Source organism: Zingiber officinale, chromosome 5B (genome assembly GCF_018446385.1).
Source record: "Zingiber officinale cultivar Zhangliang chromosome 5B, Zo_v1.1, whole genome shotgun sequence".
Taxonomy (NCBI): domain Eukaryota; kingdom Viridiplantae; phylum Streptophyta; class Magnoliopsida; order Zingiberales; family Zingiberaceae; genus Zingiber; species Zingiber officinale.
In genome coordinates this window covers 88,785,181-88,856,515 of record NC_055995.1, presented here as the reverse complement: position 1 = coordinate 88,856,515, position 71,335 = coordinate 88,785,181, and the positions used below count along the sequence as shown (strand labels likewise).

Here is a 71,335-nt window from a genome sequence, read left to right as displayed (position 1 = left end):
CTACACTGATGGAAACATCCTCAATATCATACTCTTTTGCAGCAGAAGGTGTTGGTGCGGTTAGCACTAACGATTTAACCCAGGTTTTGATGAATGACAAATAGGTTAAGTTAGTTTTGTTGTTGTCTGACACTTTGATCGAGTGTGCAGGAGAAGTCCAGACAGGTCGACGGGCTGACCGGATGTCTGGCACAAAGTCCAGCTAGGTCGACGAGCTGACCGGATAGCTGGCGAGAAGTCCAAGCGGGTCGACGGGCTGACCGGACGCTTGGCGAGAAGTCCAGGTAGGTCGACGGGCTGACCGGATAGCTGGCGAGAAGTCCAGACGGGTCGACGGGCTGACCGGACGTCTGGCAGGTAAGTGAGGTAAGTCACTGGAGGGGAGTGACTGCGAGGACGCGTTCCTGGGAAGGGAACATTAGGCGTCGATCCGGCTTAGATCCATTTCGGATGTCTAAGTCGAGATCGTGACTAGATTCCGGTCTCGGAAAGACGGAATCTAAGTCATACTATTTGTGCTAATTCATACTATTATAAAATGTGCTAACAATCTATGTTGCAGGTTATATATTGCCTCGGACTAACTTTGTTTTGTAGGAAAAGGGAGTTTTCTAGAACAAGGTGGTCCGGGCACCCGGAGGGGATCCGGGCGCCCGGAAGGCAAATTATATCCAGCCAAGTCGTCGCCACGTGGAGCATCACGGTTTGAGCAGCTACGTCACATTCCAGGCGCCCGGAAGGAATCTAGGCGCCCGGAACAACATATAAAAGAAGCCCCTGGCAGGAGCTTCAGAATCAATCATCAATCTGAGAACTCTTCTATTGCTGGTCCTACTGCTCTACGTTCCTGCGACGCTGACAAAGCTCCGACAAAGTGCTCCTTAGGTTTTTAATTAATTTCTTTGTCGATATTACTTTGTTTCATTAGCATTTCCTGTACTCATTTTGTAATTATATTCGAATTGCTAGTGATTGCCCAACGAAAGTGGTCAAGGACCACGGGCCTTCGAGTAGGAGTCGTCACAGGCTCCGAACGAAGTAAAAAACAACTGTGTTCATTTACTTTTCCGCTGCGTTTATACTCTAAGTTTTCGAATCGATATTCACCCCCCTCTATCGAATCTAACGGTCCTACAAGTGGTATCAGAGCAGGTATCGCTCTGATTTGGTGCAACCACCAATCAGGCAAAGGGGGGACTTTTTGAAAGAAAAAATTAGATATCGTTTGTCTTTAAAATAAAACCTTACGCCTTTCGTTTTTTCCCTCCAAAACGGGTTTTGAAAAATACATCGCCATCTTTTCACCATTATTTAGTATTTAAAAAATATTACATTTTCAAAATTTTGAAATAATATTTTTTCAAATATTTTATTAATATTTTAATAATATTTTATTATTTTTTTCGAAAATAGTGAAATATTATTTTTTTCAGCACTGCTAATCCAAGACCAAGTCTTGGGATTTTTTTTCTGTTTCTCTGTGTGCAAGAATAATGACTCTTCAAGAAGGACGGAACCCCTGCGAACCACCACCATACGATCATGAAGACTTCAACTACTGGAAGCGCTTAATAGAATGCTTCTTAGGAAGCGTAGACATTGATTATTGGCTGATATTGAGAAAACCTTCTCAGAACTCAGAACTAAATACAAATGTAAGTAAAATCATTTGTAATGTTTTACCTAACAATGTTTTATGCAGAGTAAAAAAGTACAAAGATGCACATGAGCTTTGGACCCAATTGATCAAACTTCACGAGGAGTCGATGGAGCTTGAGGATCAAGTAAAAATCGAATCTGAACTCGGGTTAGATCCAATCGAAAAGCCTACTGAATTAGGGGTTGCGCTCAAGATTAGTGATATTTACCAAAATACCCCTGCTAATAGTAGTTTAGAAAATATGAGCATTGATCTGGTTATTTCTGAAAATATATATGAAAACAATGTAGTTGACAATAATTACAAAAATACCCCTAAGATATTATCTGATAAAACAAATCCAATTAATTTAAAAAATTCAAACTTGAACCTAAACAAATTTGAAAACTCAAATGATAGAGAGGACAAGGTGAATATTGATCTAGATAAAATTAATAAATTATTTAATAATCTAGACAATATTAATCTAGAAAATCCTATCCAAACCCAAGATAATTTAATTAATAAAAAATTAAATTTTAATGATAAGAATAATCTAATAAATTCCACTAATTATATCAACTTAAAAAATAAAGAAAATATAAGAATAAAATCAAACACTTTGATAAAATCAAAACTAAATTTAACAAAATTAAAATTAAATGTTAAAAATAACATATTAAATAAAGATAATCCGAAAAATTCAAAATTAACAATTAATAAAAGGTTAAAAGATAAACCTTTAAGGAAACATAATTCAAACAATTTAATTAATTCAAATTTAAAAATAAATAAAAATTTAAACTTTAAAAATAAGCTAGTAAAGAAAGATAATTCAATTAACCTAATAAAAGTGAAATTGAAAGAAAATTTAAATATTAAATACATTCTCCTAAAGAAAGATAATTTGACTAATTTAATTAATTCAAAATTAAAAACTTGAATCTAAATTACAAATTAAACATTAGATTTTAACCAAAACTTAACTATAATAAACCCAGAACTAAAAACTAAATTAATGACCAATAATTCAGGGGGAGGTTCCAGAATAGCTGGCACCTCCAAAACTAACCTACCCGACAGGGTAACCCTAACCAACCTACCCGAAAAGGGTAACCCCAACCAACCTACCCGACAGGGTAATTAGGACTAGTTATAGAGGGTTCAAGTTTAACTTGAATCATGGTACTGGTGAAGTTTTTTGATGATAGTACGTTGGGGAAGCTTGGGCATCGCATGTCTAGAAAGATATGGCTTCAATCTGGTGCATTTGGCCAAGTGGAACCGACCGAAGCTACCTTTAAATGGATCCTAACTAGTTAGACCAAGGTTTAGTACTAAGCTCCGTGGATAGGACTATTCGGAAAATCTCGAAAGGTTGGTTACTTCTAATGATGTCATGGTGACTCACCAAGCTTAGAAGTTTATCCGAAGAATGCCTATTTGTTGAGATCAAAGCTAAACCTGAATCTAACACAAGTTAAACCAAACTCTGTAATTAAATCTAATTCATCTCACAAAATTATAGGATTCCCTGATTGATAATATAGATCGAGTGAGATGAATAAGGATCAAATTAATTTTCAAATTTTAAATTGAATTTCAAATTAAAATTAAATTTCGAATTTCAAATTAAATTAAAATTAATTAAAATTAAATTTTGAATTAAAACTAAATTAATTTTAAAAAAATTAATTAACTTTTAAAAACTCTTTTAAAAATCATTTTAAAAACTTTTAAAAATTCTTTTAAAAATTATTTTAAAAACTCTTTTAAAAATCATTTTAAAAACTTTAAAAAATTCTTTTAAAAACTCTTTTAAAAATCATTTTTAAAACTATTTTTAAAATTCTTTAAAAAAAAAACTATTTTAAAATTATTTAAAAACTATTTTTAAAATTCTTTAAAAACTATTTTTAAAATTATTTAAAAAATATTTTAAAATTATTTAAAAACTATTTTTAAAATTCTTTAAAAATTATTTTAAAAAACTATTTTAAAAATTATGTATCATTTTGAAAAATTCTTCTTATTTTTTCACTATAATTAAATTTTGTTAACTTAAAAATAGTAATAATAAATTATTTCTATAGATTATTTTCACTTTAAAAATTATTATTTTGACTTTAAACTCATTTTTAATCTTAAACATCATTTTAACCTTAAAATTAATTTTTAATTTGACTTAACTAAAAATTAAATCTTAAATTAAAACTTAATATTGAAATTACAATTAAAATTAAAATTTTTAACTTAAACTTAAAATTAAACTTAAACTTAAATTAACCACTAATATTAATTTAAATCTAAAATCAAAACTGAATCAAACATATGTTAATTGACATAAAACATATTATAAAAATCATTTTAAATTCCTTTTAAATGTTGTTTTAGAAATCCCTTTAAATTTTTTTTTTTAATAATAATAATTTTAACTAACACTTTCATTGACCAACTCAATCAAGTAATATGAAATTTAAATTATTTCACTAAGTATTAAATTATTAAATCAAGTAAAAACTAATCAATAAATTATTGATAATGTTTAACTGTTATTGAATTAATAAAATCTTATCTTATTTAACCTTAAACTAAAGTTAAGCACCTGAATCTAAAATTAATTAATAATTGATTAATCAAATTCAAATAAACAGTTATACCAAGGATACAGAGATAATAATATATGTATTACTAAATTAGACAAATATGTTAGGGTTTTGAAATTTAACACAACCAAACCTTAGTATTAAAGGGGAGATATTAAATTAAGGGGAGTAATCAATTCAGGGGGAGGTTCAATTTCTTTTAAATCCCCTAGAAAAATTAATAAATAAGGAGGATTAATAAATTAAAGGAATATCAAATTCAGGGGAGGTTTATTTTTTAATTATCTCCTTAAGCGTTATTTTTTCTCTTTAAAATCTCTCTAGAAAATTCTACCTCATTTAAAAAAAAAATTACTTTGAATATTTTTAGCAAATATTTTCAAAATTTTAAGTATCAAGTTCAGGGGGAGAAATTAATTAAAATTTTGTGTGTTTGAAAAATACTTTTTTACATCTATTTTAAAACTAACTTATTTTTAAAACACCAGTTTTCAAAAAGTTAAATTTAACTAAGTTTAATCCCACCTAATTTTTAAACCTGATTTTAAAAGTTGAATATTGCAAATTTAAACTTATTCAGTTTTGTAACATATGCTTGAAAATTCAACTTTCCAAACATAGCTTTTATCAAATTAGCCTTAAAAATTTATTTTGGCAAAAATTTTACTTCTTGAAAAATTATGCTTACTTGTTTAATTTTTGCTTTGTTTTGAAAAATCAAAGTTGAAAATTTACCTTTTTGAAAAGTAAATGTTACTTAAACATTAAAAGTAAATTTGAAAAACCTGATTTGAAAATTTTTACATGCTTGAAAAGTTAAACTTGATTAACTTTAAATTTATACTTTTCAAAATTCAACTTGTCTCCCCCAAGCCAACTTGACTATTTTTTTAACTTGGTGTTAAAAATTGTACTTTTATCTTTCAATTTTGAACCAAACCTAGATATGTTTCAAAATTTGATTACTTTTTACAGTAACTCTACATTATGATTGTTTACCCTTGCTTATTTTTTATGAATGCCAAAGGGGGAGGGTTAGGTGGTTAAGTTAGCTAAACCAATTTGAAAATACAAACTAACTTTAAAACCACATAAATGCATGTTGTTTCTTGCATATGTTTTCACTAACTTAACCAGGTTGTCATTCCATCAAAAAGGGGGAGATTGTTGGTGCGGTTAGCACTAACGATTTAACCCAGGTTTTGATGAATGACAAATATGTTAAGTTAGTTTTGTTGTTGTCTGACACTTTGATCGAGTGTGCAGGAGAAGTCCAGACAGGTCGACGGGCTGACCGAATGTCTGGCACGAAGTCCAGCTAGGTCGACGGGCTGACCGGATAGCTGGCGAGAAGTCCAAGAGGGTTGACGGGCTGACCGGACGCTTGGCGAGAAGTCCAGCTAGGTCGACGGGCTGACCGGATAGCTGGCGAGAAGTCCAGACGGGTCGACGGGCTGACCGGACGTCTGGCAGATAAGTGAGGTAAGTCACTGGAGGGGAGTGACTGCGAGGACGCGTTCCCGGGAAGGGAACATTAGGCGTCGATCCGGCTTAGATCCATTTCGGATGTCTAAGTCGAGATCGTGACTAGATTCCGGTCTCGGAAAAACGGAATCTAAGTCATACTATTTGTGCTAATTCATACTATTATAAAATGTGCTAACAATCTATGTTGCAGGTTATATATTGCCTCGGACTAACTTTGTTTTGCAGGAAAAGGGAGTTTTCTGGAACAAGGTGGTCCGGGCGCCCGGAGGAGATCCGGGCGCCCGGAAGGCAAATTATATCCAGCCAAGTCGTCGCCACGTGGAGCATCACGGTTTGAGCAGCTACGTCACATTCCAGGCGCCCGGAAGGAATCCAGGCGCCCGGAACAACATATAAAAGAAGCCCCAGGCAGGAGCTTCAGAATCAACAATCAATCTGAGAACTCTTCTACTGCTGGTCCTGCTGCTCTACGTTCCTGCGACGCTGACAAAGCTCCGACAAAGTGCTCCTTAGGTTTTTAATTAATTTCTTTGTCGATATTACTTTGTTTCATTAGCATTTCCTGTACTCATTTTGTAATTATATTCGAATTGCTAGTGATTGCCCAATGAAAGTGGTCAAGGACCACGGGCCTTCGAGTAGGAGTCGTCATAGGCTCCGAACGAAGTAAAAAATAATTGTGTTCATTTACTTTTCCGCTACGTTTATACTCTAAGTTTTCGAATTGATATTCACCCCCCCCTCTATCGAATCTAACGGTCCTACAGAAGGAACGTAACATGGATGAGTACGCTTGTAAATTAGGCCCTGAGAACTAGCCTTAATCCCAGCCAAGGACATCTGACGGAGGCCAACTAGGTCAAAGTCGGATAATTCTATCAATTCCCCACGTTCAACTCTTACCTCTAAAGAAGCTATGAAAGCAGTCAGGATGTGACAATGAATCATATAAACTTTAAATGATGTACTGTAGCCAAAGTAGTAGATAATAGACTTAAAGACCTAATAACTGAAATCCAAATCCAATTTATGCTTAAGGACATACATCAGAAAAAGATGGATTGGACGTAGGACCGCTTGATCTCTGGATGAAAGAGGATGAATGCCAGAAACAACCATTTTGTAGAGAGCATTGTCATTTGGGCTAAGCGAAATGGATGACATCTTCCTTGGTTGCGGACCTTGGAAGAAGTCGACATGCATAACACCAAGAATTAGATGAGAAAATGGATCAGGTAAAGTATCAGGGTAAGAAGGATAAGGAAAAATCCGGTTAAGTGAAGGACGCATGTGTAAGAAACGAGAAAATATGTCAAAATCAAGCAACATATCCCTCGATGCAACTCTAGTCTTAAAATGATAAGCATCAATTTCACATAAATTATGATATAATTCAATATAAAGTGTGGGATTGTATGCATGTCTACGAAGAATCAGACTATCTAAGGAGTAATGTTGAATCATATCTGATCCTGTCCGAAAGCTGAATCAACGGACGCTGGGCACGTGGCGCTCTCTGAGTCGCTGGCGTAGATTTCCGATTGGTCGTACGAAACTCCGGCGAACCTGCACAGAAGTCGGGTCGGGAAGGGGTTCTCGGCGGCGACCCTCCGACGCTCAAGTCAGGCAAGCGAACAGTGAAGAATAGGCTCCCAAAGTTGTAGAACGCGTACCTCCGGCGAAGTATAAGGCTCTTTATATAGAGCGGTGAAAGAGCTCACGCACACCTACCGAGGCAAATACGTGTCATTAGCCCATGCCTCGGTATGTGTTTGTCAGAAAGCTTACCTGACACCATACTGCTACAGTCCAGGCACGTCTTCGATGGGACAGCAGAACACCTTGCCGCCAGATTTGGAGTATGACCTAGTCATAGGACTTGACAGCTATCATAAGATGTTCCTTGTCCTTCCCTCCCTGCTCCATGTCGGGGCGTCCGGCCGGCCGGCACTCATCTCACGTCCGGCCCTCCATATGCATCGGTATGCTGGGGAGATCCTAGGTAAGGTGATATGGGGGGACTGCTAGCAGTATGTTACCTTATGTCTACGGCTGAGCATGACTTCCGCTCGGCTCTTCGTTACTGTTCAATTGAGCGTCGGAACCCCGACTTCTGTCGGGGCGCCTTTTGCCATCGGTTATTCACCGGTCGGCCGGCCGGGAGGTCGGCCCATCCTTCTCTGGTCGGCGACCGGCCCGCCCTTCTCCGGTCGGCCACCTGGCCCTTTGACTTCCACGTGGCATTGACCCCTCAGAATGGGGGTCCCCTGTTCTAACCGTCGGATCACTTGCCTCCCCCTCAAGTCTAGTCGAAGGAGGCGAAGTCCGACTGATTGGACTGCCAATCTGACTGAGTAACGGCCGTTACATTAGTCCGCTCGGCCAGGCTTAGGGATGCTCATCCGTTCGGTGGTGTCTTGCCCGTGCCTTGTATTCCCTTGGAATCCATGCCGAATCCTCTTCTATACTGCCCACCACGTGCGCTGAGTGCGGTAAGGGGCGCTCATTAAATGTAACTCGTATCCTGCTGACACGTGGCGATCTTACTTTTGTCAGGGTATGGCGGTGGCGTCACCTCCGATGGGACAGCCGCCGTTTGAAATGAACGGCTGGATGATGACCTCGTTCTTCACGACCTGAATCGGACGGCTAAGGCCGTACGAGGCTAACGTTATAAATCTCGCGGCCTCCTCTCTCCGCCGCTTTCTTCTTCATCGACCTTCGACCTCCCGCTGTTCTTTCTGCTCCGGCGACCTCGTATTTCAGCTTACCGACGAACCCGGGGCCCCTTTCGATCATCCCTTTTGCTCGTAAGCCTTCCTTTTCCTCGCTCCCTCCTTTTTTCTGTTAGTTGTCCCCTTCGAGTGAATCAAGTCTACCACCTTTTCTTTCTTGTTCGAACTCTTCTTTTTGCCTCAAATTTCTTACTGCGTTTCGCCCATGACTAGCACTTCCCAGTCAACCGCCGGCGCTCCTGGTCTTTGGTACACGACTATGGAGAGCCGATTTGACGAGGAGGACGCGTTGCGCCTCGCTCGGACTTATGACATCTCTTCCGACCACCACATAGTAATAGCCACCCCAGTCGATCGGCCTCATGAACCGCCGCCTGGCACCGTTCTTTTCTTCCGAGACCAATTTTTGGTCGAGCTACGCTTTCCACCCCATAAGTTTTTCTTGCAAGTTTGCAACTACTTTCGCATCCCGCTCGGCCAGCTAGTTCCGAATTCCATCATGCTGCTGAGCGGGGTGGTAGTTTTGTTTAAACTGAATAACATCCCGTTGGATCCCAAGGTGTTCCACTACTTCTACTACCCTAAGCAGGCCGAGTGGGGTACTTTTGTTTTCCAATCTAGGATAGGTTTCGTCCTTTTTGATAATATGCCGAGCTCCAACAAACACTGGAAGGAGCATTTTTTCTATATGCGCTTTCCCGAGCCACCGGCCTTCCGAATCAAGTGGCAGACGGCGATGCCAGCGCAACCGGAGCTCGGCAAGTTTAGGGGCGATCCGGCCTACCTTCATGCAGCCGATCGGCTGGTCGGCCAGCGATATCACATCGACAAGCTGCTCCTTCCGGGAGTACTGTATATATTCGGCTTGTCCTCTATCCCAGCCGATCTGCCTTGCAGCATGAGTAAGTTCTCTTATCTTCCCGTTTCTTTTGTTCTAACTGATTTATTCTTTGTTTCTGCAGCCGAAGTCATGTGGCGCGCCAAGGCTACCGAGCGGCTGAAACTGCGAGCCGCTGAGATCGAGGCGGCCAAGAAAATAGAGATCGCCGAGCGGAGCTTGGACACAGCTGGTCCGACCGGCGGAGAAGGTGAGGGGGACTCAGAGTGTCCCCGAAGCCTTAGACGCTTCTGCCTCTCTCGGCGAGGCTGCGGGTGATATAGAGCCTTCTACCCAAGTCGGGGTAGAGGGTCGTTCGGTTGACGAAGCTCCCCTGGCAACTCGGAAGCGAAGACGGCCAAAACCAACCTCTCAACCAACTCCATCTGATGAACCACAGTCCGAGCGGGGCGATGAAGCTCCAGTGCTGTCCGGGACGATCTCTATAGAGAGTATCCCACGCCGCGCGGCTCAACAAGGGCGAAAGGTTTGACGGGGAGCCTGGTCGGTCGGCGGAGGTGCGCAAAGCATTCGTCCGTTCGGATGAATTTGGAGAAAGGTTTAGTGACAAGCTATCCGTACTTTTGAAGAGGCGATCAAAGTGGCAGTGGAATATCTGAAGACCAAAGGCCACATACCCGCCGAGCTGTCCGTCCCCCCCCCCCCCCCCCAGATTTGGCGGCTATGATGGGCTCCATCCCCGACTCCCTCTTTAATTTTGATGATAGTGAATGAGGGGATTATGAATTTTCTCTCAAGTGTGCAATCTTTTGTATGCCTGCCGTTAAGGGCGAATATAATAAATTTTGTCTGTCCGCCGCTCGGCGTAGACGGATAGTCTCCTTTTGTTATTTGTTTGTTCGAACCGCGTCCAATCTTTAACTTTCGTCTCGGTCTCAGTTTTCTCGCGCCCAAGTACATTTTATAAAGGAGTCGCTCGGCCGCACGATGTCTTCATTCTCGCCCTTAAGGCAGGCCCGATCATGGGCCGACCGTTACAACCGAGTAAGACCTTGCAGAAAGTTATCCGTCCGGAGGATTTATAGACTCTGGTTGTTCGCCTTTGAACGTCGAATTTTACCATCAACGCCTGACGGTCTTCCACTCGGCGGGTTTATAGACGTCGGCTCATCTCTCGATATTTAACGTCGGAGCTCGACGGTCTTCCGCTCGGCGGGTTTATAGACGCCGGCTCGTCTCTCGATATTTAACGTCGGAGCTCGACGGTCTTCCGCTCGGCGGGTTTATAGACGCCGGCTCGTCTCTCGATATTTAACGTCGGAGCTCGACGGTCTTCCGCTCGGAGGGTTTATAGACGCCGGCTCGTCTCTCGATATTTAACGTCGGAGCTCGACGGTCTTCCGCTCGGACGTTTATAGACGCCGGCTCGTCTCTCGATATTTAACGTCGGAGCTCGACGGTCTTCCGCTCGGCGGGTTTATAGACGCCGCTCGTCTCTCAATATTTAACGCCGGAGCTCGACGGCCTTCCGCGCGGTATACGACGTCTCGTCTCTCGATATTTAACGTCGGAGCTCGACGGCCTTCCGCTCGGCGGGTTTATAGACGCCGGCTCGTCTCTCGATATTTAACGTCGGAGCTCGACGGTCTTCCTCTCGGCGGGTTTATAGACGCCGGCTCATCTCTCGATATTTAACGTCGGAGCTCGACGGTCTTCCGCTCGGCGGGTTTATAGACGCCGGCTCGTCTCTCGATGTTTAACGTCGGAGCTCGACGGCCTTCCGCTCGGCGGGTTTATAGACGTCGGCTCATCTCTCGATATTTAACGTCGGAGCTCGACCGCCTTCCGCTCGGCGGGTTTATAGACGTCGGCTCGTCTCTCGATATTTAACGTCGGAGCTCGACGGCCTTCCGCTCGGCGGGTTTATAGACGCCGGCTCGTCTCTCGATATTTAACGTCGGAGCTCGACGGCCTTCTTAGACGCCGGCTCGTCTCTCGATATTTAACGTTGGAGCTCGACGGCCTTCCGCTCGGCGGGTTTATAGACGCCGGCTCGTCTCTCGATATTTAACGTCTATTTAACGTCAGAACTCGACGGTCTTCCGCTCGGCGGGTTTATAGATGTCGGCTCGTCTCTCGATATTTAACGTCGGAGCTCGACGGTCTTCCGCTCGGCGGGTTTATAGACGCCGGCTCGTCTCTCGATATTTAACGTCGGAGCTCGACGGCCTTCCGCTTGGCGGGTTTATAGACGCCGGCTCATCTCTCGATATTTAACGTCGGAGCTCGACGGTCTTCCGCTCGGCGGGTTTATAGACGCCGGCTCGTCTCTCGATATTTAACGTCGGAGCTCGACGGCCTTCCGCTCGGCGGGTTTATAGACGCCGGCTCGTCTCTCGATATTTAACATCGGAGCTCGACGGCCTTCAGCTCGGCGGGTTTATAGACGCCTGCCCGTCTCTCGATATTTAACGTCGGAGCTCGACGGTCTTCCGCTCGGCGGGTTTATAGACGCCGGCTCGTCTCTCGATATTTAACGTCGGAGTTCGACGGCCTTAAAGGCTAACTCTGACACAGCCGCTCGGCGAACACATTAACCATCCTTTAAATCATTTTTGCTTCCTGCATTACAAGGACATGAGCGACTAGAATATACACAAAAATAAGTTACATCAGTGCACCTTTCACCCAACTCGATAAGGCTAGAGATGATTCGCGCTCCAAGGTCGGTCCAGCTGCCTCCCGTCTTCATCCTCCAAATAGTAAGCGCCCGAGCGGAGCTTTTCGATGATTTTAAAGGGGCCTGTCCAAGGAGCTTCTAGCTTGCCGACGTCGCCGACCGGCTTCACTTTCTTCCAGACAAGGTTGCCAACCTGGAATGATCTGGGGATTACGCGCCGGTTGTAATTCTGCTTCATTCTTTGCCGGTACGCCATCAGCCGGACGAATGCCTTGGCTCTCTCTTCTTCGACCAAGTCCAGCTCTATGTTCCTCCGCTCGGCGTTGTCATTATCATAATTCTGGATCCGGACGGACTCAACGCCGACTTCGACCGGAATCACCGCTTCGCCGCCGTATACCAGATGGAAAGGCGTGACGCCCGTTCCTTCCTTTGGAGTCGTTCGGATGGCCCATAGGACGCCCGGCACTTCATCCACCCAACTTCCTCCCAAATGGTCGAGCCGAGCACGCAGAATGCGAAGAATTTCCCGATTGGCTACCTCAGCTTGACCATTGCTTTGGGGGTATGCCACGGACGTGAAGTGTTGCTCAATGCCATAACTTTTGCACCAATATTCGAGCAACTTTCCAGTGAACTGCCGTCCGTTGTCGGAAACAAGTCGGCGAGGGATGCCGAACCGACAGATAATGTGCTGCCAGATAAACTTCTTGACCATCTGCTCGTTGATCTTGGCTAGCGGCTCTGCCTCCACCCATTTGGAAAAGTAATCAACTGCCACAAGTAAAAATTCCCGCTGCCCGGTCGCCATAGGAAACGGACCTACGATATCCATTCCCCACTGGTCGAACGGACAGGACACAGTAGCTGCTTTCATTTCCTCCGTCGGTCGGTGGGAGAAGTTATGGTACTTCTGGCAAGAGAGGCACGTCGACACGGTCCGAGCGGCGTCTGCTTGTAAGGTTGGCCAGAAGTATCCGGCCAGCAGGATCTTCTTAGCCAGTGATCGTCCGCCCGGATGTCCTCCATATGATCCTTGGTGTACTTCTTGGAGGATGTAAGCCGAGTCTTCCGAGCTTACACATTTCAACAGCGGACGAGAGAAGGCCTTCTTGTATAATTGATCTCCAATGAGTGTGAACCGGCCAGCTCTCCTCCTTAACAGCTGGGCTTCATTCCGGTCGGTCGGTGTGGCGCCCGAGCGCAAAAACTCCATGATGGGTGTCCTCCAGTCGCTCGGAAACGTGAGGCCCTCCATCCGGTCAACGTGCGCCACCAAAGATACTTGTTCAATTGGCTGCTGGATGGCGAGCGGCGTTATTGAGCTCGCGAGTTTGGCTAACTCATCAGCCGCTTGATTTTCCGCTCTGGGTATCTTCTGGACAATAACTTCTCTAAAATTGGCTTTAAGCTTCTCAAAGGCTTCAGCGTAGAGCTTGAGCCGGGCGTTGTTAATTTCAAAAGTGCCAGAGAGCTGCTGAGCGGCCAACTGCAAATCCGAATGAAGCGTTACCCGACCGGCACCCACATGCGGAGCTGTCTGCAAGCCGGCTATGAGGGCTTCATACTCTGCTTCATTGTTTGTAGCTTTATAATCCAGCCGGACGGATAAGTGCATCTTTTCTTCTTGGGGAGAGAGCAGCAATACTCCAATCCCGCTTTCGAGCCGAGTGGACGATCCATCCACATATATTCTCCACATAGCTTCTGTCTCTGGATTCTGCACCTCAGTCACAAAATCCGCTAAGGACTGCGCTTTAATTGCCGAGCGGGGTTGATATTGAATGTCGAATTCACTTAACTCCGTTGTCCACTTAATAAGTCGTCCGGACGCTTCTGGATTCAATAATACTCGTCCGAGCGGACTATTAGTTTTGACAATGATGGTATGCGCCAGGAATTATGGACGGAAGCGCCGAGCGGCGAGGACCAGAGCGAAGGTCAACTTCTCGAGCCCAGTATAGCGAGATTCAGCATCTTTTAAAATATGGCTCAGAAAATATACAGGCTCTTCTCCGCTCGCCCTCACTAATGCCGAGTCGATTGCTTGCTTATTCGAAGATAAATAGATACAAAGAGGCTCACCTACGGTTGGCTTGGCTAGCACAGGCAAAGAATTCAGATATGCCTTCAGTTCTTCAAACGCCCGATCGCATTCCTCGTCCCAGTGAAATTTAGTGGCCTTGCGCAATATTTTGAAAAAGGGCAGGCTTCGGTCAGCGATCTTAGAGATGAATCTGGACAGAGCAGTTATCCGACCGGTCAGACGCTGCACTTCCTTCAGATTTCTTGGAGGCGGCATATCTTGTAGAGCTTTCACCTTGCTGGGATTTGCTTCGATACCCCGCTCGGTCACAATGTAACCCAAAAAATGCCCTCCTTTTGCTCTGAACAGACACTTCTGGGGGTTTAGCTTGACTCCATATTTTCGTAGCGTTCGGAAAGTTTCCTCCATGTCTTCGAAGAGATCGGCCGCTCGGACGGACTTGATGAGAATGTCGTCCACGTATACTTCCAGATTTCACCCGATCTGCTCTTTGAATACTTTGTTCATCAAACGCTGATAAGTGGCTCCTGCGTTCTTTAGTCCGAACGGCATCACATTGTAGCAGTAGGTGTCGTCGGCTGTAACAAAGCTGACTTTTTCTTGATCTTCTGGGGCGAGCGGCACTTGATGATATCCTTGGTAAGCGTCGAGCATACATATCAATTCGCAGCCAGCTATGGAGTCCACCAATTGATCGATCCGGGGCAAAGGATAAAAATCTTTCGGGCAAGCTTTGTTGAGATCCCGAAAATCTATGCACACTCTCCACTTGTTGCCCGGCTTGGAGACTAACACTACGTTCGCCAGCCAGCTCGGGAACTGAACCTCGCGTATATGGCCGGCCTCCAGAAGCTTCTCAACCTCCGCCCGGATGATGGCATTCTGTTCAGCACTGAAATCCCTTTTTCTCTGCTTCACTGGCCGAGCGTCCGGTCGGACATGTAGCTCGTGTTGTGCTATGCTCGGCGAAATCCCGGGCAGCTCGTGCGTCGACCAGACGAAGACATCACAGTTTCTCTGGAGGCATTTGATCACTTCCTGTTTATGGCTTGCCTCCAAATCGGCCGCAACAAACGTTGTGGCCTCCGATCGGGTAGGGTGAATCTGCACTTCCTCTTTTTATTCATAAACTAAAGAGAGAGGTTTTTCAGTTATAGCGTTCACCTCGATCCGTGGCGACTTCCGAGCGGAATTTGCTTCTGCTCGGACCATCTCGACGTAGCATCGCCGAGCTGCTAGTTGATCTCCCTGTACTTCTCCCACTTTGTCCTCGACGGGGAACTTGATCTTCTGGTGGAAGGTGGAGACGGCCGCTCGGAACTCGCTGAGCTTCGGTCGTCCCAAAATGACGTTGTATGACGAGGGAGAGTCGACCACCACGAAGTTTGCTGTCCGCGTCCTCCTGAGCGGCTTTTCTCCCAGCGAGATAGCCAGTCAGATCTGTCCGACCGGCTGAACTTCGTTACCCGTAAACCCGTAGAGGGGGGTCGTCATGGGCAGCAGTTCAGCTCGGTCGATTTGCAGTTGATCGAATGTCTTTTTGAATATGATATTGACCGAGCTTCCTATGTCAATAAAAACGTGGTGAATAGTATAATTGGCTATTACCGCTTTGATGAGAAGAGCATCGTCGTGGGGGACTTCAACTCCTTCCAAGTCTCGAGGCCCGAAACTGATTTCGGGTCCACTTGCTCGTTCCTGGCTGCAGCCGACAGCATGGATCTGGAGCTGTCGGACGCTCGCCTTCCTTGATCGGTTAGAGTCGCCTCCGGTCAGCCCGCCAGCAATAATGTTGATCTCGCCTCGGGAAGTATTACTTCTATTTCTTCTTCCTGAGCGGACGGTCGGGACCGTTCTCTAGACATTCGACGATTCTCCCGCCTCGGAGAGCGATGCCGATCGGGAGTCTGTTGTTTTCGCCTGTCGGCTTGAGTCCGATCGGCTTCATGAGTTCTCTGTCGCCTATCAGATGAGGGCGATCGTCGACCACCACTCCGGGGAACGGGATGAGCAATCAAGGGAAGACTTCGACAATCCCTTGTGTTGTGCGTATCCGTCCGGTGGAAGGAGCAGAACATTGGGGTCCATTTCTTCTTTGGCTTGGGTCGAGCGGTAGCTACCTCTTGCACGTGGGACCTAACATGGGGGGAGCAGATTGCTTCGGCCCTCGGTCCTCTGGGTGGCTGAGCAGCGTGCGGCTTCCGCTCGGCAGGAGGAGCCCGCTCGGTTGGAGTTTCTTTTTTCCGGGCCGCTTGGGCTTCCTCCACGTTGATGTATTCGTTAGCCCGGTGTAGCATGTGGTCGTAGTCTCGAGGCGGCTTCCGAATGAGTGATCGGAAAAAATCCCCATCCACTAGGCCTTGTGTGAAGGCGTTCATCATGGTCTCCGAGGTGGCCGTTGGAATATCCATGGCCACTCTGTTGAACCGCTGGATGTAGGCTCGGAGCGATTCGCGAGTTTCCTGTTTGATGGCAAACAGGCTGACACTAGTCTTCTGATAGCGCCGACTGCTTGCGAAGTGATGTAGGAAAGCCGTTCGGAAATCTTTGAAGCTTGAGATAGATCCGTCCGGCAATCTTCGAAACCACCGTTGAGCCGATCCAGAGAGGGTGGTGAGGAAAACCCGACACTTCACCCCATCTGTGTATTGATGCAGGGTTGCCGTGTTATCAAACTTGCCCAAATGATCATCCGGGTCGGTGGTTCCATTATATTCGCCGATCGTCGGAGGCACATAGTGCTTGGGCAAAGGGTCTCGTAGAATAGCCTCTGAAAATTGGCGATTGATCCGCTCGGGCGATGCGTCCATTCGGGGGGCTTTCCCTTTTTTGTCGTCTCGTCTTGGCATTTCATCCGAAGAAGATCCTCGATCCCGATTAGTTGCTACGGCTTCAGGGGTGCGGAATAGGGCCCGATGGAATGCAACGGTGGCCTGTGGTGCTTCCGATCGGCCACCAGATGCTGATGTTGCTTGCTGCTCAGGCCGCTCGGCTGGTGCTTTCTGTTTTTGCTCCACAAGCTTGGCGGTCCTCAACTCGATCAGAGCGTCGAGGCGGCCCTCAACTCGATCAGAGCGTCGAGTTCCTCCGTGGAAAGCGTCACCGTGTGCTGTCGTCCAGCCTCGTCCATTGCTTCCGATCGGATGCAGGAGCGTTCCCACAGACAGCGCCAAATTGATCCTGTCCGAAAGCTGAATCAACGGATGCTGGGCACGTGGCGCTCTCCGAGTCGCTGGCGTAGATCTCCGATTGGTCTTACGAAACTCCGACGAACCTGCACAGAAGTCGGGCAGGGAAGGGGTTCCCGGCGGCGACCCTCCGACGCTCAAGTCAGGCAAGCGAACAGTGAAGAATAGGCTCCCAAAGTTGTAGAACGCGTACCTCCGGCGAAGTATAAGGCTCTTTATATAGAGCGGTGAAAGAGCTCACGCACACCTACCGAGGCAAATACGTGTCATTAGTCCATGCCTCGGTATGTGTTTGTAAGAAAGCTTACCTGACACCATACTGCTACAGTCCAGGCACGTCTTCGATGGGACAGCAGAACACCTTTCCGCCAGATTTGGAGTATGGCCTAGTCATAGGACTTGACAGCTATCATAAGATGTTCCTTGTCCTTCCCTCCCTGCTCCATGCCGAGGCGTCCGGCCGGCCGGCACTCATCTCACGTCCGGCCCTCCATATGCATCGGTATGCTGGGGAGATCCTAGGTAAGGTGATATGGGGGGACTACTAGCAGTATGTTACCTTATGTCTACGGCTGAGCATGACTTCCGCTCGGCTCTTCGTTACTATTCAATTGAGCGCCGGAACCCCGACTTCTGTCGGGGCACCTTTTGCCATCGGTTATTCACCGGTCGGCCGGCCGGGAGGTCGGCCCATCCTTCTCCGGTCGGCGACCGGCCCGCCCTTCTCCGGTCGGCCACCTGGCCCTTTGACTTCCACGTGGCATTGACCCCTCAGAATGGGGGTCCCCTGTTCTAACCGCCGGATCAATATCAATTATTTAAGGATAATAGGTCTGGTAGAAGGGTAGATCAGGACATCTAGTTCCTACTACTAAAAAAATTTTGTTGTTAAAAGATTGATGTAGGTCTTTTGTAGAAAACCTAGGGTCCTGGCTAGGGTTAGAGGAGCTAGCCTCTTTGTTGGGCAAGTTTATGAAGTTTTTTGCTACAATAAATTCAATAAAAAGTATAAATAGCATAAAAGAAAAGTAGATACTTGTAAACCATACTGAGGCATGATTCAAATCCGAGGTTGGCTTCAAGCAACAATCAGAATGAAAGAGCAGAAGTCAGAAAGATGAGATTTGGATGAAACAAGCTCTCTGCCCGAGTCTCGTATATATAGAGTATGTTCGGTCGACCAATTCCTTAAAATCACCGATTTATCAACCAATAGGAAGAAGCCAATTGGTTTTTGGATGACCAAACCGAGTTTTTGTTCGAATGATAAATTGATCATAGGTAGATATTTGCACAGTAGATGACATTGAATTAAAGTGTTCGGTCGACTAAACTAGGTGTTTGGTCGACTGAATAATTGAAGATAGGTTTCAGCGATTAACTGATATTTTTGGTTAACTGGACTAATTTTTCAGTCGACCGAACAAATAATTGCTCCACTTAATCGATTCAGAGTGTAGTTCAGAGTAAACGTAGTGTATGGTCTACCTAACAAGTCATTCGGTCGATCGAACCTTTTTTTAATTATTGTTATTAATTTAAATTTATTTAAAGTTAAGATAGTGGAAAGTAATTGTGTTCATTAAGTAATTAGTATTAAGTTTTAAGTTATACTTTAATTTGAGCTTTAAATTAAGTTTTTAATAATTCAGTTTTGAAATTTTAATTAAGTTTAAGTACTAATATTTTAAGTAAGTTTACTTTTAATTTAAGTTAAGCTTAGTTTTAATTAATAATTTTAATAAGTTAAGTTTTAATTTAAGTTTAAATTGATTAAGTTTTAAGTTAAGTTTAAATTTAATTTAGTTTTAAATTTAATTTAATCTTAATTTAATTTTAATTTAGTTTAATTTGAATTTAGTTAAGTTGAGTTTAATTTTAAATTAAGTTTAGTTTAATTTTTAAATTAGTTTTAATTTAATTAAGTTTAGTTTAATTTTAATATAGTCTAAATTTAATTTTAAGTTTAAATTAATTTTTAATTTAATTAAGTTTAGTTTAATTTTGATTTAAGTTTAGTAAAAATTTAATTTAATTTAAATTTAATTTTAAGTTTAGTTTTAATTTAATTAACTTTAGTTTAATTAGTTTAAATTTAATTAAGTTTAGTTTAATTTTAATTTAGTTTTAGTTTAATTTTAATTAAGTTTAGTTTATATTTAATTTAAATTTTTAATTAATTTTAATTTAATTTAATTTTTATTTTAAATTTAATTAATTTTAATTTAGTTTGAATTTAATTTAATTTTAATTTTAAATTTAGTTTAGTTTAGTTTAGATTTTGTTGGTGCAATATTCCCTAGGTCAAGATTGACCTGGTTGACTAAGCTTGAGATGGCTCAAGCTTAAGTCTTGATGTTTGAGTTTCGATATTTGATAATACATGGAGGCTGACAATACATGAAGATTGCAGGTACAATCGTTCATTTGGGGAGATTGTTGGTACAATTCTCCTCTGGTCAAGGTTGACCAGTTAGATGTGAAGAAGAGTCAGGTAGGTCAAAACTGACTGGATACTTGATTGAAAAATCCTTGTGAGTGAAGCCAGGTAAAAGACCTAGTAAGTGAAGCTAGGCAGAGGAGAAGTCCTGGTGAGTGAAGTCAAGTAGATGGAAAGTCCTGGTGAGTGAAGTCAAGTAGATGGAAAGTCCTGGTGAGTGAAGCCAAGCAATTGGGAAATCCTGGTGAGTGAAGCCAGGTGAAAGACCTAGTGAGTGAAGCTAGATAGTATGAAAATCCTAGTGAGTGAAGCTAGGTGAAAATCCTGGTGAGTGAAGCCAGGCAGATGGGAAACCCTAGTGAGTGAAGCTAGGTGAAAGTCTTGGTGAGTGAAGCCAAGCAGATGGGAAGTTCTAGTGAATGAAGCTAGGCAGAAAGGAAGTCCTGGTGAGTGAAGCCAGGCACGTGGAAATCCAGGTGCGTCAAAGTTGACCAGACACCTGGTATTGAGAAGTCCAAGTAGGTCAAAGGGTTGACCGGATACTTGGCACAAGGAGAAAAGTCTAAGTGGGTCAAAGGGATTGACCAGACATTTAGTGAGGAAATCCTAGCAGGTCGAGGGTGATCGGATGCTAGGCATGATGTCCCAATAGGTCATGGTTGACCGGATGTTGGTTTTAGGGACTTTGGATTTGATTTGACAAATCACTAATGGGCCAAATCGATCAACCGATCGATTGACTCATGTCCAATCAATCGATTGATCAATTGGGTGAGGTGCCGCGACAAAAGCTTCTCCCAATTGATTCACTGATCGATTGGGGGAGCGTCGCGATCGGACAGAAGCTACTCCCAATCGATCGGGCGATTGATTGAGAGACTGGAATCGCGCGAGGGTTAGTGAATCGATCGGGTAATCGATTCAAGCGAGTTCCAGAGAGCACAGAGGCGCTCTGGATCGATCAACCGATCGATCCAAAGTCTTCCCAATCGATTGAGAGCAATTCAATCAATTGGGATCCGACCGTTGGCGCAGATTATATCCGTTGACGAGCGTTCTTCTTCGCACGGCTTACACGGCTACAGCTGCGATTCTTCTCCGATCTTCACAACACTTTCTTCACTCTCACAGCCAGATCTTGAAGGCTCTTGGAGACAAGTGTAGATACACTTCCAAGGTTCAAGAGGCAACAACAAGCAACAAGTAAGCAAGAAGGAGTTTTTATTTGCATATTTTATATTTTCTTCTTACGTGAGTTGTATTTGTTGTGTGGGTTTGTACAAGGCTTCTCCGCCTTTGGTAGTTACCGTAAAGGAGTGTTTTCATAATGGAGAGTGTGTATCGTGTGTGGATCCTTGGATTAGTCACCTCTTTTTGAGGTAGATACCAAGTAAATTCTTCGTATTAGCGTTGTATTTTTATTTCTTGTATTTTCCGCTGCCTATCATCACCAAGAAGCAAGCAACGACGAGCACGACGAGCTATTCACCCCCCCCCCCCCCCCTCTAGCACATTTCGATCCTAACAAGTGGTATCAGAGCGAGGTCGCTCTTCATCGGAATCATCGCCGGAAGGGGCAACAAGGCTAGAGGGTAAAGAAGTTGAAGCAAATTTCATCAAGTAAAAGATTTTATCAAGAGCTCAATTTCAAATGGAATTCGGAGATGGATTAGGATTCGACACGAGGGTGTCTCCATCATTCACTATGACGAGTTTCGATTCTTAGAAATCAAGAATCAAAAATTTCTTGATGATGGAGATAGAGCAATGGTTTGCTCTAATGGAAGGCTTTGAAGCTCCAAGAAATTCAAAAGACAAGATTCTAAAGAGAAGCAAGTGGAGCCAAGAGCAAATTCAAAGGAGCGAGGCAAATTACAAAGTGACCAAGCTATTGGTCAATTTATTGCTAAGCAATATTTTGGCTCAAATTGGAGAGTATAAAGACGTCAAAGAACTTTGGAGCAAATTGACGAAGATTTATGAGATTCCCTCCACTGTGCAAGATCAAAAAGAATCCAAAGAGGGTGACTCAGTGGATCAAGAACAAGAGCAAGAGGACTCCAAAGTTGAAAGATGCTCAACTTCCGAAGAACAAGTCCAATAAGCCTCGTCTTCAAAGGAATACAATTAAAATAGCAAGGAAGGAACATATTCCTTGTTCCATGTAATCACAACTACAATCCACTCACAATTAAAAGTAATCCATCCTCTAATTAAAATAATAAAAAAAAAAAAAGTTATAGCAAGAGATCTGCTCGCGCGCTTCTCTATCCATATTCTCAGTTTTATTTACTTCTGCACTTCGGCCAAGTTAAATGGGTTGGCCCATCCGACCGATACGTTGGCCTGATATGTCTATCGATTTAATAGTTGCATTAGTCTATAAATTTTAAAGCACAGAAATTAGGAACTAAAACATATAATTTATCGGTCCATTACAACCTGTACACGCGTGACAAAATTGCTCGTTGGTTATTGAAGCTTCATTCTGTTTCTTTATTTGGGCCGAGCAGAGACGAATCGCAGACCAAGTTTTGGGCCTTAATTGAGCCACCCTGGGTCCTGTGATGTGATCCCTCGCAAGTCGCAACCACAGAAGACGTCAGCCGAGAAGGAAGAAAGGGAGAGAGATGCCGATGGCTGCAACTCCAACTCTTCGTCCCGTCTCCTTCTCGTTGGCTAACTTGTCTTCTCCCTCTCCCAACATTCGATGTCAAGGAAGAGGAAGAAGAGTGTCAGATAGCGAGGGCGAGGGGCAACTCGCACCTTCCTCTCCTCCATTTCTGAGGCCGCCTGCGAGGATAACGAGCGCGTTCAACCCATTTGTTAAGCACTGCGTCAAGCTCCGGATCAGCTCCTCATACCGTCGCTCCTGCGGTTCCGCCCTCGTCGTCGGCCTCACCCCCATCCTGTAAGACTTGCCTCCGCTCTTGTGCTTTTAGAGTAATTGGAAATCTTAAGTAGCCTACCAGTTTGCACCTATCAATTTTTGGGTTTTTAGTTTTGTCGCAGATATATTGATTTGTTTTTTTTTTTTTTTTTTTTGGTTCTAAACTTGATGGACTTGAACTTTACAACTGAACAAATTGGTATTTTTATTTGAACAAATATATTCAGGGAGATATGCCGGTTTCTGAAACTGAAGCATGAGGATTATTCTTTGGTGGATTGCCTTCTTTTGGTGGATGGTGCAGAAGCCCCTGAAGGATTCCCTTCATCCTCTCCGGTTGTGAATGTGAGCCCTTCCGTAATGAGGAAGGTTTCTGGTATTCAGTCGGTTGATTCGACCGAAGCTATTGCTCTTATGAAGCTCCCTAGAAGTTTCTTAAACCTCGAGGAGAATGATGAAATTAATCAGCATTGCTTTCCTTTGCTTCACCGGCTGTTGGTCCTTGACGGGATCCAGGTACTAAATTTCATTTCTTCCAAGGGTCTACTTGTACCCTACTGATTTTTCTTTTAGTATGATTGGCGAATGTGACACAGTACTCCTTTGACAATAGACTTTGAGGGCTTTATCAGATTTCTTGAAGTTTTTTACTGATCATAGTAGTTTGATTATTTATGCCGATGCTTTTGAACTTAATTGGATTTATATAACTCAAAGAATGTTGTTAATGCTGTAAAAATGAAACCAAACATTGATCCTATAATTTTCTCAATTCTATTTTAATATCATAAATTGACATGACTTAGATAATATTAAAGAGATTGTTCTTCTTGAGATTTTTATTTATTTTCTAGATTGTGACATATAGTTGTAATACATATAGTGACCATAATTTTATATGTTGCACAGTGAAGTTTTAGGAAACACGATTGAGTGTTATCCTTCACCGTTTCCTACTTCTAAAGTTAACTCTTCACTGTATTAATGGGGCTACTCCTATATATGTCAACTACAATCTTAAAAACATAATGACTAATTCCCTATCAATTAAATACATAAAAATAGTCATATCTTAAGATGGATTTTGAACCAACTAATAGTTCTTTCAATATGTTTAATCTCTTAATTCCCAACCTAACATAAGTTTTTTTTTAATGACAGGACCCTGGTAACCTAGGCACTTTACTAAGATCTGCCATGGCTTTCAAATGGGTAGGTTACATGATACGGCAGCTAATCATGATCCCTTATATTCAATATGTTATCCTCCTGTAGTATTTTTGAAATTTTACAATACAAATGCATGAAAAATTCACTCATCTACTTAACACGAAGGGAATTCTATACCATTTTAACTAAAGAACATCATAAATATTTATGATCATCTAAGTTCAAGAATTCTGTTAAGTAAGAACTTTCTTGCAACAAATTGACTTATCTCAAACACAGGATGGTGCCTTTCTGCTTCCTAGCTGCTGTGATCCCTTCAATGAAAAAGCCCTTCGAGCATCCCGTGGAGCTTCCTTTCAACTCCCTCTAGTGTCTGGTTCCTGGTCTCACCTAATAGCTCTAAAGTCTAAACATGATATGAAGCTATTGGCAGGCCACCCCGAGAGTACTGTGAACGGATCCAATGCAACTCGCTCACTATCTCATGAACTTGTGGAGTTGTTGGCAGGTAAACCCCTATGCTTGGTATTAGGCAGTGAAGGGAAGGGTCTCTCTAAGCAAACTGTCCAGACTTGCGAGCTAGTGAGCATACCCATGGCTGGTGGTTTCGAGTCCCTTAATGTTTCAGTCGCCGGAGGAATATTTCTGTTTATGCTACAACCAGAAACACATAGACATGTAAGATAATCATTCTATTGTTAGTATCTACATTTCGTGTTTATTGCTTTTTTTTTCCTCTTCTAATGCTGAATATAATAGAAAAATAAAGTAGCCCCATAATGATAGTTGTGAATGAAGCCAATGCAAATAACCAGCTTAGATAAATAAATTTCTCCTCCAAAGAATGTCTTAAGCAAATAGAATCAATTTGATTTTAAAGAGGCAAATGATAATAATATATAAGGTTTCTTGTGTTGACCTGAGGTGATTAATTGACTCTATGATATGCATTGCGTCCACAGAAGTAACAAGGTTAGCATATTTCAGTGTGCCTGTGTTATTGTTATCATCCTTTTCAATCGTTGTTCTATGCTATCACTCGGTTTGATTAGTGTATCTTCGTATGCTTTGTGTGATTCAGTGCGTGCAGAACCATTGAATATATGCCAAGGAAGAAAATGATACCTTAGCTTGGACCTTTGCAATGCTGGCTGGTAATTTATTTAGGCAGCTCCATTAACTGCTCATATGATCTTCGGTTTGGCATCTAATTGATTCCTTTTATTTGTCGGCGGCTAGCCCGGGACAAAGACGTCGGTGCTCATGGCCCACAGCACGGGTAGATCACCCGGGCTGGCTCCACCACTGTCTCGTTCGCCACTGGTTATGATAATATTAATTGTCAGTCTAATACTATGTTTGGTAGGATGAATAGGTTGATTGAGACGGACTTGATCAAGTGGGTTGACTGAACATATAGATTGATTAAGTTTATAAGCTACATGGGTTATACGGGTTGTCTGATTAAGTGAGCCAAAATGATTGAGCAGGTCAGTGGATAATGGGTTGATTGAATTGGCCAAGACGAACAAGATAAGAGAGTTAGGTAAATGGAGCATAGTTTACCAAGTTAGATACGTCAGGTAAATCGAGTGGGCTAAGTGGAAGTTGGACATATACAACACAATTGAGTATATCCAAAGTCAATTGAACTGTCGTTTAGACTACACTCGAATAAGAATGAATGAATTGCTCAATTGCCATTCCGTCCGCTCTGGTTTTAAATTCTTTTGTTCCTTTGTTTTTTCTTGTCGAACAAACGCGTTATCGTGCCAACAAACGTTGTTTATTTCTAATAAAATTTATTTTATTAGACAAACATGTCTTGTGATTTTTGTTTTCATTTTGCTTTGAAGTATTTGAAAAATATAAAATATAATTATAGAACAAAATAATATTTGGAAAAAAAAATGGTAAGGAAATTGAATTCTCTATCTTGTTTTACATATAATAAACTGATTTTTGCGGTCGTACCACGCTTTAAAAGAAATGTTCGTTTTAAAAATCAAGTGAACGAATTTAACATTGAATAATATTTTTTTCTGAGAACTTTTAATTTTTAAAATAGAATTTATAAGTTATAAATACAAAATAAATATCTTTAGTTGCAAAAAAATCAACTTGGTTTTTAAGTTTTTACAAATAGAATTATAATGCAAAATAAATATTTTTTTAAGGGATTAGGTTTTTCAAAATTTAAATATTCGAATACGTTAAGTTGAAAATACAAAATGAATACATTTAATTTTATAAGAATTTCAAGGAGCACAAAAAAATTATTCTCTAATTTTTTTAAAAAGAAATAATAATAATAATTTAATTTTATCCACGCAGTTTATTTTTAAAAATTGAAATGAAACATAAACGATGGTGATTTGAGAAGTAACGAAAGTATATATTGACGAGCTTAGTTGTTTATTTGGTTTAAAACAAAGGGTATTGTTAAATGGCCAGAATCTGGCCAGCTAGAATATATACATGCATGTATATACATAGGTATTTTAGTAATTTCATATGGCCACATTAATTATATGTATGTCCATACATACATTTTAATTGAGAGATAGAGATTTCTAACTGGCCAAATTATGACCAGCAAGATTTACTCTAAAACAAAATAATAGCGTGCAGTTTTTATCTGTTTGCTTTCTAGTAACAAACTTAATTGAACATCATAAATATGCCGAATTCATAGGCACACGTATTAATGCTTAAATGCGTCAGCATATGCAAAAGCATAAGACGAAATAGATCAAGCGTTGAAAGAAGCACCGGAACCTCGGCGGCACTCATTCAGCATATCCAAATAAAATTGGCACTTGCTTATGTCGCTCCCAAAATTGTTAACGCACTGCATCCACAAGTATATGAAAAAGTTAAGTCAGCAACACTTATAAAGGTTCAACGTCCAAAATAAGTCGGATAGAAAGAGAGTGGTAACATACATCCTGAAAAGCTTTCGAGTGAACACCGCATGCGTCGGTGCCCACGGCATTGCCCATTGGGGCGGCAGGGACGGCTGCTGCAGCTTCAGATGCCACGGTCTCGTGCTGGATGGTGCGAGGTCCCATAACAGCATCTATTGCACTGTGAGCAATAGCACTGCCTGTGCCAAACGCCATCCCTGATAAGAGGAACTAAGAGATCAGAGATTTGCTATTAGATCAGCAAAATTATAAGTGGGCAAAGAGGTGATGAACCTTGAGCGATGGTGGATCCGATTCCTCCAAGGACTGACCCACCAGCCTGAACAGGAGCTGGAGGTGGCGCTTGGTGAACTGCAGCACACAAATCGGGGGTTGGAAGAAGTTTTCTCACGTAGTAATACAAAAAGGGTGAACATTCAAAACCAAACTAATGCAGAAGTCAAGCGATAGAACTAAACGTGTTTGAACATTGCAGGGAACACAATCCAGAATATTGGACCAAATAGCTTCGGAGACATCAATGATGCCATTTGATTAATTGGTCACAGATTAGAAATGAGATACAATGTAACAAAGGAGATGCAATGGAGCACATTTCAGAAGCTAAGAATATAAATTCAAGATGAAGAGGAACAATTCTTTCTTTTTCTTCAAGGATAGATATAAATTGATGTTAATGTAAAAAAAAAAACATAAGACAATATTCCTCCAAAAATACTCTCTGTCACTCTGTTTATTTTGATACTATCTGCTTTGTTCAGCTATTAAAGAGTTAATAGGAATTCATTTTGATTATGGATTAAAATATTATAATAACATCAGAATGTAACTTTTTTTGCAAGTACAAATATTTTCTGATTATTCAGAGTAAATACATGGGTCATTTAATATTTTTTACAAAATTTAGATTTCATTAACTAATTAATAAAAGAAGCAATGAGAGGAGAAAACTAGCTGACAATGAACGAGTGTAGCTTTGAGGTGGTGATTACAGTTGATTGAATTTTTAGTATTTGGTTAACTAAATGATTCATTGTTCTCAGATGATTATGTATTCAAAACCTGTCAACTGATGAATGTTCCAAAAGAGTGAAGCAATACCAGGTTGTGGAGGGTTCCTCATGGGAGCCGGGCGTGGAGCAGCACGAGGGGCAGAACGACCTATTAAATCAGGTTAGACACATGTGACATAGAGTACAGCAAATAAAACACATAAAACATAAGGTCAGAAAAACCAAGAATCAAAAAAGTACATAAACAAGAAAACAAAAACCTATGGGATCAGATATAGACGCATCAAAAAATAGTGCAAAGTAACTAATCAGCAATAGCCCAAACAGATCTACTAAAGGATTACAAATACAAGAATGCAGCGTAGAGTCCACCCCTTGATGAGGATAGAAAAAAGATTACCATGACATTTGTAATAATTGACAGTTGAAGCTTTTCAGTATATGGATGGCAATGGGCACTGACAATCAAGTATTCATGAGTACCCAACCCATTTAACTCGGATTCACATGCTTGATTACAACCTATAATCAGGTCATAATGTGTAGGGGTTTTCTTAAAATCACATGGGAACCTACTTATTTTACAAATTTAACTCAGGTGCTCAGTTTTTCCATCTAAGGTGAATATTTGAACAGGTGTAGGTAACATATCTTCATGACAATGTTTTCAGTTTCTATTGTATTACAATCCTTCCAAGCATTTGGGATTCTTGGTAGATGGAGTTAATTTAAATATGTCTTTTATAGTAAATAATTTTGGCATGTTCAGGACAATGTTTCAGTGTCATCTGATTAAGCCATTCAATACATTCAGGACACAGGTTAATTTAAATTTCGAATAACTTAATTACTTGAAGTTCTAAAAAAACAAGCTGTTTACATTAAACTTGCACGAGTCACCTAGGCAATCCAACTGGGCTACTTTTTAAAAGGGCTGCAAAGCAACTAGATGAGGCAAAACCTTGCTAAAATAACTTAGGCAAAACATTTTAAAACAATGATGCCACAGATTTAGCATCAAATTGGAAACGGCATCTGTAAATTCTAATAAACCATGCTTTTTGTTTGCCAACAACTCAAATCTAAGGAGTTTCTTACCCAGCAGCCTATATAAATACCCACATATACATAAATGAAAACTTAACATAGACACACAGATTTGCATTAATTTGAAACATCAAATATGTAAATTTCCAACTGATTAGAAGTAATAAATGAATAAAATAGTTTCATTCCTGTATTCCACAAACAGAAAAGGCTAGTAATTGTAAATGTTATAAATCAACACTCAATCATTTAATTTGACACTTCATATGAGATTGATTTAACAAAATTCTTCACTTCGTTAGTTAGTGCTTAGGTTTCTCGAGTTTCAATAAATATATACTCTCAACCACAGTTAAACTTGTTAGAGAAAATATGTATATAGTTAACAAATAGCTAATTAAGAATTTATAAAAAAAACCACATCCACTATATCAAGTTAAGTCTGTAAAAAAGGTGGATATTTGTTAACTATATTATAAATTGAGACAGATGCAGCAGATAGACACACTACCAAACTTTTAATTTAACTCATTTTTTTAATTCATGACATTCAATGCATACAAAGTGGAAATATATTCATTATTGATTCACCACATTACCGCCATCTTCAGTCCCAATTTCAAAACAATGGTAACCAAACTTTTGGGGGAAATCGGACTAAAATTTTTCTATTCTTTCCAACTGGCCAAACAAATTCCCTTATCGTCGCACATTTATCTAGCAATTCAATAAACAATATATGCCAGTGAAACACATTTGAAGAGTCTATTACCATATCTATTACCATTAACTCAATTTATATTCTCAAACAATTATTTATTACATGTTTCTGGAATTTAAATGACAGAAGAGATATCAATATATTTGTAAAAGTAGATATCAAGTTAAAAAGAAGATCCCTAGTCCTCAATAACTATTGTTTCTCAATATCAGTCTACACAAGGGGAAGCATACAATAAGGTTAGTCACTTCCATCCAACACCAATCTATGTACAGGCATCCATTACACGATTTAATCAGTTCCATCAAACGCCAATCTCTGTGCAGGCACCTATTACATGATTATTGTAACAACCAGCATAACAATATCTAACAATATATAGACATGCTTGAGATCTATTTTAAACTAGTTGAATAATGAAGGAAAAAACCTGCACAGAAAATATTCTTAACTCAATAAAACCCAAGAACTGATAGTGAACCCATCCCAATGTGACAACAACCAGCATAACAATTACCATCAATCTATGAGATCTATTTTTAACTAGTTGAATAAGAAAATAGGCATAACTCAATAAAGCCGAAGATCTGCCCTAATCCCATCCTTATGAGAACAAATGGTTAGAAAACCTTTCGCTCGGTATCCCCTACCAACTACCAAGTTTTATTTCCATTCTATGGTTCAACTTGTTCAGAACAACAGTGAACAACAACAATCAGATCTATCCAGAGGAAGCATCAGAGGAACAAAAGCATTCAAAAACTCTGGGAAAAAATTTAAGAAAACCAAGACACAAAATGTAGGAACACGAAGCACTTACAGATCCAATCACTAACGAGGCAGTAGATAATAAAAGAAGAACTAGATATTGAAAACATACCACCGGAGCTACGTCGAGGCATGATCGCTAATCAACAGGAGACCGAAAGTGCCGACAAACGAAAACCTAGAAAGTTCGGGAGGAGGAGACCTGAGACGGTAGGGGAGTTTATATAGAGGAGGAGCGGGTCTGTGTTAAGAGGCGAATTTCCAAATTTGCCCTTCACCGTTATATAAATTTACAACTTCATTGGTTCCAGAAGCATCGGGAATGAGAGGAGTTAAGGATTTAGATGGGCCCGGAATTCAATTTCCAATTTTGGCCACGGTGTATTTAGACTTTTAGTTGAATGGCTTTTTTATATTTTAAAAATTTAGGTGTATTCCATCTTAAATTTTTAAAGTATTTATATTAATTTTTTTATCATTATATCTAAAATTTAAAATAATTAATTAATTTTATTAAATTTAAATAATCATTTTTCACTATATACTATATCAACTATCCTAAAATTTTTATTATCTTCAAATTTTTTATTATTTTCTTTTCTTTCTTCTATTTTTTTATTATTATATTTATAGAATGGATGGAAGGAGAGAGATTGAAAAGAACGAGTGGAGGAGAAAGATTGAAAAAAAAATATTATTTTACTTTTAGAATAGATTTTTTATTACCTAAATTTAGAGAATCATTATTCTTCACATCTAAATTTAGAGAATTTATAGGGTAACTAATGCAAAGATTTTTTAGCTACTTTATCTAAAATTTAGGATAAAATTTTTATATAGGGTAGCTAATGTGGATGCTCTTATAAATTTTATAAAAATCTAGTGGTATCTAAATTATATGTTTATAGAGTTTTAAAAAGTCATGGTAACTTGACTTTTTAAAACTCTATGAAAATCTTTTGATATCCAAAAATTCAATAGATTTTCATAAATTCTTTTAGAATTTCTTGGATATAAATTTTAATGAATAAGAGATCTCCAAAATACTTAATACAACTTTAAAAATAAAATAAAAATTTTTCTCCTCGTCCTTGATATTTCTATATACTTCAAATATTAATTTTTTATGAATTCCCGTTCCTTTTCAACCTCTCGGCAGCCTGCATCAACCTCTCAGCATACATTTCATGCGAAACTGAGAGTCATCTAAAGCATTTTTGTCGAGTACTCTCTCCATGGTTCGTTGGAACGGAAGTGGAACGGCCAGAACGGGTGTTCCAGCACGGCAACGCCTCACATCATTCGAAAGTTTAGGTAAATAATGTGGATTGCTTTGAAACGCGCCCTCCGATGTTATAACGGCAAAAGAACGGATCAGAACTATCGGAACGACAACCGCTTGTAGCCTTTGCTCCGACGTTAGCTTACGACGGCAGGCTGCCGGTGGAGATTTTTTTTCCAGTTGCTCGTGATGGAAAAGAATGAGGAGTGTCATCTAATAAATGAAGCCTATAGTGCTCCGGAAATAAGGAAAACAAATAGAAAAATTGTTTGAGGTGGTTGGTGATGCTTTCGTCGCCTACTCACGTGCAGGTCGAAGTCGAAGTAGATTTGGATGACAACGTTGTGCGTACAAGGAAGAGAAACTTGAGATATTAGGTTTTAATATAAAATATATATTAATAAATCAAATTAATTCTCAACTTAATTAATAGATAATTTAATAAAGTATAATGAAATTAGATCCTAAAATTATTTTATAGAATTTTTAAATTTTAAGAATTCCTCTATAAATTTTATATATTTATATTTATTTATTTTAATAATATTATTACGAATCAAATTAATAATATTATTATTAGTTTTATTACTCATCAAAATTATCAATTCAATACTTTATTAAAAGTTCGACCAAATTAAAGGGTTTATCAACATTTCATGATAACTTAGGTCAAATTTATAAATAAAAATATTTAAAATTATTATAATATTATTCAATTTAAAATTATATTATTAAAGTTTTTTTAAAATTACAAAGTGAAATGTTATCCTCTCTGTGTTTTAGCCAAATCAAGATAAAAGCATAAAAAAGTTGAAAAAGTACAAGATAAAGTATAAAAAATTGAAAAAGTTTTTTATGGACAAATATGTTATTTATTATTTTATTAAAAAAATAATTAGATATTTTAGGTTTTATTCAAAGATAAATATGGCGCGCGAGACCATGACTATCTATGTTTTTCCAAAATTGAATACACCCCCTTAACCCTATACGTCTCTATCTTTTCTTTTGTCACAAGAGAGATATTCCTTTCTCTCTAGAAAACTGCACAATTCAGGGTTTCTCATCGTTAAATTTCAAAGGTATGTTTTTAATAAAAAATTTTGAATCAACTGAGTCGATAGTATCCGTTGTGGTATCGAATTATAGTATTCGTGTGTGAATCAACGAAGTCAATAGTATCCATTGCGTCAAGAACACAGTTTCCATAAAGTTTACAAATATAGATAAAAGTCTTGTAAAAAAGTCTATAGAACTCTATGAAATTCGTTTCATAACTATATGAAATTCTATAAAGTTAATAAAAAACTATCAACTCTATAAAAATTTATCATTAAAAAAATTAATAAAAGTCATTCAATCTACTAAAATTATCCAGAAGAATATTCGGAGTCTAGCTTTGGCAATTACGTCAAGCAGTAATAAGAGTTGTCCGATCTGTGAATCATTCAGTGGTAGTACAAGCTGAAGCCGAACCTCCCCTGTTCCTACCCCCATGCCCACCAGTCGTTCGATGAATAACCATAGTGAGCAAGCGAGGCCCAGGAAGAGCTTGCCGCCGGAGAGGCTCCTCCTATTAGGAAATAATTATTATAAGTAAATAGTTATTTATTTACTAGTTATTAGAAAATAATTATTATTAGAAAATAGTTATTTATTTCTTAGTTATTAGAGAATAATTATTATTAGGAAATACTTATTATTTTTCTAATTTATGTATTTTCCTATTTTCACTTGTAATGGTAGTTATATATATCATATGATATGCTATCATTAATAATATATGTGAATTCTATCTTATCATACCATTAAGCTTAACAACAATCTTTTTTTTTAATTTTTTTTCTTTCTTATTCTCCTCTCTTCCGCATTTCCTTTTCTCACGGTTCAAAAAAAAAAAACTTAGCTTTCTTCTCCTTTCTCTGTCATTGACGCCAACGAGATTCATCGTTGTCGCGTCTTTTCTACTGTTCACCTGTTGCTGCGGCCAGAGGAGGCGTCGTCGTCCAAAGGCAACCCATCATCAACCTTATCGTCGTAAAAAAAAAAGTTTTTGTTGTCCCTCCGCTGTCGACGCCCTTGTATCACCAGCCCCCCTTTCCCTACAAATTTAGCTACTCCACCGCTTCCTTCGCTTTCTCCTTCATGGGTTCAAGTCCATCCTGTGACACCTCCTTCATCGGTGTCGCCTTTCTCGGGCTTTCTGTCCGGCCACTTCTGTGATCTCTTTAGCTTTCTTAGAATCTTCTTTCTCCCCTATTTTCCTTTCTTATGTTTTTTTTCCTAAAAAAAAAGAATTCTCTTTTCTAACTTCCTCTTTTCCACCGTATAATAATTTTGTTTTCTTCTTTCAAAAAGTGAGCTTCAATTCCTCCTCTTTTCTCTTTCTCTTCTTGTTTTTTTCTCATAGCAAGAGCACTATTATTATCTTTTTTCTTAAGTTTAAAGACATCAAATTTCATCCTTCCTCCTCTCCTTTGTTTGTTTGTTTTTTTAAGCAGCAGCCACATTATAACGGTCTTTCCTTCATGAGTATTGTTTTAGCTATCTTCTGATAGGCCAAATAGTAAGTTTTTTTTTTTTAAGTTTTGTTCAATAGGAGATTTTCTACATCTGCTCCAGCATATGCAGCCATAAAAATGCAGTCTTCTCTCTCTGTTGCTCTTATTCTGATGACAAGTCAGATTCCAACCTTCAAACAACAACACATTGTCTCCTTCTAGTTGTTGTCTTCTTTCATCAAAGACAAAGTTCAACAAATCGTCATTTCGTTAATCGCACTGGTAGATTTTGCTCTAAAAGAATACTCATCGACCGCCTTCTACAATGATTGCCGCTGACGACATCACTCATCGGCTACCTCTCACAAATACTCCTGAGTCATCTTCCAAACAACGCACGATTGCGTGCTCTTCGACTGAGGCTGAATATCGCGTCATTGCCTTTGTGGCATCTGAGATCCAATGGATTAAGTCATTTTTTATAGATCCGCTTCTTCCGGTTACTACGTCGTTGTGCTTTTTACTGATAATTTGGGTCTCCGAACTGTGAGTTACTCATATTTCTGCTGAGGATCAGTTAGCTGATGCACTTACCAAGTCGCTTTCTCGACCTCGGCTATTTGCTATTTGTAACAAGATTGATGTCATTTCTGGGACACCATCTTGAGAGGGCGTATTAGAAAATAATTATTATAAGTAAATAGTTATTTATTTTCTAATTATTATGGAATAATTATTATTAGAAAATAATTATTTGTTTATTAGTTATTAGAGAATAATTATTATTCGGAAAGTAATTATTTTCTTAATTTATATATTTTTTTATTTTCACTTATAATGATATTTATATATGTTATATATTATCATTAATAATATTAATAATAGGTATGAATTTTATTATTAATATTGTAATTTTTTATTGCAACAATTTGTGTCGTGTTGTTCACATTAGTTTGCGGTAGTTCTAATGGCTACGTTTACACTATAGTTTTGATAGCACTCGGCGTCACGATAGTTTGCCATGCTTGTAAGTTATATGCCACAATGACGGATTCAGTCCAAGCTAATTTTTTCAAAAGAGCTTTTAATCTGACCATCAGAACCGTTCCTTGAGGGAAAACGTTCGAACCCATCTGCCGCTTCAACGACATCGATCACTTGTCGCGTGTGTTCAACAAAAATACATTTGGTACCTTCTCAAGGTCATGGCTAAGCACGATTACTTTTCCTGCAATGGCTTAATTACCAATTAATTGATTTTGTTGTAGGACAACACCTTCTGACTCCTCAGGGCCGGCCCTAGAGGAGGGCGCAGCATTGGACGATGGTCTTGGGCCCAGAATTTGAGAGAGCCCAATTTAATTTTTTTTTTTAGTATTATGTATTATAGGTATGTAATTGGGGCCTTGGGTAATTGGGCCTAAATTCATATTTCAGAATTTTTGATATTATCTTTTACTTTTATTTTTTTAGGTATGTAATTGATATCTTGGGTAGTTGGGCCCAAATTCATATTTTAGAACCTTTGATATTGTCTCTTTTACATTTATCTTTTTAGGTTACAATTTGCAAAATAGTAAACAAATAAAAAATGTATTGAGAAAAACATTTGAAAAATCTTGAAACTGATAATATTATACACTATTTTACAAATAGAAATGTTAGAAGAAATAGAATTGTATATTATTAAAAAATTATTTTGGACTTTTTTTTTCACCCTGGGCCTCCTGAGTCGAAGGACCGGGGCTGGGACTCCTTAACTACTTGTTATGTTTAATTTTCATGGGATCGGATCGATCATCCTACGACGTTGCCCTGTTTAATTAATTATTATTATTTTTTTAACTCCTTGTTATGCCATTCTATAAGTGCACAAGGAAAATCAGTATTCCCAATTCATATTTACTGAATTAGAGTATGGAGATCAAATTTATGACTAACCAATCCAAGGTGGCAAGACTTCATGCAAATGATGCTAAGCTTGTCAGATAATTAGTAGTAATCTTGAGATATCCAAAAAATTAAAAGGTATATTTTTGGGGCAGGTTGATCACGAACTTCAGTCGGACAGGGTTTAGCTTATCACAGTGATTTCTTCAAATAAGTAAACAATAAATTTCATGGAATTGCTACATAATCCAATTTTAAAGAATTACGTAAAAAACAAAAAACCACCTTCCACAAAATCCAAACTATGATCTTACATCCTATCGAAGCTTTCTCTTCTCTATCCAACTCCAACAAAAAAACATGAGCGTACAATGGAATATGCTCTTCGAGCTCCCGTTCTCCCTCGATCGCCTCGAGGATTGAAACGCCATTGTTTCGACTCAACGCTGTATAAATCACGCTCTCTAAATCTTCCAAGATCATAGGAAAATTGATCGAGTAGTAGCTGATCATTAATCATGTCTTCGATCGCAGTTCTCAATGCCTTGGACTCTGCCAGGACGCAGTGGTACCACATCACGGCGATCGTGATCGCCGGCATGGGCTTCTTCACCGACGCGTACGATCTCTTCTGCATCACCACCATCTCGAAGCTCCTGGGCCGCCTCTACTTCCCCAGTGTCGACGGAAAGACCCCAGGGAAGCTCCCCACCGGCGTCAACAACGCCGTAGTCGGCGTGGCCCTGGTCGGCACACTCTCCGGCCAACTTGTCTTCGGCTGGCTCGGTGACAAGCTCGGCCGCAAGCGCGTCTACGGTATTACCCTCATCCTCATGGCCGTCTGCGCTATCTGCTCTGGCCTCTCCTTCGGCGGCTCCCGTGGCGACCCGGCCAGGGCCCACAAGCCCGTCCTCTTCACCCTCTGCTTCTTCCGCTTCTGGCTCGGGTTCGGCATCGGCGGAGACTACCCTCTCTCCGCCACCATAATGTCGGAGTACGCCAACAAGAAGACACGTGGCGCGTTCATCGCGGCGGTGTTCGCCATGCAGGGCGTCGGGATCATCTTCGCCGGACTGGTGTCGATGACGATGTCGGCGGTGTTCCTGCACTACAACCCAGCGCCGGCGTTCAAGGACGACCAGGTGAGGTCCACGCAGGCGGCGGCGGATTACATGTGGCGGATCGTGCTGATGCTGGGGGCTCTGCCCGCGCTGGTGACGTTCTACTGGCGGATGAAGATGCCGGAGACCGCGCGGTACACGGCGCTGATCGCCGGGAACGCGAAGCAGGCTGCGCAGGACATGGCGCGGGTGCTAGAGGTAGAGATGGAGGCGGAGCCGGAGAAGGTGGGACAGATGAAGGCCGCCAACGAGTACTCGCTCTGGTCGCAGGAGTTCCTCCGCCGGCACGGGTTGCACTTGGTAGGGACCACAACGACGTGGTTCCTCCTCGACATCGCGTTCTACAGCCAAAATTTGACGCAGAAGGACATCTTCCAGGCGATCAACCTCACGAGTCCGGCGAAGGACGTGAACGCGCTCCGGGAGGTGTTCGAGATTTCGAAAGCCATGACCATCGTCGCGATGTTCGGCACCTTCCCCGGCTACTGGTTCACCGTCTACTACATCGAAAGGATCGGAAGGTAAAAGGATGAATCAAACCAATTCAATTGGATTGAACTGATTAATTTTGAATTAATCCAGGTATCTGATCCAACTCATGGGCTTCTTCATGATGTCCCTGTTCATGCTGATCATGGGCGTCCAATACGTCTACCTGCGCGAGCATAACGCCACCCTCTTCGCCGTCCTCTTCGCGCTCACCTTTTTCTTCGCCAACTTCGGCCCCAACAGCACCACCTTCGTGCTGCCGGCGGAGCTCTTCCCAACCCGAATCCGAGCCACCTGCCACGCCATTAGCGCTGCCTCCGGCAAGGCCGGCGCCCTCATCGCCGCGTTCGTCGTGCAGAGCTACACGCTGAACCAGGAGCCCCAAAAAATCCGCAAGGCCCTCATCGTCCTCGCCTTCACCAACATGCTCGGATTCTTCTTCACCTTCCTTGTGTCGGAGACTAAGGGCCGGTCCCTCGAGGAGATCTCCGGCGAGAACGAGAGAGCCAGAGCTGACGCCGGAGTCGACGTCGAGAAGAGCTCCGCCATGTGAAGTCATCGTTATAAATAAATATGTGGGCCAAATGAATGAAACCATACCTCATGAAACGCCGTATTAATGGAATACTATATAATGTTACTATTTTATTAAAAGTCTCTCTTTTTATTAACTAATTTTATAAACCTAAAATGAAATTATATTAATATCTTTTTTTCTATTCACACTAAAAATAATTTCAAAATTTATTAATAATTTCACAAGCGAAATAATCAGTGATCTAGAGTTCGAGATTCAGTTGTAGTATACTATTATGAATTTTTCTCATCATTAATTTTCTCTGATTGTTTTATATAAAAAAATATAGTTATCTTTAGTCTCACATCTTAAAATTGACAACACTATAATCAAAGAATCTTTTATAAATATTTTACACGACAATGTTAAAAAATATATATATTTTTAAATTTTTTTTACTAAGATAAGTATAATATTAAATTAAATTAATTTTTTCCATAGAGAAACCGTAAGGATAACACTAGAAAATCCAAACAATTCGGATTTTCAAAAACCCAAATAATTTAGATTTTCAAAAGTCAGGTACTTTACCCTAATCATTCTACTTTAGTATTTTAATGCTAAAATACTTTAATTAATATAATTTCATTATAAAAGGTCAATATGATTTCAATGTATTATATTACACACGTGACGTGTGTGTACGATCACTAATATTAATTAAGCATAATTGCTAAATCTAGCCTTAAAGTTTCATAATTTATTAAGTATAAGAATTATTTTCAACTTGTCAAATGAGTTAAGCAGAACTATACAGGACTAAAGAGTACAATCTGAAATATTATCTCATTTGAACCAATTTAGAATACTTTTTTTTAGGTAAATGGTCCAAATAAATTGGTAATTATAAATCTCTTTAAACTTTACTTACTTTATATATATATTATTATTTTATTAAAAATCTCTCTCATTTACTAATTAACTTTGGTGAAGCCTAAAATGAATTTACGTTACTGTCCTTTTTTCTATTCACACTAAAAATAATTTCAAGATTTGCCCATTATAATAGTTTATTGCTGGGATTCTCTAACGTGACATTAGAAAATCTAAATAATTCGGATTTTCAAAGACCCAAATAATTTATATATTATTATATTACACACAATGCGTGTAATATATATATATATTTGCAGCAAATATATTACATATACCTAGCCGCAGGCCCTCTTAATTCCTTGCCTGGTCGGCGATATTTCACATGGTTTCCATTCAAATCACAAATCACAGCTCATAATCCGCGTGCGATCCGATCTGCGCCATCCAACCGTTGACTCCCCCCTCCCCCAATGAGGTGTTGACTTCTCTACCTCTATATATATTCTCCATCGCCGTAGCTCCACGATGACGTAGAAGAAGAAGAACATAACTATATATAGCGATACATAATGGCGAGTTTGTTCGACAAGGCAAAGGAGTTCGTGGCGGAGAAGATCGCTGGCGTGCCGAAGCCGGAGGCCTCCCTTGCCGCCGTCTCGATCAAGTCCTTCTCCCGCAACTCCTTCCTCTTCCACAGCGACGTCGCCGTCCAGAATCCCTACTCCCGTCCCATCCCCATCTGCGAAGTCTCCTTCTCCCTCAAAAGTGCCGGCAGGTATTCGTTAATTTTTCAGTTTTTTTTTTTACTGAAATCTTGAGAGTATTTTTAGAAGTTACTCTATTTTTTTATAAAAATTTTATTGTTGATTCAATCGAATTTAATTGATAATTTTAATCTATTCAATGGGTAAAGGGAGATAGCTTCGGGCAGGATACCGGATCCGGGCTCGCTGGCGGCGAACGGGGAGACGAAGTTGGAGGTGCCGGTGAAGGTGCCGTACGACTTCATGATCAGTCTGCTGAAGGACGTCGGCCGCGATTGGGACATTGACTACCAGTTGGACGTGGGGCTGATCGTTGACCTGCCGATCGTCGGCGACTTGACCATCCCGCTGTCGGCCAAGGGGGAGATCAAGCTGCCCACCGTCTCTGATCTCTTCAAACGGGGGGGCGACGGATCGGACGACTGAGATTTGATTGGTATGATGATGGACGGCGATGGCATTCGGTTTGATTTTCAGAAGGGACTTATTAGTTAATTAAAAATGTGGGATGATTTATTAAGGAAACTTCTGGGTTATGGAAATAAGAAAAAGAAGGAATTCCGAGGATTAAAAATGTTGGAGTTTTAATTGTTCCTATACATACTTTTATTTCTATTTTTGAAAAAAATGTTAATTTCGATTGTCTAAAAAGGTTTTAATTTCTGACCCATTGGATTTCGAAAAAAGGAGTTAATTTCTGCAACTTATTCGTTGGGACCGAGGGGGCGGATGCACTCGGCTCGGTTCGCCTTTGTGGACCGGTGATTGGTGTCCAATACGATACACAAGATCTAGCTGGTATACGACGTCTGATTTGTAGACGCCTCTTTTTTAGTGCTTCTCCCGTCCATCGCCTACGGTCAAGTAGCCTCCTCCAGTCAACGCCGAAGAAGTCCGCCTCATTCTCTCTCTCTCGCCCTAAATCTCGGCTCCGATTCCTCCTTTTCGACATTTTCGCCCTTCTCCGATATAACGTAGCCAGAAACCCATGGCCTATTAGAGTGGCAAAAAAAAAAAAAAAAAAAAAAAAAAAAAGCGAAACCCTTGCCCTCAGGGCCCCCGTTACACCCTGTCCAGGATCATCACGAGGAAGATAAATTACGGTAGTTCGGTGGTAAGTACGCAGTGGGCCGAGACTTTTTACACAGGGATAGGGAATAAATCCCCGTTGCCCTGCGGACTCGAACCCATGTTCTCAGTGGCAAACTTTCACGCCTTTACCAGCCGAGATAATCCCGTGGGGCCACCCATGGCCTATTAGAAAAGCAATCACAGAGAGAGAGAAAGGGGTAGAAATAAATTTCCATATGATTTGAGATCCATCAGACGATACCATTGATAGAAGATTATAGTATCGATCAATTGACATATTAATAAAAGTTCAATCAAATAATATAAAGAATTCTAATTATTGTGTGACACGTCTCTCTTAGATAATTTTATGTGATTACTTAGCAAATATATTAGTAATTTAATAATAAGTAGATATGTAAAAGACAGATAATTATTACGTTGTCATATCTTCTTTAACAAAATAAAAATTATTTTTTATATATTTATACTAATATGAAAAATTAGATTTGCGATAAGATATGTCACTCTAATATTAACATACTAGATTTACGATAAGATATATCACTCTAATATTACCATACTAAATTTTAAGTACAATATTTGACGCAAGATGAAATTTAAAAAGAAGTTTTGAAGCTAAATAATTTCAGAAGTTGTATTTGCTATAGTTTTATATTCGACCTCAATGCTTGAATGGATACTGTATGTTATTTTTTGAAATTCCATGAGATAAAGTTCCATCCAAGAAATATTGCATATCTACTAGTAGAGCGTCTGTTTTCAAGAGAGTTTGCCCAATCTGTATCATTATAGACATGTAATTCTCAAGATAATTAATAATATAAAAGGAAGCTATGCACCTTTGAGATAACGAAGTATTATTTTCACACATTTTAAATTTTGTTCAATGAGAATATTTATGAACTGACAAGCATGATTTACTACAAAAGTAATATCAAGTCATGTGATAGTAACGTATTGTAAAGCTCTAACAATGTTTCAATAAATCTGGGGATCAGACATAGTAGGAGAAAGTGTTTATAGCAATTGGTGTGGAGAATGGATATGCTCTATCCATTTTAGCTCTTTGAAGAAGCCTAGTAATATATTTGCTCTGAGAGAGGAGATAACCTTCATCATGTGGGATAAGTTCAATTTTCAGGAAAAAATGAACATTACTCAAATCTTAAATAGGAAGTTCTTGATTAAAAAGACTTAATAGAATTGTGAAATCTTTTTTATCATTAACAGTAATTAAAATGTCATCCACATAAATAAGGAAAAATATCATAAATCTATCATTATATTTGTAGAATAAAGAAGAGTCAATTTTTGATCCAGAAAATGTTTGAGTTTATAACCAGTTAGATAAATAATATAACCAAGCACAAGGAGCTTGCCGAAGACTATATATGGATTTCTTGAGTGCAAACATGAGTTGGGAATTGTAGATGGATGAATCTAGATGATTGCTCCATAAATATAATTTTTTCAAGATGATCATGAAGAAATACATTAAAAATGTCTAATTGTTGTATGAGCCAATTAGAACTTACAATTATCCATAACAATAATCTGACAAATGTGATTTTGATGACTAAGCTAAAGGTGTTATTAAAGCTAATACCTGGTTGTTGACTAAATTTTTTAGCTACAAGTAGAGATTTGTACCATTCAAGAGAACCATTAGCTTGATGTTTAAGATGAAATATCTATTTAGAGTCCACAACATTCTTAGATGGAGTGCGCTGAACTAAGTTCCATATTCCATTATGCAGAAGTGCATCAAATTATATAGTCATTGCGCTACGCCAGTTTAGATCTTTATTTGCTTGTAAAAAATAAGTTGGTTTAACAAATTTTCAAGAAACTATCAAAGCTTGTGGAGGAGGATATTGAGTTGTCATTGGTGGACATCGTGCATAAATGCCACTCAAAGGGAGTGTACACCAAGGAGCATCTTCATTAGAGTCACTTGTCTAAGAGGGTGATGAGTAGGTTGGGATTGTGAAGATGCGGTATGTGGCTCATCCGATAAAGGAAGTTAAGTATTTTCTTGATTGGATGATGTAGCCAAAAAAAAAAGAAGAAATCAATAGGAAAGACCCCAGAGCGAAGTGGAGATGGTGTTGTACCTAGAATACCATCATTTCCAGTATTAGCATTATTTTTGGACAAAGGAGTCAAACATCTGAGATATAGTACAATGTTAGGTGACATCAAGAAGGTGTCACTTATATCTGGAAGAGAGACTGAAGAAGTTGTTGAAAAGGGGAATAGAGACTTATCAAAAGTAATATGTCGTGAAATATATATTCGTCCTGTTGATATATGTAAGCAACGAGCCATGGTGTAAATTACTATAACAAAAAAAAAACATTAATTTGTAGTGAATGAGAGTCAAGTTTTTATATTTATAGTAGGGGCGTAACCACGGATAACATGCGCAACTAAAAATTCAAAGAAAAGTGGAGTCTGATTATAAAGTTTTTCCAAAGGACACTTATGATTGAGCAGAAAGTTGATTTATGAGATATACTGCAGTGAAAACAATTTCATCTCAAAATTTACACAGAATTGATGCACTAGGAAGAAAAGCTAAGGTAGTTTCAACTATATAGAGTCATTTTGCTTCGGAGTGTAAGGGTAAGAGACTCGACGAACAATTCCACAAGAGAAAAGATAATGATGGAGAGTTTGATATTCACCTCCCCAATCAGAATGAAGAGAGAGAATTTTATAATTAAAATACCATTCGACTTGTCTTTAAAAATGAGATAATATGTCTAATAATTTAGATTTCCTTCTCATAGGAGAGACTAAATATATTTATTAAAATAATCAATGAAGGTAACATAATATAGAAAATCTCGGTTAGGCAGGATAAGTGTAGGTCCCCAAACATTCGAATAAATTATTTTAAGTGGAAAATTTTAAACACAATCGGAAGAAGAGAAAGGTAACTTATGACTTTTAGATTTCATGTCAGCCCTACATAAATGAGATGAAGAGGAGACAAAGGAAGTAGGTAAATCATACATATTGATGATCAACTGAATAATGTGAATTGTGAAGAGAAGGATGACCAAGTTGGGTATGCTAGCTGGTTTATTCGTGTATTCACCAATAAAAGCTTTGATTGAAGTACTTTGAAGATAATAGAGACTATTTTTGATTCCCCCATGTAACACAATAGTATATGTTCCTCTATCTTTTATAAGATAATGATCATGGTGAAATTTAAACAAGATATTATTATCAAAACAAAAATGGCGTGTAGAGAGTAAATTTTTAGTAATAGATGGAACATAAACAATGTTGCTTATATGAAAAGTATGATTAGATAAATGAATGTATGTACTTTCAAGATTAGCAATTTACAAATCTGAATCATCACCTACTTGCACCATATCTGAACATATAATACGACATTATTTTTGTATGGATATTATAGTTTGATGTGGTATGATGAGTTATTCTAGTGTCAATATATCATTCAGTAGATGAAAATTCCGGTGGTTTACCAAGAGTAGGTATAGACGAGAGTACTTTAGGATATGTTTGTGAAACAATTGATTATTGTAAAACTACAAGACCACCAATAAAATTTTTATCAAATCGTCTAGGATATTGAGAATCAATATGCCTAACTCTAAGAAAAATTTGACATATTTTTTGAGTTTTTGACATTGAACATAAAAGCAAAAGGGAAAAAAAGAGAATGATAGACTGGATTAAAATATCAGATTTTAGGGGAGTTGAATCTTAAAGAAAAATGATGCAAAGAGCAAACCAAGCCTCAGAGAGGGATAATTTTGAAGTTGGATCTTGAAAAGAAGGATTCCAGTAAGAGAAAAGAGCAAAATTGACAATGGAAACAGGAAAAAGAAAGTGAGAAGAGAATTTAGCTTGAGAAAGATACACTGTAATGACAACGATGGTACAATTAGAGTAGAAAACTCAACAACAACAGTTCAATATCTTTCTTGCTAGAGCAGAGCAGAATGGAAGAGAAAGAGCCCTCAGGAGCAGTGATTAGGAGTTGTGATGGTGGCCACAGGTCAGAGTACTTCATTGGAGAAATCTAGTGTTGGAATTAAGGAAGGGAGGCTGATGTTGGCTACTATTTGTTAAGAGATATACTTCCCGAGATTTTAAGGATTCCAGATCTGGATTACAAAAATCTTCAAATCCTTAAGGATCATATCTAATCTTACAAATTAAGGATTTATATTTATCATGATATCATAAATTAAGGATCTTGACTTATCATTATTTTCCTATAAATACTGTATCAACAACACATTATAGTTATATGCTAAAAATCAATGCAATATATTTTCTATCTTAGTATCAGAGCCAAAGGATAATTCCAGTGATCCCGTGGCTGAAAATCTATAGCTAACAACATCTCCTACCATGACATCGTTTAGTACCCTAATACCAACATCTCCTTAGTTGGCTTCTGTCAACACTATTGGAGGAAGTCTTGGGTCAAATCCAGAGATTCGTCCCAAAAAATTAATTATTTAAAAAATAAATAAATAAACTTGGACGGCTTAAATACGGACCTAGAGACATCAGAATTTGATGAAACAAGTTTCTATGTGCTCGTCTCATTGTCCTGATCGTAAATCTATCAATAAAAATATTTTTTACCAAATATATATATATTTGGAATTTTTTAATCCCAATTTGACCTAATTTGGTGTTAAAAATTCAAATCACTGAAAATAATAATTAAAAATTATGGATGATGACGTATTTATGATCAGCTCAACGATACGAATGCATAGAAACTTGTTTCATCAAATTCCGAGGTCTCTAGGTCCATATTTAAGCATTACGTGTTTCATTTTATTTATTTAAAAATATTTTTATTTTTGGGACGAATCCTGGATTCGTTCCAAAGTTTGGGACGAATCCTAGATTCGTCCCAGAATTTGGGATGAATCTTCCATTCGTTCCCAAATTTGGGACGAATCCAGTATTTGTCCCTAAATTTGGGACAAATTCTTATTTCGTTCCAGATTTGGGGACGAATTTAGCAACGAATTTTTTTTATGTTGCAAACTTGAAACGAAATTTTTTTGTTGCAAGTTTTGTTGGTTATTTGGGTCGAAATTTATTTTCGACCCTAAATTTGTCCCAATTTTGGGACGAAATTTTTTCGTTCCAAACTTTTGTCCCCAAAGTTGTATTTTTTTTGTAGTGTTGGCTCCTCTTGTACCACCTTAAGGCACTTGTGGACATCATTGAAGAAAATGGTGGCCTCACAATCTAGTGCACGACTCATGCAACTCGACTCCAACTATAGAAAGTGAAGAAGGGCGGGTTGCCCATGACTAAACATGTACAGAAGCTGAAATCCATCTCGGACAATCTCACAGGCATTAGACATTGAGTTCAGAGAATGATATGGTGCTTTATATTCTCAGAGGACTCAAACCAGAGTATGAATCTGTAGGTCCCGTGTGGCTGGCAAGAGAGAGGTGAATTGCCTATAAAATAAAGATAATTCCTTTCTCGATCTTTCAACTTGGTTAGATAGCGCAATTAAAATAGAGCAGAAATAAATTACATAAAAATGAACAACTAAAGAAAGAAAGTAAGAAGGCTAGATTTACTTGGTTATAACCTAGGTAGTTATTAATCTAAAGCATTGAAAAGCTCTACTAGAAATACTCCATTTTTGAAGGCGGAGTAGTCTCTTACAAATGTTGATAGCTCAAGAAAAAGAAAGTTGTTGTCTATTTCCTACCTCCAGGAGTCTTTTTATAGCTCCCAAAAAACTTTATCCGAAGTTGGAAGGCGCCTTCAATAGGGTTCAAGGCACCTTCAATCAGAAAAGTTTTATCACTGAAGATAAAATTTTATCTTCGGCTAACTGTCATCTGAAGGCGCCTTCAATAGGCTGAAAGACACCTTCAACGCTATTCATGGAAGGCGCCTTCTAAGCCATTGAAGGCGCCTCCCTAAGGTAGATCATCTCCTTAGCTGATTTTCTTCACATGGGTGATGCTCTATTAACCGGAGCTGAGCTCATCCGAACCCAACTCCGACCTTCTCCTTGAGCAAGCTTCCTCTCTGTCTTCTCATCCCTCGAATGTCATATATGTCATTCTCGTCCGCCAGTGTACTCTTCTGTCGCACTTCGTTCCTCATATACACTGATCCTGTCGGCTCCTTGATAATTCATTTATTTGACACATCCTTTTGGTTGATATTGGGTGATTTTGAGGTAATAACATTTGTTAATTGACACATTTTAGATTGTTTACAAATTGAGAATTATTTTCAGCTAAATTGTATTTCTTCTCTTAATTCATGATATATTCCTCACATTTAAATTTGGTCTTGTAGGACATTAAAATTGAAACATGATTCAAGTGAAATCAAGTCAATTCAAGGGGAGGCTTGATTTATTCAACCAAGTGAAGAAGCCCAAAACCCTAATTGGGTTCAATTCGATTCCAACTCATCTCCCAAGGAGTAAACCCATTGAGCTCAACTCAAGTCTAATCCTCTACCAAATGCCCTAAAATCCCACTTGAAGCCAACCCAAGTCCATTGTATCGAACTGAACCAAACCTAGGTATTTAACCTAGGTTTTGGCATGGTGAACAATGGCTTATGCTACTGTTCAGCATGTCGTTCTTCTTCGCACGACGCACAACTTCATTCCTTCTCCTAGATCTATATCTTAGCATGACTTCATCGGCATCGAGGACTTCAACATCTAGTGACCATCTTCCGATCATCTAGAATTGTCGGCGAGAGGTGTCTTGACGGTAATTTAGTTTTCTGTGATTTTCTATTTCCACCACTGATAGAAGGCGTTCCTCCGATCTAGTGGTTCATCTTCACCTCAACAACACGGGTGGCGTTCCTCTGGTGGCACTAAGCTCCTTCTGACAATAATCCATCATCCACAACCTTTATTCTGGTTCAATGATTTTGATTTTCAGAATCTAGTTGCTTTCGTTCGTTGACAGCTTCCGATTGCTCTTCGCTTACTTGGGAAGTTTCATGGTCATGCTGAGCTCTTCAGGACTAAGCTTGTAGCTGAGGTTTCCTTCTCTAACACAGTGTGAAGTAGTCATTGTGGTTCCTTATGTGACGACAAGGGGAAGAAGAGTTGAAGTGTGATTACGGATGTTTTAGTTCTTTAAGTTTTTGAATTCTTGTTGATGCAATTCTGTTCTTCAATTTTTATTCCAACAATTTCAATTTTGTTCTCAGTTTCTGCAATCTTTGTTACTATAATTTAGTTCTATTTTTTTTTCTTTAGTTACTGAATTCTTTGTTCTTGCAATTTCAATTATGTATTTTCACATTCCAAACTCCTTATTTCTTTAATTTAGTTCTTAGGATTTTATTTTATTAACCTAGTTTCTGTAATTGAGTTCTTAATTAGTTTTAGAAAATCCTTGTAATTGAGCATCGAGAGCATCGATGAAGGGGGAGCAACATCGGAAGAAAACAACAGTTCAGGGGAGCTACGGATAACGAGATCGACAAGGTAAGTCAGGTACAATCTCTTCCTCTCGATAAATTATTTAAATTTGTTAAGTTATTATCTAAAGACGGTTACAAATTAGAAAAAGAAAATAAAGAATTAAAATTAATTCTAGCCAAATCCTGCTTATTAGAAGATTTTGAAAAATTAAAATTGAAAAATGATAACACAAGTAGAAAACTTGAAAAATCATACATGTTTAACTGTTCAAACTCAAAATTTTAAAAGACTAAATTGGTATCTTAGATTTCACAGGGGTCAAATTAGAAAAATTCTCAAAAGTTATGTGCCCCCAAAATTTCTGATTAATCATGTAGGAAGGAAACTATATTGAGTTCCAAAAAATTGTATAAATTAAAAAGTTTAATTGGACTTAGGGCTTTCAGCGAGAAAATTAAATGTTTGAATTTCTTTAAGAGGCTTTGTGTAAAAAGTGATTGTTGCTCCAATAACCAAGGAGACCTAGTACCTCGCCACAGCCTGGAAGTCAATTAAATAAAATATTTAATTGACTAACTGATAAAGCATTTAATTGTAATTAAATAATACTTTAAATAGTTACTTAAACATTTTTTTTGGTGTTTTTAACTTAGAAATTAAAAAAAAGAGAGACTTAAAGTTTTTTTTGGGAAGTATCAACTTTACTTTATCAAAATTATTTCTACAAAATTAGTTTTTGTAAATTTGTTTAATTTAGAAAATTATTGATGTTAAATTTTGTTGTGATATCAAAATTATTTTTTACTTAGAATTTTTTTTCTAAAATTATTGTAATTTTTTAAGTGCTATCAAAATTATTTTCAAATTTTTTAAAAACTTGATAAGTTTTTCAAAAGGTTGAAAATCAATTTTTTTTACTAAAAACTTTCCTATTTTTTGAAAAATTTACCCTTAAATTTCTTTTGGTACCTCATTTTTTTTATGATCAAAGGGGGAGAAGGGAAGATTAAGTCTAGGGAAAGATAGTTTTAACTTTTTTTATTTTTGCATTTTATTGCAAAATTTATCTCTTTTACTTTATATTAGTTTACCGTAACTTAACTTGGGTTGCTCACATCAAAAAGGAGAATATTGTTGGTACCCAAAGGTTATTTTGATGTGATCAAACAAGTTAGGTTAGGTCCTGTTGTGTTTAATCCTGTGTCTAAGTGTGCAGGAACTTAGGAGTACAGGATGTCGAGCAAAAGACACAACTAGTAAGAAAGACGACACGGGAGAGAGTCGACGGGCTCGGTGTGTCTGAGGAACGAGGTGTTTCGGAAGAGTAAGTGGGCGGACGAGAAGGAGAAGCGCGGCGTTTCCGAGGGGCGAGACACCGGAGCGGAAGCTTACTCGAGAAGGTTGGAAGTTGGGTTCCGGTGAGCCCTATTCCGGATGGCCGAAATCATTTAAGCGAGCAGAGCCGGAGCGGAAGACCCGAACCAAAGCAAGCAGAGCCGAAGCTGGAGGCTCAGAGAGAAAGTCAACAAAATGTTGACTTTTCCCTTCGGGGTGTCCAAAACCATTCCGGACGCCCGAAGCAGTCGGGTGCGCACGGAACCATTCCGGGCGCTCAGAGCAGTCCGGGGCGTCCGGAACCCTTCCGGGCGTCTAGAACCCAAGTTTTATCAAGATTGACGTGGACTTTGATCGATGCGTTGGGGATAAGGTTTTATCTCATTCTAGACGTCTGGAATGTTTCTAGGCGCCCCCGAGCAGGACTATATAAGCAACCATGCTCCCAGAAGCTAAGAATAACGTGAAATACAAAGAAACAACACTTGTGCGCTTTATTTTTTGTGTTTAGCTTCTTTTTTGTGCGTTCATTGCTGTAAGAGGCTTCTCTGCCTGAAGGAGATTCTTAGTGCGCTTCAATTTCCTTGGATTAACAACCTCTCTGATCGTAATCAAATAAATTCTCAGTGCCTCTTTCCTTTTAATTTTTTATTTATTCTTATGCAAGTATTTATTTAAGTTATAAACCGAGGAAAGTATTTTTTATTTGTTTTTGTACAGAGATTATTCATCCCCTCACTAGTCAATTGTCAAGCGTCTGAACTGTAATTGTTTCTACTTCACACATGCAGTAGTTTCCTTGTCATAGCAAGATGTTTTAGTCTACTTTTATTTTATAGTTCTTTAAGCAATTCTGTGCACGTTTGATTCCGCATGTTGCCTAAGGATATTTAGACTTGCTTTTGAGTTCTGACCTACGTCGAAACCATGCCATGTTTATGTACAGGCTCGGCCCTGGAGAAGAGCCATCCTGGGCGATGGCCCTGGGCCCAGATTTTTAAGGGGCCCCAAATTTTTTTTAAAATATTATGTTTAATAATTAATAGGTGTAAATCTGTAATGAAAGAATGAATATCAAATTTAGGGCTTTGCTTCTGCCGCCGCCTGCACCTGTACAATGAAATACTCGCTGCGACGCCGGCGCCGCCTGCTGCCTACACGCCTACGAGAAAGAGAAGGACTCAAACCAGGCCTGACCCTGGAGGAGGGTCATCCTGGGCGATGGCCCTGGGCCCAGATTTTTAAGGGTCCCTAATTTTTTTTTAAAATATTATGTTTAATAATTAATAGGTGTAAATCTGTAATGAAAGAATGAATATCAAATTTAGGGCTTTGCTTCTGCCGCCGCCTGCACCTGTACAATGAAATACTCACTGCGGCGCCGGTGCCGCCTGCTACCTGCACGCCTACGAGAAAGAGAAGGACTCAAACTCTCAAAGATATGTCTTCTCCTCCTTTTCTATTTGAAATTTTTTGTCCCTATCGTATCTCTTCTTCTTCTTTCGCTCATGGCTTGTCTTCAACGGCTATCTGTCGCATCTCTTCTTCTTCTTTCACATCTATGTCACTTCTCAAGATTTTTTTTACTGTTATTTTTGTATCCACAAAGATGATAAATACAACCCATTGAATTAGAATGTTCATTGTGAATTGTGAGCTTTGGTTGTCTATTGTCGATTTGTCGTTGTGAAAAAATTGAAGAATTGCTCTTGGTTGTATGCAGCTAAGCTAACGATTTAATTGTGAGCAGTGAGCTTCTCAACTCTCAAGGTGCTATTTTTCTTTACTCAAGGTCTCATTCTCAAGCTAATGATTTAATTGACTTTGTTTCTGCTTTTAATGATTCTTGCATTACTTGCTACAAAAATAGCTTGTAATTCATTAAAATGATAAAATTTGTAGTAGTATGAACATAGTGAATTATAGTTGGTATACTGAACTATAAGCTATTTCTTTATATACAACTAGCTTAAATCTTATTATAAGATTTTAGGTCTTATATACAACTTGCTGTAGTAGAGCATTATGAACACTGCTACGGTATCTGTGAAAATATTTCAGATAAAGATGCTATAGTGTATTCATTGAATCATTTGTTGTTACTGGAATGTACTACTATCATCAATATGCTTCGACGAAGTAGTCATGAAAAAATCTACTTGTGTTGTTATAGTTAGTATTGTTGTTTCTTTAAGTACCATAATTTTACTAATTAGTTTTAATTTGATAATGATTTAATTTTCTTTTAACATGTGTTGTCTGATGAGATGCTTAACTTAACGACCTAGAACATTTCCATTAATATTGAAAACTATCATATTCCAGGTGCTATTATTCTTTTACTAGTGAAATAATTTGAATTATTTGGTTTTTTTTTGTAATTGTTGTGATTTTGTACATTATAATATGTTGCCTAAAAAACATCTTTCTGGATGTGAGAAAAGGAAAAAAAAGGAAAAAATTAGAATAATTGACTGAATCACAAAGAGGTGCTATTAATAAATTCTTTATTAAAAATTCTCATGAAAATGCACAAAATTCAACTATGATTGTGAATGATATAGATGAGTGTAATGAGATTCACGATGTTAATGAAGAAAGGGAAAATTTGAGTGAGCATGAAAATGTTATAAATAGAGTAGATAATGAGAATATTGACATTGATGAACAATTTATTTCTTCACTTGATATATATGATCCAAGAAATTGGGATAATCTTGATAATAATGCACATGATATTTTAGATGAAAAAGGACCTATAAGAGAAATGAATATTGTATATCCTTTGGATGATACTTCTAGGTATTTTTCTTGTGCTCATTATTCTAGACATTTAAGTAATGGAGAAATAAGAGACCGAAAGTGGTTGGTTTACAGTAAATATGTTGATAAAGTTTATTGCTTTTGTTGCAAGTTTAAATCTGAAAACAATAGAAGTTCATTAGCAAAGGATGGATTTAGAGATTGGAAACATCTTAGTGAATGACTTAAAGAACATGAAAATACTATTAAACATATAACTAATATGAACACTTGGAATGAATTAAAAATGTGATTAGATAAAAATCTAACAATTGATAAAGACTTACAACGAGAAATTTCCAAAGAAAAAGAGAGTTGAAGACAAGTTATAACAAGAATAATAGCAACTGTAAAATGTCTTTCTAAACGTTGTTTGGCTTTTCGAGGATCTAATGAAAAACTTTATCAAGACAATAATGGAAATTTTTGGGGTTGATTGAAATGATTGCTGAATTTGATTATGTGATGCAAGATCATATTAGATGTATTCAAAGTAATGAAATTCATTATCAATACCTAGGTCATAAAATTCAGAATGAGTTGATTTCTATTTTAGCTAATAATGTTAAAAGTATTATCATTAATAAAATTAAAGAAGCAAAATATTTTTCAATAATTCTTGATTGTACCCCAGATATAAGTCATCAAGAGCAAATGACTTTTATAGTACGATGTGTTAATATATCAGGTAATAAAGTAAAAATAGAGGAGTACTTTTTAGAGTTTCTAAAAGTAGATGATACATCTGGTTTAGGACTTTTTAACGAATTACAAAATGTGTTAAAATCACTTGATCTTAGTATCGAAAATATTAGAGGTCAAGGTTATGATAATGGTTCCAATATGAAAGGAAAATACCAAGGAGTTCAAAAGAGGTTACTTGAAATAAATCCAAGAGCGTTGTATATGTCATGTGCTTATCATAGTCTTAATCTAACTCTTAGTGATATGTCACATTCTTGTGTTAAAGCTGTTTCTTTTTTTAGAGTAGTGCAATGCGTATATACATTATTTTAAAGTTCTCCTAAGAGATGGAAAATTTTACTTAATAATGTGAAGGGATTAACTGTCAAATCTTTGTCGAATACTCGTTGGGAAAGTCGTATTAAAAGTGTTCAAGCTATTAGATTTAAAATTGTGGAAGTGAGAGCAACTTTACTTGAATTAAATAATATTTGTGATGATGCAAAGTCAATAAGTGAAACTGAAAGTTTAGTTAATTCAATCGAAAATTTTGAATTTTTACTTGGTATGATCATTTGGTATGATATCTTATTTGCTATAAACATGGTTGATCCGGCAGTAAAAAGGGTCTCAGCCTGGGAACCGATGAAAGGCTGTGCGGTGGATGGCCGAGCCGAGCGGATGGGTAGGTCCGAACGGAGCTATAGGTAAACCCATCCACGGGCTCATGTTTCCGACGCCCAGGCAGGAAGACCGAAGGGCCGAGCGGGAGTCCGATCGGCAGGGGCCAAGGGCCGAGGGGGTTGTCCGTTCGGCCAAAATAGGGGCGAGGGTATAAAGGGGGTCGAGCGGCCTATGCGCTCGACTCAGGATATGAGATGTCAGCCGAAGCATGTCTAATGATTAGGCCGTACACAAGATCGCACGATCTTGCCGTCACATCATGGAGAGGCTGATACAGTAGCAGTATGGTCTCATGGACGTCTCCCTGACAGATCCATATTTAGACATGGCCCTTCTGACAGACCCATGCCTGGGCATAGGCGGTGGTTGCTTTGATTGCACGCCCAGCTTCTTTGAGAGATCTATATAAGGCTTCCATTTCTCCGGAGGTATGAAAATCTTCATCTTGAAGTCACCTTTTGTTATTCCTCGCTGACTTGGCGTCGGAGGCCGCCGGACACCCCTCGGCTCGATTTCGTTCTGAGTTCACGGAGCATTCGAGGATCTAGCGAGGCGCCACGTGCCCGGCGTCCATTGCTTCGGTTCGGACAGATCAAATTGGCGCCGTCGTGGGAGCGCTCCCGCATCCGATCGGTAACAATGGACGAGGTGGACGACAAAACACGGTGGCGCTTTGAGGAAGAGCTCGGCGCTCTGGTCGAGATAAGGGCCGCCAAACTTGTTGAACAAAAACAGAAAGCAGCAGCCGAGGCCGGAGCAACAAGCGACATCTGCGTCCGGTGGCCGGCGGAAGCACCCGTCGCATTTCACCGGGCCTTATTTCGCACCCCTGAAGCCGCACCACTCGAAGAGATAGAGGTTCTTCTTCGGACGAAATACCAAGGCGGGATGACAGAAAAGGTAAGGCTCCCCGGCGGATTCATCTCCCGAGCGGGCCAACCGCCAATTTTCGGAGGCTATTCTACGAGACCCTCTGCCCAAGCACTACGTGCCTCCGACGATCGGCGAGTACAGCGGAACAACGGACCCGGATGATCATGGGTAAGTTTGATAACACTGCCACGCTCTATCAATACACCGATGGAGTGAAATGCCGCGTCTTTCTTACCACACTCGGGATCGGCTCAGCGGTGGTTCGGTTGTTGGACGGATCTATCACAAGCTTCAAGGATTTCCGAACGGCCTTCCTCCACCACTTTTCTAGCAGTCGGCGTTATCAGAAGACAAGTGTCAGCCTGTTCGCCATCAAGCAAGATCCAAAGGAATCGCTTCGGGCTTACATCCAACGATTCAACCAAGTGGCAATGGACATCCCAACGGCCACATCGGAGACGATGATGAACGCCTTCACACAAGGCCTAGTAGATGGTGAATTCTTCCGGTCGCTCATCCGAAAGTCGCCCCGAGATTATGATCACATGTTGCATCGGGCCAACGAATACATAAACGTGGAAAAAGCGCAAGCCGCTCGAAAAAAGGAAACTCTAGCCGAGCGTGCACCTGTTCAGGCCGAGCGGAAACAGCACGCCGCTCAGCAGCCACCTAGAGGACCGAGGGCCGAAGCAATTCGATCCCCGCATGCCAGATGTGGGTGCCGCTCGGCCCAAACCGAAGAGGAAGTGGACCCCTCTGTTCCACCAGACGGATTCGCACAACACGAGGGATTGTCAAGTCTTCCCGTGACTAATCCCATTCGGGACGAACGACGGTCTCCTCCCATCGGCGAAGACAAAGGACCTATGAAGCTGACCGGACCCGCACCGAGGGCGACATCACCAGACGCCCGATCGGCACCGATCCCCAAGGCGGGAGAATCGCCGGGCGTCCAGAGGAAAACAGGAGCAATACTTCCCGGGCGAGATCAACGTTATTGCTGGAGGGCCGACCGGAGGAGACTCCAACCGAGCCAGAAAGGCGGGCGTTCGGCAGCTGCAGATCCACGCGGTCGGCTGTAGCCAAGAGCGGGCAAGTGGACCGGAAATTACTTTCGGGCCCGGAGATTTAGAAGGAGTAGAAGTGCCCCATGACGACGCGCTGCTCATTAAAGCGGTAATAGCAAATTACACCATTCACCGCATATTTGTTGACACAGGGAGCTCGGTCAACATCATATTCAAGAAGGCGTTCGATCAGTTGCAAATTGATCGAGCCGAGCTGCTGCCCATGACGACCCCGCTCTACGGGTTTACGGGCAACGAAGTTCAGCCGGTCGGGCAGATCCAGGACAATAAACTTCGTGGTGGTCGACTCTCCGTCATCCTACAACGTCATTTTGGGACGACCGGCGCTCGGCGAATTCCGAGCGGTTGTCTCAACCTTCCACCAGAAGATAAAGTTCCCGGTGGAGGACCAAGTAGGAGAAGTGCCTGGAGATCAGCTAGCAGCTCGGCGGTGCTATATAGAGATGATTCGGGCAGAAGCTTGCTCCGCTCGGAAGGCGCCCCGAATCGAGGTACACGTCATAACCGAGAAACCTCCTGCTTTAATTTATGATGAAAAGGAGGAAGTTCAGATCCATCCAACCCGATCGGAGGCCACGACTTTTATCGCCTCGGATCTGGAGGAAGAACAGAGGGAGAAGCTGATCCAATGCCTCCAACGAAATCACGATGTCTTCGTCTGGTCGACACATGAATTGCCCGGAATTTCGCTGAGCATAGCGCAGCATGAGTTACATGTTCGACCGGACGCTCGGCCGATAAAGCAGAGAAAAAGAGATTTCAGTGCCGGGCAGAATGCCATCATCCGGGCGGAAGTAGAAAAACTTCTGGAGGCCGGCCACGTACGCGAGGTGCAGTTCCCGAGCTGGCTGGCCAACGTAGTATTGGTCTCCAAGCCGGGCGGCAAGTGGAGAGTTTGCATCGACTTTCGGGACTTGAACAAAGCATGTCCCAAGGATTTTTATCCTCTGCCCCGGATAGATCAGCTGGTGGACTCTACGGCCGGCTGCGAATTAATCTGCATGCTTGACGCCTACCAAGGATATCATCAAGTGCCGCTCGCCCGGGAAGATCAAGAAAAAGTAAGCTTCGTGACGTCCGACGACACTTATTGCTACAAAGTGATGCCGTTCGGATTGAAGAATGCCGGGGCCACCTATCAACGCTTGATGAACAAAGTATTCCGGGAGCAAATCGGGCGGAATCTGGAAGTTTATGTAGACGATATTCTTATTAAATCCGTCCGAGCGGTAGATCTCTGCAAGGACATGGAAGAAACCTTCCGAACGCTGCGCAGATATGGAGTCAAGCTGAATCCCCAGAAGTGCCTGTTCGGAGCAAAAGGAGGGCATTTCTTGGGATATATAGTGACCGAGCGGGGAATTGAAGCCAACCCCAGCAAGGTGAAAGCTCTGCAAAACATGCTTCCTCCTAGAAACACAAGGGAGGTACAACGGTTGACCGGTCGGATAACTGCATTGTCCAGATTCATCTCCAAAACCGGAGCCTGCCATTCTTCAAGATCCTGCGCAAGGCTACTAAGTTCCAGTGGGATGAAGAGTGTGACCGAGCATTTGAAGAGTTGAAAACATATCTAAATTCTCTGCCTGTGCTGGCCAAGCCGAGCGGGGGTGAGTCACTTTATATGTATCTATCGTCAACTGAGCATGCTGTAGGCTCAGCACTTGTGAGGGCGAACGGCGAAGAGCAGCCGGTGTATTTTCTGAGCCACATTTTAAAAGACGCTGAGTCTCGTTACACCGGGCTCGAGAAGTTGGCCTTTGCTTTGGTTCTAGCCGCTCGTCGCCTGCGACCGTATTTCTTGGCTCACACCATCATTGTCCGGACGAACAGTCCACTCGGAAGAGTGCTGTTGAATCCAGAAGCGTCCGGACGGCTCATCAAGTGGACGACAGAATTAAGCGAGTTTGACATCCAATATCAGACCCGCTCGGCGATTAAAGCCCAATCCTTGGCTGATTTTGTGACCGAAGTGCAAAGGCCTGAGCCGGAAGCTATGTGGAGAATATATGTGGATGGATCCTCCACTCGGCTCGGAAGTGGGATCGGAATAGTACTACTCTCACCTCAGGAAGAAAAGATGCACCTATCCGTCCGGCTGGATTACAAAGCTACTAACAATGAGGCAGAGTATGAGGCCCTTATAGCCGGACTGCAGGCAGCAAGGCATGTGGGAGCCGGTCGGGTGACACTTTATTCGGATTCACAGTTGGCCGCTCAGCAGCTCTCCGGCACCTTTGAAATCAACTGTGTTCGGCTCAAACTCTACGCTGAGGCCTTTGAAAAACTCAAAGCTGCTTTCCGAGAGGTGCTTATTCAGAAGATTCCCCGAACGGAGAACCAGGCGGCCGATGAGTTAGCCAAGCTTGCGAGTTCGATAACGCCAGTCGCCCTTCAGCAACCAATTGAAAAAATACTGCTGGTAGCGCATGTCGACCGGATGCAAGGCCTCACGTTTCCAAGTGACTGGAGGACACCTATTATAGAATTCCTCCGTTCGGGCACCACACCATCTGAGGAATATGCAGCCCGGCTCCTCAGAAGAAGAGCCGGTCGGTTTACACTCATCGGAGATCAGCTTTACAAGAAAACTTTTTTGCGTCCTTTGCTGAAATGTGTAAGTTCGGAAGACTCAGCTTACATCCTCCAGGAAGTACATCAAGGATCATGCGGGGGACATCCGGGCGGGCGCTCGTTGGCCAAGAAGATCCTCTTGGCCGGATACTTTTGGCCAACCTTACAAACAGATGCCGCTCGGACAGTATCTACATGCCTTTCATGCCAGAAGTATCATAACTTCATCCACCGACCGGCAGAGGAGATGAAGGCATCAACCATCTCATGTCCGTTTGATCAATGGGGAATGGATATTGTGGGTCCATTTCCGATGGCGACCGGGCAGAGGAAATTCTTACTAGTGGCGGTAGACTACTTCTCCAAGTGGGTGGAGGCCGAGCCACTCGCAAAGATTACTGAACAAATGGTTAAAAAATTCATCTGGCAACACATCATTTGTCGGTTCGACATCCCCCGCCGACTAGTGTCCGACAACGGGCGGCAGTTCACAGGGAAAATGTTAGAAGAGTGGTGCAGGAGCTACGGCATTGAGCAACATTTCACGTCTGTGGCCTATCCCCAGAGCAACGGTCAGGCTGAAGTCGCCAACAGGGAAATTCTCCGTATTCTGCGTGCTCGGCTCGACCATTTGGGGGGAAGTTGGCCAGATGAAGTGCTGAGCGTCTTGTGGGCCATCCGAACGACGCCAAAAGAAGGGACAGGAGTCACACCGTTCCATTTGGTATATGGCGGTGAGGCTGTCATACCGGTCGGCGTTGATTCAATCCGGATCCGAGCTACGATGATGACAACGCCGAACGAAGAAACATGGAGCTGGACTTGGTAGAAGAGGAGAGGCAAAGGCGTCCGTTGGCATACCGCCAGCGGATGAAGCAAACTTACAACCGACGCGTCATTCCCGGATCATTCGGTCGGCGATCTTATGCGGAAGAAAGTCAAGCCGGTCGGCGTCGGCAAGCTTGAAGCTCCATGGGCGGTCCTTGAGTCAAAAGCGCGTATTATTTGGAAGACAAGGACGGTCGGCAGCTAGATAGACCGTGGCGAACCACCTCCAGCCTTACCGGGCGGGATGAAAGGTGTATCACTGTAAATCACTCGGTGTACTTCATTTTTCGACTGAATGCTTGAAATGCAGAAATGAAGAGTCAAGAGAGCGAAAATAAGACGTTATCGTGGGTCGAAGGCCCTGTACCGTTCGAACGGCAGTAAATTATCTTAGCAAAAATGCTCGACGAAGCAGACCCTGAGCCGTTTGGCCAGGAATACGTTCTCCGCACTGGGTGAAAGGTGCGCTAAATGTAACTGTATATGCTCCTCGGTCGCCTAGGCACTTGCGATGCAGGAAGTAGAAGGATGATAGCACAGGGTATCCTCTGCGAAACGGAGGGCCAAGGTCGCTCGACCTGGTAAGGAGTTAGCCCTAAAGCCGTCTAGCCCAGACATTAAACCGGAGAGCCGCGCCGACCGGCTATAAATATCCTCGCCGACGAGCCCCGTCGTTAAAAATCGAGAGCCGCGCCGACCGGCTATAAATATCCGCGCCGACGAGCCCCGTCGTTAAAAATCGAGAGACGGGCCGGCGTCTATAAATAATCCGGGCGGAACGCCGACGAGCCCCGTCATTAAAAATCGAGAGCCGCGCCGACCGGCTATAAATATCCGCGCCGACGAGCCCCGTCGTTAAAAATCGAGAGCCGCGTCTATAAATAATCGCGCCGACGAGCACCGTCGTTAAAAATCGAGAGCCGCGCCGACCGGCTATAAATATTCGCGCAGACGAGCACCGTCGTTAAAAATCAAGAGCCGCGCCGACCGGCTATAAATATCCGCGCCGACGAGAGACGGGCCGGCGTCTATAAATAATCCGAGCGGAAAGCCGACGAGCCCCGTCGTTAAAAATCGAGAGCCGCGCCGATCGACTATAAATATACCAAGCGGAAGAACGAATATCGGAGTAAGAAATTGCGGAAACTATAAATATTAAAGCATTCAGGCCCGAAGGGGGGTTGGTCCTTCGACACTCGGCGTTTGTTGACTTCACGCAAGCAGGATACGTGCAGAACGAGTAGGTCTGCTCACTCGCACTTTATGCAATGAGCCAAGCCGATCGGACGCGTGAAGGAGAAAGTTTAAGAGCACGACTGACGAAAATTTTACAAGCATTAATGTTAAGCAAACAGAAGAATATTATGGACAATGAGTAGGAAGACAGGAAAAGGGGCATCGTTTCATTAGAAGAAAAATTATGCCGAACGGCACGTACAAAAATCTCACATCCACCGAGCGGAGGAAGTACAAAAAGTGCTTGAAATAACCCACATCACTCCGGATCCTCAAAATTAAAAAAGGTGTCCGGGATGTCGTCGATCATGGCCGCCAGTTCGGGAGGAGGAATGCTCAAGTCAGCAGGAAGATGCCCCCCCTTTTTGAAGTACGCCGTGGTGACCTTGACCGCCTCGAGGAAGGTTGAGGAGACGTTGCCACCAAACTTTTCACCGAATCGCTCTGAGTGGATGTATTCTTGGCGCGCTACAGCTAGGCGACTCGGCTCTCCCTCCTTATATTTTTTGAGCAACGCCCGGGAAGCAGTTAAGGAATCTTGGAGGGCCTTTAAGTTTGCTTCAGCCTTTGTGCATTCAGCCGAACGGACCTCCCGTTCGGCGTTCAGTTGGGCCTCCAGATCCTTAGTTCGCTGATTTAGCGCATGGACATCTACTTTCATTCTGTCCAGGTCAGCGATCGCCTGCCTCTTCCGGCTACCAGCGCGCTTCACATCTTTGTCACGCTTCTTCACCAAGTCCTCTAGCCGAGCTACCTCAGCAGCCAGGTCGGCAGCCTTCTTCTGTTCGGCCTCAAGAGTTTTTCTCGGCCGTGGGACCTTCCGACACTTGGAGTTTTTCCAGAAGGCCCTCCAACTCGGCTAGCCGATGGCTAGTGGCAATTTGCTCAGCCCAGCGCTGTAAGGGAAATAATAATGTCAGGAATCAAACAATAGCATGACACGGGAATGAAGAGGGGTTTACCTGAGTGGCCTGCTGCATATTGTTATCGCCGAGCTGCTTGGGCGTCATAAGGGCCACCTGAATCCGGGCGTCCTCGAAGAGTTTGGCGAGCGGACCAGTCAGGGTTATTTCGTGAACGGGGCTCGATGGCCGGTCGGCAGACAGTAAATATTCCTCCGATGGGAATCGGAGGGTAGTCTTGAAGGTAGGGTGGCCGGACGTCGCTTCTTCAGTCGCGGCCGCCTGATGCGAGGACTCCCCTATGGTGGAAGTTTCGCCCAACCGACGTAAGCGGCGGCGAGGTCGGGGAGGAGAGCCAGAAGACTGTGCGGCAGGCGAAGCCATAGGGGTCCCGATCCGGGATGGCGTGCGGTCGGGCGAAGTTACGCCGATCGGCGCCTATGGTTCCCCTTCTTGGGCTGACGGAAGGCGGGGGTCTCTTCGACGTTTCCGCCGAACCTCCAAAGGTGGATCTCCAACCTGGGGAACGCTCAGCTCGGCGGGAGCCGAGGAAACAGGATCAATTTCCGCCTCAACCTCCGCTGAAGCGGATGAGGCAGCTTCTGTTTCAGGAGCGGACTGTGCCCCTCCCTCTCCTGCATCTGCCGGGCGGCTAGGGATTAAACCCCGCTCGGTGAGCTCCTTTTTGGTGGCCGCTTCAATTTCTACAGACTTCAATTTCAAGTGAGCGGTAGCCTTGGATCGCCACATGACATCAGCTGCAGTGAAAGAAATTAAAATCAGTTAGACAAAAAAGACTAAGAGAGTAAAGAGTCCTTACTCATGCGGAAGGGGAGATTCGCCCGAACGGGAGATAATCCGAAAATATATAGCACCCCCTTCAAGAGCAACTGGTCGATCTTGTATCGCTGGCCGGACAACCAGTTCGCCGCATGAAGATAGGCTGGATTACTTCTGAACTTGCCAAGCTCCGGCTGGGTCGGCACGGCGGTCTGCCATTGGGTGCGGAAGGCTGGCCGATCGGGAAGTCGGATGAAGAAGAAAAACTCCTTCCAGTGTTTGTTGGAGGTCGGCATGTTATCAAAAAATTTAAAGCCTATTCTACTTTGGAAGATAAAAGTGCCCGGCTCGGATTGTTTGGGGTAGAAGAAGAAATGGAATATCTTAGGGTCAAGAGGAATACTGTGCAACTTAAAGAGGACGACCATCCCGCTCAGCAACCTAAAGGAATTCGGCACAAGCTGGCCGAGCGGGATGCGGAAGTAATTACAAACCTCCAGAATAAATGGATGGGTAGGAAATCTAAGGCCGCCCTGGAATTGGTCTAAAAAGAAACAAATGGAGCCGATCGGCGGGTCATTTGGACGGTCGGTCAGGCCGGCTATAATTATTTCGTGGTCATCAGGAAGCCCGTATGTCCGAACAAGGCGCTGGGCATGCTTCTCATCGAATCGGCTCTCCATGGTCAGGTACCAGGGGCCCAAAATGTTAACAGCGGGTTCGGAGGAACTCGCCATCTCAGAAAGAAATCAAAGGAAGGGAAACGAAAGGAGCGAAATGAGCAGGGAAGACCTATTAAGTGAAGGCAGAAGACTCACTGGGAAGGAAACGGGGGGAAAAATCACCGAGGAGGTGATCGCCGCTTAAGAACAGACACTGGGTCGCCGAAGGCCGCAGCAACAGGACGAAGCAGGAGGCAGCGCGCAAGCAAGCATGCGGCGAAGGAAGGAGGCGGGGGCCTTATACTGCCGAGGCTGGGTAGCCTCCGCCGTCGGATGCAGGTCATGAAGGACGAGGCCTTCATCCGACCGTCTATTTCAAAGCAATCGCGTCCCATCGTATTAAGCATCGACGCCACGCGAGAAGAGCCACGTGGCGTCTTGCCACTAGGCACAATTAATGCGCGTCATACCGCGCACGCTGCGACTTGATGGAAGGGATTTGCGCGATTTTCGAGAAGATTTAGACAAGCCAACATCCACTTTGAGCGAGGCATCCGAAACGAAGAGCCGAGCGGCTAAATCCGGCATAAGGGCCGAACGGCTAAAGAAAGAATATAAGCTACGGAAAGGAGGCGACAGCCCGCTCGAATACATATAGTCCAGTCAGTCGGACTCGCTGCCTCCTTCGACTAGACTTGAAGGGAAGGCAAGTGATCCGGCGATAAACGGGGGCCCTCAGGGGCAACGGGTGAACGACACGTAGGGGTAGGAGTCGAGAGGGGTTAACCCCGTGGGATCGCCGAGCGGGCACCCTAGGCCGATCGCTCGGCCAGGCCCTCTAGCCGAAGGAGTTGTACCCGGCCATGAGCCGAGGTATCAGACGCCCTATGCGCTCGACTCAGGATATGAGATGTCAGCCGAAGCATGTCTAATGATTAGGCCGTACACAAGATCGCACGATCTTGCCGTCACATCATGGAGAGGCTGATACAGTAGCAGTATGGTCTCATGGACGTCTCCCTGACAGATCCATATTTAGACATGGCCCTTCTGACAGACCCATACCTGGGCATGGTCAGAGGCAAGTGGTTGCTTTGATTGGCACGCACAGGCTTCTTTGAGAGATCTATATAAGGCTTCCATTTCTCCACTGGAGGTATGAAAAATCTTCATCTTGAAGCCACCTTTTTGTTATTCCTCGCCTGACTTGAGCGTCGGAGGGCCGTCGCCGGGACACCCCTCCCGGCTCGGTTTCGTTGCAGGTTCACCGGAGCATTCGAGGATCTAGCAGGAAGCGCCACGTGCCCAGCGTCCACTGCTTCCCGGTTCGGACAGGATCAATGGTGAATAAGAAATTACAATCAAAATCTATGTGCATTGACTCTGCCATGAAACAATTAGAAGGTGTAATATCATTTTTTGAAAAGTATAGGAATGATGATTATGCTGCAAGTTTGACTATTGCTAAGAGTCTTGCATTAGATATGAATATAGAGCCAATATTTGCAATAAAACGTCGTATTTTTAGGAAAAGACAATTTAATGAAAGAGAAGATGAAGAAGTTTCACTATCATTAGAAGAGTCTTTTAGAATTGATTATTTTATTATTGTTGTGAACATGATAATTGCTTCTTTAAAATGTAGATTTGAGCAAATGAAAACCTTTGAAAATATATTTGACTTTTTATTTGATTAAAAAACATTAAGAACTTTGGATGATGATGAATTGAGAAAATATTGTGTCAATTTAAAATCTACTTTAACTCATGACAACTCATCAGATGTTGAGTTAGATGATTTATTTACTAAATTAAAAATATTACAAACGATTTTACCAAATATGATAATGTCTGCAATTGATATTCTTGAATTTATTCAAAGGGTAGATTGTTATCCAAATGTAGCAATTACTTATAGAATTTTGTTGACTATGCCTGTTATAGTTGCATGACTGAAAGAAGTTTTTCAAAATTAAAATTATTAAAAACATATATGAGATCATCAATGTTTCAAGAAAGATTAAATGGATTGACAATTTTATATATTGAGAAAGATATCTTGGAAAATCTTGAAACTGATAATATTATAGAAGATTTTGTAAATAGAAATATTAGAAAAAATTATTATAGATAAATTATATATTATTAAAAATTTATTTGGGATCTCATTTTATTATTACACCCAGGGCCTCCTAAGTTGAAGGTGTTTTTGTATCTCACAAATAAACCACCCATAGAGGAGCTATGATATTTCTTGGAATTTCAAGTCCAGAGAGTCTGGTCTCCGCTGCCGGTTAATATCCCCCGGACACCAGAGAAAGGAACCTGTATCCTCTTCTCTTCAGTTTAGCTTAATAGGGCTGAAGCTCAATGTTAGCACCGACAGGTAAACATTATTTAAGATCCTTATTAGTTTTGATGATTTGACCAATGATACGATTCTTATCATCTTATGTATGATTAGAAGACAAACTAAGCTTTTTGTTAGTCGCCAGTTATCTCATTAACCGTTTGTAATGCCAACTGCAGTATCTAAGTTTACCATATCTGTTGTATATTTTGCTGATTCCAGAACATGATTCAGGCATCTGTTGGTCGAAAACCAGTCACTGTCCTGAGGTTAAACAATAAAGGAAGCAAACAAAACTGACTTGCCATCCACTTGCAGCACATCCCTACCAAAGATCCTCCTTCCACATGGTACTCCCACATCGCGACCAATTGCGCGATAAAGTCGGTGTGGGATCATAGCACATCATCTACTCTGGCACAAAAACAAGCTTCTTCTACATCAAGGGACTTCACCAAGCTTGCCAAGATTGTGGACATGACAGAGATGTTGAAAGGGCCACAAGATACTCCAGGGCATTGGTTGGTTACAGGGGCAAAGTTAGGAGTCGACCAAGGGAAGATCGTTTTACGTGTGAAGTATTCCTTGATTACTACAGAGTCATGGAGTTCCTCCATGAATTCCAACCACAATTGTTCTTGTCTAGGAAGATGGACCACCAGTGAGGTGGCTTGTTGTTGACCGTAAGATCTCGGGATGGTGTTTGAAGCCGTGAGTGAGCCTGCCACGTCAAAAAGGACAAGGGTGTCAGTAGAGGGGTGCCAACACAATTACTCCGATGTTCAAGTCAAATAGGAAGACTCAACAATAAGGATACAAGAACAATGAAGGAAAAAAGTGGGGATCGATGGAAGAACTTACATGCGTGGGAAGAAGAGACCACAAATATATATAATATTGTGTTCCTTTAGCATGAATAACGAGATAAGTTACTAAAATAAGGCTAATCATATTGACAATTTGTCGTATTTCCATAATTGTGCCAACTAATTCTGTGCTCGAGGACAAAAACCTCCACTGTATGGGTTGCACAAGTCTTTTCCAATGATTCCTAAATAACAATTATACATAATGTTAAAAGAATTATCATATTCATACCGATGGATTGTTGCTTATTATTCCATAGTGAGGGGCCTTTTGAAGTTTACAGACTTTGATGGGCCCTAGTGATGTCTGGGCCCTAGTTATGTCTTGGTGACGGTCTTGGTAATATCCGATCGAACCTTCGTCCCCAGTAAGTCTGATCGGATATACACGGGAGTGCTAAGTATTTGAGCAGTTGAGTTAACCTTTGCTACTTCAATTCATCTTCCTAACTATGAAGTCCGGTCAGACCTTGAAAAAGAATGCCAAGTATATTGAACCCACGAAGTTGAGTTAACCTTTGCTACTTCAATTCATCTTCCTAACTATGAAGTCCGGTCAGACCTTGAAAAAAGAATGCCAAGTATATTGAACCCACGAGCCTGACAATGAGACTAGTTCACTTGGAACCATACATGGAAAATATCCGGTTGGAGTCTCTTAGGAGAACCAACCCAAGGATCTCCGAGTGACCTTTTACAAGTGCTCGGTCAAGCTCCTAAGAATTGTGCCCAGTAGTTCAAGTTAACCATCTTGAGACTTCAACCATCACGTCTCTCAGGAGTCTGACCGTCATGTCTTTCATAACTTTGACTGCCACATCCCTCAGCACTTCGATACCTGCTGTGAGTGTCCCCTCCTATCCACCGTATCATCAATCATTGATCTGTTTCTACAGTTATTTTTTTGCAATTAATAGTTACTCATTTTCTTCATTTGATATGCAATTTAACAGGAATTCTTAACCATAATGTGACCATAGTCGATCCCGAACCGAAGATTTCAACATATTAACTTTGTTGATTGCCATGAACATTTATCCCTCACCAATCGTATATACATATGTATATGTATATATAGCCCAAATTGAAAGCTTTACACAAAATAATTAGCTCTTGGTCATCGCCTTCTCATTGTATCGAAGGTCACAATCTACCTTCTAGTCGTTAAGCTGCAGAGCTTCAAAAGTTTAGTAGCAGTGGTGTCTTCATTTTCTCAGGCAAAGTCATTCTTCCTCAGAGCTGAAGGATTAGACCATCTCCAAGAACTTGATGTTGCCACTGGAATTGGCAGCAAGCAACGTAGATGACTGACCTCGCCAGCAGACGCACGACACGAACTGTGACGCGTCATCAGTTTCCTGGCCCGATATGGGATCAGCGTTGCTGAATTTGTAGGAGAGAACTGGCATAGGGAAAGCTTTGTGGTAGACGAAGAGCTGAATGAGGATAAGGAGAAAGATACAACTGATTGCAGTTTTAGAAGTATCGAACAAATTAAGAAACAAGTACACAAAAATAAATCCTAGAAACAAAATGTAATCTGGACTCGGTTTCTGATGCAACAATAGCCATGATTTGTATTTCCAATGGAGAAGTGGAAGATAGGAAACTGATTGTTAAGAAAGAAGGCAAGCGTTTTATTCCATGGAACTAACTGTTATGGCCAACATTGTAGCACATGGACCTCAATTGAGAAACTGACTACATGAGATCGAGCGGAGAAAGGTTCAGCCATGTTGGAGTTTAGGGTTTAGGGTTTGAAGATCGCTCGATGACTCTTCAACCAACAAATGGCTTGACAAGAGTTCGATGTAGAAGAATTTTATAAAAAGGAAAATTGAGAATGGGCAAAAAGTGCAAGCTGAAATATAAACTTTTTGCGAACCAAACTAGTTCTAAGCATTTTTGCTTGCCTTCAATGTTCTGGTTTAAGAACATGACGAACTTTATGAACAACAATAGCTTTTCATACAAGTTCTAAAAAAGTTTTTAAGATGCATACCTCATTTGTTTCCGAACCAGTGGCGATGTATCCATCATATACAGATAGCCCAACAAAGTTCTGGAATCGAGATAAAAGACATAAATCAAGTAAGCATAGCAGTATGTAGTGAAAAATAAAATATATTAAAGGGTTAAATGACCAAGATAAGAGAAAGCTGGAAAAGCAATTGGACCAATGAGAATTCGTGCATAATGACCGCCATTTCAGAAACATTGACAACATAAATTACATTTTTCATAAAACTTGCGAAGATTAAACTTCTCAGCCTGTTATAATGCTATTTTGTGAAACAATATCAGCAATAAATTATGAAAAAAAAAAAACAGCAGCAGAACTCAACATACCTTATTGTTCGTATGACCTGAAAAGGTTTGAAGTATATTGTCAACTGCTCTCGTTGTACATGTAGGTAAACTCCAAAGTTTCAACGAATTATCAGTGGATGAAGAGACAAGATTTGATGCATCCAGATACCTCACATAGCTCACAGTTTTCGTGTGACCAGGTAGCGTACAAGAAGGCATCCTCAAGTTACGGAGGTCATAGCAGTAGACCTGATGATCAGCTGAACCAACTGCGAGCGAGTACGCAGAATCAGGATGAAATTGAACAGAACACACGTTAGCCTTGGTTCTGATAGTGCCAATACTTCCAGCCTGCAGGGTGAAACATTTTGAGCACGAGTTAATCAACTCGTTCCAAGATGAATTTCCATCTAAATCTTGAAATTAACTATGCAGCATACATAGTTCAAAAGCAGACATACAGCAAATGCAAGAATAGAATTGCCTTATTGATACTCCACAGCTTCACAGTACCATCATCACTTCCACTAGCTAACTTCGTGGGATCAGCAAGCGAAAAGTCAACAGACCATACGCGTCTCTCGTGTTCCTTCATTTCGACCAAACTTTGACTTCTTGTAACATCCCACACCTGAATAACTTAACAGTCAATTGCATATTGAAGCCAATCAGCAGAATAGATGTACCATAACAAGAATCAAGAAAAGATTACCTGTACTACACCTTCGAAGTCACTCGAAGATATCTGGCTCTTGATATAACTGTTCCAGCAAATACAACTGAGTTTCGATTTATTAGCCATTTCAACAACTGGATAATGAATATCTCGATCTTTATTTAGAATCATGTCACATTCAAAGACTTTAATTTTCTTATTCACACCGGCAGTAGCAAAAAACTCCTTGTCCCTATCGAAACCAATGGAACATACTAAGTTCATGGTATTCAACAAATCACCCTGCTTCAAATCGGCCCTAACTTTCAACTTGCTGAATGACAAGTATTTGCTCAAGTCCTCAAGAAATGAACTTATCCATTCACTTTTCCTTCCACCACCATGTCTGTCTTTAAGAACTGTATCGTCAACTGAACTCCGCTCGGTCCAAACAGCTGATCCTGTGCCGTTGCTTGTAACTGGCAGGAGCTTATTTGGCGGCCTGCTTGTTGATTTTGATTGCTTGCATCTTGCAGAAAAGTAAGCTGCCTCCAACTTTTTGAAGTTTTTCATCAATCTAGAACTCTTTGACGCTAAATTCTGCTGATCAATCTGCAGTTCAGTCACTGATCCTGGATCCTCGGAACCCAAATTATTGAGCTCATTTTCACTTGCTTTCTTATAATCTGATCTGAGACGTTTCCTTGCACCAAGGCAAGATGAATCCATCTTGGCCACAGCATATTGTGCAGATTGATCAAACTTTGAGCACGAGGACGATGAGTGCCCATCTTTGTCCAATTTTAGATACGAACTCTTTTTGAGGATTGACCTCTGTTCTTGGATCTCTTGTATATCAGCAGAGATACAAGCGACAGTATCATGCAACCTGTGAGCAACTTCTAGCTTTCGATACTGCAAATGCAAAAGAAACTCCCTAAGCAGTTCTTGATCTTCTATCTCTTCAGATAACTTTGCTACAGATTGACTCTCATCCAAAAAACTTATCTTCTGATTGAGGAATTCACTATGCAACACTTCACTAGAAAAAATCACATAATCTTTTGGTCAATTTCACGACCATCAAAACCAGTTATATGGTAAACAGTAAACATTCAAAAATGCAACTCAATTTATCATTAGCTAGATAAAGGTTAAATTTTTTTCTGCTAAAGCAAACAAAGCAAGATGAACTGTAGCATTCACATTGGAACTCTTGTATTTCGTGTACTGTGAACTTCTTAATTTACTCGGAAACGAAAATGCAAAGAAAGATTTTCTTTTTCTGTTGGATTTTAAAAAGTTAAAAAACAACAATGGAGTAAATCTAATAAGCTACCGTACTTTAACCAGCCCTTGAAACTAAAGGACAGGAAAAGATCAAAGTAATATCCTTTGCAGAGATCATATGCTACAATTCCAGAGGGTAACAAAGTTCCTGTTTCCATTGGATCTCAATTCTTCAATTTAAATGAGATGCTGAAGCAGCATCTCATTATTGTGTGGACCACTCAATAATTTATCAAAAGCACCAACATCATGCAGATGCATGCAGCATGAACAAGTAAAGAAGCTCTACTATGCACTGACCTCATCTTCGGCCGGGTATCCGGCTGCGGGTGCAACAGCCACAAGCAGAAAGAAGCTTCCTTTGGCCAGTTTAGCAGTAGCTGCGGCGGAAGGACACGATATCGGAGGTCCGCCATGATGGTCAGCTTCTCCTCCTGAGTGTTGAACGTGCAGAACAACTGCTTACAAAGGAAAAATAAGCTCGATCGAGTAGTGGACCCATAGGGCAGAAACATGCAATTAGTGCAACAACAACCTCGAACAGGAGGACTCCTAATCGGAAAACGTCGGAAGCAAATGTGCCTGGAGCGCCGTCGACTTCTTCGGGACTGGAGTACCAGTTCGACTCCATGAGTAGGATGCTCTTCATCGGGAAGGTGTTGTTTTCTCCAGAGCCGCCGTCGGCGTCCCTGCGTTGGGTAGTGGAGGAAGGCCCTTCAGGTTGCGCCTCAGTGCCTTCGCCTTCGGACGATGAGGAGGAGGAGGTGGAACCGGAGGCGGACTCGATAAACGAGACGCGGTTCGAAGGCGACATCACGAAGCAAGAGGGCCGCACGTTGCCGATGACGATGCCCTGCTCATGCGCCGCGCCCACCGCCTCCACCACCTGCCGGAACACGTGCAGGCACTCGAGGTGGTTCACCGCCCGCCCCGGCCGGTCGAGCCATTCGCGTAGACTGACATCCCCACCGCCATCGCCGCTGCCGCCGCCGGAGGAGGAGAGCAAGCGGCGTAGCTTCTCCTTCTCCTCCCTCACAAACTCCTCCTTTTCCTCCTCCTCCTCCTCCTCCTGATCCCAACCTGAGATGCATCCAGTTGCCGCACGGAAAAAGCCAATACTGCCGCTTAAAGCGCCGCCGCCCGCGGCACGCGACGCCGAAGACGACCGCGCCCACCCCGACGTCTCCTCCGAACCACCCATCTTCCTCGCCTCCGTGCCTCTACCTCCTCCGCCAAACTTCCAATG

At 41.2% G+C, this 71,335-nt stretch overlaps 4 protein-coding genes and 1 pseudogene across 6 annotated transcripts in view; 3 read left to right on the top strand and 2 right to left on the bottom strand.

The window, feature by feature from the left end:
- The first annotated feature begins 22,245 nt into the window (after positions 1-22,245).
- LOC121984887 (uncharacterized tRNA/rRNA methyltransferase slr1673-like) lies at positions 22,246-25,377 on the top strand. The gene is made up of 6 exons (XM_042538052.1): positions 22,246-22,572; positions 22,779-23,067; positions 23,713-23,763; positions 24,001-24,399; positions 24,803-24,875; positions 24,961-25,377. Exons 1-5 carry the CDS (start codon positions 22,292-22,294, stop codon positions 24,818-24,820), a joined length of 1,038 nt encoding a protein of 345 aa, XP_042393986.1. The 5' UTR covers positions 22,246-22,291; the 3' UTR covers positions 24,821-24,875; positions 24,961-25,377.
- Positions 25,378-26,291: 914 nt separating this feature from the next.
- Positions 26,292-30,396, bottom strand: LOC121984886 (hemiasterlin resistant protein 1-like). Its single transcript, XM_042538051.1, has 5 exons — positions 30,310-30,396; positions 27,750-27,809; positions 26,922-26,999; positions 26,667-26,845; positions 26,292-26,572 (listed from the first exon to the last, which is right to left on the bottom strand). The coding sequence occupies exons 1-5, from the start codon at positions 30,329-30,331 to the stop codon at positions 26,474-26,476; spliced, it is 438 nt and encodes a 145-aa protein (XP_042393985.1). The 5' UTR covers positions 30,332-30,396; the 3' UTR covers positions 26,292-26,473.
- Positions 30,397-36,388: 5,992 nt separating this feature from the next.
- LOC121986820 lies at positions 36,389-38,100 on the top strand (annotated as a pseudogene).
- A 1,294-nt stretch (positions 38,101-39,394) lies between these two features.
- Positions 39,395-40,211, top strand: LOC121987604 (desiccation protectant protein Lea14 homolog). Its single transcript, XM_042541351.1, has 2 exons — positions 39,395-39,648; positions 39,787-40,211. The coding sequence occupies exons 1-2, from the start codon at positions 39,443-39,445 to the stop codon at positions 40,061-40,063; spliced, it is 483 nt and encodes a 160-aa protein (XP_042397285.1). The 5' UTR covers positions 39,395-39,442; the 3' UTR covers positions 40,064-40,211.
- A 26,619-nt stretch (positions 40,212-66,830) lies between these two features.
- LOC121984884 (protein SPA1-RELATED 4-like) overlaps positions 66,831-71,335 on the bottom strand; it is a 4,936-nt gene continuing 431 nt past the window's right edge. Inside the window, exons 1-7 of one of the 3 annotated variants that reach the window (XM_042538049.1) lie at positions 70,625-71,335; positions 70,390-70,547; positions 68,857-69,841; positions 68,629-68,775; positions 68,184-68,495; positions 67,837-67,896; positions 66,831-67,298 (exon numbers count right to left, since the gene is read on the bottom strand). The exon at positions 70,625-71,335 is cut by the window's right edge and continues 431 nt beyond it. In XM_042538049.1, coding sequence (XP_042393983.1) covers positions 67,209-67,298; positions 67,837-67,896; positions 68,184-68,495; positions 68,629-68,775; positions 68,857-69,841; positions 70,390-70,547; positions 70,625-71,290 — 2,418 coding nt within the window. In that variant the 5' untranslated portion in view covers positions 71,291-71,335 and the 3' untranslated portion in view covers positions 66,831-67,208. Of the gene's footprint in view, positions 67,299-67,836; positions 67,897-68,183; positions 68,496-68,605; positions 68,776-68,856; positions 69,842-70,389; positions 70,548-70,624 lie in introns of those variants that run through there. The other 2 variants (XM_042538048.1, XM_042538050.1) reach the window with 2 other exon arrangements.

What these genes read in the sequence shown, in the direction of transcription:
- LOC121984887 (XM_042538052.1), top strand. Translation starts at nt 22,292, where the DNA reads ATGCCGATGGCTGCAACTCCAACTCTTCGTCCCGTCTCCTTCTCGTTG. An exon ending in GTCGGCCTCACCCCCATCCT is followed by an intron (nt 22,573 to 22,778) that starts GTAAGACTTGCC and finishes AAATATATTCAG; the next exon opens with GGAGATATGCCGGTTTCTGA. An exon ending in TGGTCCTTGACGGGATCCAG is followed by an intron (nt 23,068 to 23,712) that starts GTACTAAATTTC and finishes TTTTAATGACAG; the next exon opens with GACCCTGGTAACCTAGGCAC.
- LOC121984886 (XM_042538051.1), bottom strand. Translation starts at nt 30,331, where the DNA reads ATGCCTCGACGTAGCTCCGGTG. An exon ending in GAGGAACCCTCCACAACCTG is followed by an intron (nt 27,000 to 27,749) that starts GTATTGCTTCAC and finishes TGTGTGCTGCAG; the next exon opens with TTCACCAAGCGCCACCTCCA. An exon ending in ACTCGAAAGCTTTTCAGGAT is followed by an intron (nt 26,573 to 26,666) that starts GTATGTTACCAC and finishes TTGTGGATGCAG; the next exon opens with TGCGTTAACAATTTTGGGAG.
- LOC121987604 (XM_042541351.1), top strand. Translation starts at nt 39,443, where the DNA reads ATGGCGAGTTTGTTCGACAAGGCAAAGGAGTTCGTGGCGGAGAAGATC. An exon ending in TCCCTCAAAAGTGCCGGCAG is followed by an intron (nt 39,649 to 39,786) that starts GTATTCGTTAAT and finishes CAATGGGTAAAG; the next exon opens with GGAGATAGCTTCGGGCAGGA.